Here is a 72089-nt window from a genome sequence, read left to right on the forward strand (position 1 = left end):
ATAATCTCAAGAACTTGAATATATAATTTCTAACCAATTCCATAACTATTTTCGTGGCTAAAATCTCATTTTTATAAAAATCGAGATTTTTCATCTAAATCTTTGATTTCTAAGATTTACTAGTTATAATCTTCCTATAATCTATGTATTTAACTCAAGGAGTGTGGAATTAACTTACCTCAAAGTTGATAGTTGAAAACTCCACACAAAGAGCTCTGAAATCGCCCAACAATGGATGAAAAATAGAAAGAAATGGACTAAGGGTTCTGCCCAGACAGGTTTATCGCACCTGCGGAAGAGATACCGCACATGCGTCTTTCGCACCTGCGGAAATTCCTCGCATGTGCGCATTTTCCTTCTTTTCCTGGTTCCGCACCTGCGGAAGAAATGCTCGCTTTTGCGCAAGCGCAGGTGCGCCCATCCCTTTGCACCTGCGCATTTTTTCGCTTCTGCGCACAAGGCCATCGCACCTGCGCGTTCGCAGGTGCGCCAAATGCTTCCTATCTGCGATGGCTGGGCAGGCTTCTCTCGTTCGCACCTGCGATTGGTGGCTCGCACCTGCGGCTGTCCAAGCGTAGGTGCGATTATGACAGTAGCTGGGAGGTTCAGTCCTTGCTCAGTTTTCCAAAACTGGTCCGAGCCTCGTCCGGTTAACACTCGGGACCCCCGGGGCCCCGCCCGAACATACCAACAGGTTTGAAATCATGAAACGGACTCGCTCAAACTCTCGGAATGCGTAATACAATATCAAATCTAAGAATCATACCCTAAACCAAATTGATTCAAACTTAAGATTTTCAAGTTCTTCAATTTACTTCCAATGCGCCGAAATATACTTAAACTACTTGGAATGACATGAAAATTTGCGTGCAAGTCTTAAATCACTATACGGAACTATTCCCAAACTCAAAATTCTAAACGGACTTTAATTACATAAAATCCTACTCCAAACCATATTTAAAGAATTTTAAACCTTTAAATAGTTGATTTTTTTTTACTATTAAGCGTCAAAACGCTCCCGGGTTATCCACAACCCAATTCGGACATACGCCCAAGTCCAAAATTATCATACGAACCTATTGGAACCGTCAAATCCCGATTCTGGAGTTGTTTTCTCAAAATATTGATCGAAGTCAAACTTGGCCTTTTAAGGTTAACTTAAGGAACCGAGTATTCCGATTTCAACCCAAACACATCCAAATCCCGAACCAACCATCCCCGTAAGTCATAAATCATTAAAAACACATTCGAGGAGTTTTATTTAGGGGAACAAGGTTCTAAAAGTCGAAACGACCGGTTGGGTTTTTACAGTTAGGTTCGTGAGTGAATGAGCTTTCTAGTTTTGTGAATTTTGTCGGATTTCGAGACATGGGCCCGGGGGTCGGGTTTGAGCCAATTTCGGGTTTTGGTCTAATTTTGTAGCTTTTTTTGTGGAATTCATTCCATTAGTGCGTATTGATGGTATTGTACTGATTGTGAAAGATTCGGAGCATTTGGAGGCCGAGTCCAGAGGCAAGAGCATTGCGGGGTAGAAATTTGACCGGTTTGAGGTAAGTAACGATTGTAAATATAGTCCTAAGAGTACAAAACCCCAGATTTTGTATCATTCTACTATTTTTAGTGACGCACATGCTAGGTAACGGGCGTGTGGGCGTGCACTGTTGGGGATTGTGACTTGGTCCATCCCGTAGCAACTGTAAAGTTGCATACTTTGTTGAAACTATATGATACTTATATGTTTTAGAAAGAGTTTTTGTAAATTTGGCTGAATGCCATGTTTGGGCCTTGCGCCAGTGCTATTTGGACCCTTAGGGGATTTTTCTTACTATCCTCTCATTATTTTCGATTGAAAATCTATACGCAGTCATGTTTATACTTGTTTACCGCATAACTCAGTTTTATGACTCTATTATGATGCATATAAATGTTTTGGGCTGAATACCCTGTTTTACTGAAATGCCATAGTGGCTTGAGAGGTTTATGACTGAGTGAGGCCAAGGGCCTGATTTGTGAGGATATTTATGGGATCGGGCTGCACGCCGCAGCATGTTAATATCGGCCGAGGGCCTGATTGTGAGGATAAGTGTGGATCGGGGCTGCCCGCCTGCAGCATACTTTATTATTATAGCACGTGAGTTGTCCATGTAGCACATGAGTTATCCGTGCAGATTATAGTGCTTGGGCTGAAGAAGCCCCTCCGGAGTTTGTACACACCCCCAATGAGCGCAGGCACCTACTGAGTGCGAGTGCCGAGTGCCGAGTGCTGAGTGACTGGGAGGCATGAGTGATTGTGAGGTATGCCCGAGTGGCAAGAGTGATTGTGAGGTATGCCCGAGTGGCAAGCGTGATTGTGAGGTATGCCCGAGTGGCACGAGTGACTGTGAGGTTTGCCCGAGGGGCTGTATATGAGTGATGTTTTGCCCGAGGGGCTGTTTATGATTTCATCATTTTTGCTCACCTTTGCATTTTTCCTCTGTTTGAAAACTGTTGAAAAATATCTTTAAATGATTTTTACTGGAACTGGGTTTAAACGAGATGTTTTGATTCAAATCCTGATTTTAAAAGCATATGGTATTTTACTGAGATTTCTTGATATGAATGTTATATGCTTTACTGCTCGTAACTACTGCTCAGTCTTTATTTATTATTGTTACTTACTGAGTTGGCGTACTCACGTTTCTCCCTGCACCTTGTGTGCAGATCCAGGTGTAGCGGTTGTTGATTGTTCTAATTGCAGATTTTCTCGGGGATAGCAAGGTAGTTGCCTGGCGATCGCAGCCCTGCTCTTCTCCCTCTTATCTTCCTTTAGTTGTATTTAGCTATTTTCCAAACTGAGTTATTCTTGATATTATTAGATAAATTGTTGTAGATACTTATGACTAGTGACACCCCGATATCGAACTTTTTCTTCCGCACTTTTATTTTGATTGGAACTCCTTTACGAAGGTTTTCATGTTAAATAACATTGGAATTATCTTTGAAATGAAAATATCGGTTTGTTTTGGAAATGAGTCGGCTTGCCTAGTTCTACGATAGGCTCCATCACGACAGGGGTTAGTTTGGGTCATGACAGATTGGTATCAGAGCCTAGGTTACATAGGTCTCACGAGTCATGAGCGGATTTAGTATAGTCTTGCGGATTGGTAAAGAGACGTCTGTAATTATCTTCGAGAGGCTGCAGAACCTTTAGGAAACTCCACATTATTGAATTCTTATCGTGCGAATCTGTTAATTCTAGTAACTAAACATCTGTTGTTTTATTCTCTCGCAGATTGTGAGGACTCGTGCTATTGGTCAGGAGGGCCAGCCACCAGTACCACCAGCCAGAGCCGCGAGAGACCGAGGCCGCGGTAGAGGCCATGGTAGGGGCAGAGGTGCAACCTGTACAACAGCTGGGGCAGTACATGCAGATCCACCGGTTGTCCTAGATCAGGACCAGGTTCTAGTTGTTGATGCACCAGCTCAGGCACCACCTGTGCCTATTGTGATTCCAGGCCTTCATGAGGCCCTAGCTCAGATTCGGACAGTGTGTACCGGCCTTGCTCAGGCGGTTTCTATTTCGACGGCCGCAACCACTTCTTAGGCCAGGGGAGACACTCAGACTCCCGTTGCTCATACACCCGAGCAGGTTATTCAGGGACTTCAGACACCGGAGGCACCACCAGCCCAGCCGATTGCAGTTGCTCAGGATTATGTGGTTCCTGCTATTCCTGAGGATGATCAGCATAGGTTGGAGATCTTTGGGAGACTCTAGCCACCACCTTTCAATGGCACAAAGAGAGAGGATGCTCAGGACTTTTTGGACAGGTATCAGAGGATACTCCATACTGCTGGTATTCTGGAGACTTGTGGGGTCTCATTCACTACCTTTCAGTTTTCTGGGGTTGCACTCAGATGGTGGGAGGCTTACGAGAGGTGTAGGCCTATTGGCGTAGCACCCCTTACTTGGCAGCAGTTCTCCGTGGTCTTTTTGGAGAAGTTCGTGCCTCGATCCCGCAGAGAGGAGCTGCACAGACAGTTTGAGAGGCTTCACCAGGGTGATATATTTGTGACACAGTATGAGATACGATTCTCTGAGTTGGTTATCACGGACAGAGAGAGGATCATGAGGTTTATTTATGGCCTCACTTATCAGCTACAGTTGCTCATGACCAGGGAGCGGGTTTCGGGTGCTAACTTTGATGAGGTTGTCGATATTGCTCGGCAGATTGAGATGGTTCGCAGTCAGGAGAGGGTTGAGAGGGAGGCCAAGAGGCCTCATGGTCAGGGTGGATTCATCGGTGCTCTTTTTGGGGGTCAGTTTCAGCACAGTAGAGGTCGTCATTTCAGACAGGCTCAGTCAGCTCGGCCATTTCATCGGGGTGCATCATCTGGCCATGGTTCTTACAGTTCTCATCAGGGCCACTCATCACTTAGTGCCCATCCAGCTCAGAGTTAGTCCCGTGCTCCACCTGTTCAGGGTTTTTCCATGCCAGGTTCTTCTACCAGTCATCCAGGTGCTAAGGGTTCCCTTCAGTTTTCGCCACCAGCACGAAGGAGTTGTGTTGAGTGTGGGGAGCTTGGGCATATGTGGAGGCATTGTCCTCGTCATCATGGAGGTCTATCTTAGCAGAGGAGTCAGCCTCCGACTGCAGCACCAGTTACCTCACCACCCGCCCAGTCAGCTCGGGGTGGAGGTCAGTCAGCTAGGGGTCTTCCTAGAGGAGGAGGCAGATCAGGGGGTGGCCAGGCCCATTTCTATGCCCTCCCTGCCAGACCAGATGCTATTGCTTCAGATGCTGTGATTACAGGTATTATCTCAGTTTTTCACAGAGATGCCTCAGTATTATTTGACCTTGGTTCCACGTATTCATATGTTTCCTCGTATTTTGCCCATTTTCTAGATATGCCCCTTGAGTCTTTAGTTTCATCTGTACATGTATCCACTCCTGTGGGCGACACTATTATTGTGGACCGCGTATATCGGTCATGTGTGGTGACTATTGGGGGTCTGGAGACCCAAATAGACCTTTTGCTGCTCAGTATGGTCGACTTTGATGTGATATTGGGTATGGATTGTTATCTCCATGTCATGTTATTCTAGATTATCACGCTAAGATGGTGACGTTGGCTATGCCGGGAATTCCGAGGGTTGAGTGGAGCGGTTCTGTAGATTATATACCAAGTAGGGTGATTTTATATTTGAAGGCTCAGCGCATGGTTGAGAAGTATTGCCTATCTTATTTGGATTTTGTGAGGGATGCTAGTGCAGAGACTCATGTCATTGATTCTGTTCCGGTGGTACGTGATTTTCCGGATGTGTTTCCTGCAGCCTGCCGGGCATGCCGCCTGACAAGGATATTGACTTTGATATTGATTTGGTGCCGGGCACTCAGCCTATTTCTATTCCACCGTATCGTATGGCACCGGCGGAGTTGAAGGAATTGAAAGAACAGCTTCAAGAAATCCTTGATAAGGGGTTTATTCGTCCTAGTGTGTCACCTTGGGGTGCACCGGTTCTATTTGTGAAGAAGAAGGATAGTTCCATGAGAATGTGTATTGATTACAGGCAGTTGAACAAGGTCACAGTCAAGAACAAGTATCCTTTGCCCCATATTGATGATTTATTTGACCAGTTTCAGGGAGCGAGGGTGTTCTCCAAGATTGATTTGAGATCTGATTATCACCAGCTGAAGATTCGAGATTCAGATATTCTTAAGACAGCTTTCAGGACCCGATATGGCCATTATGAGTTCTTGGTGATGTATTTTGGGCTGACCAATGCCCCAACAACATTCATGCATTTGATGAACAGTGTATTCCAACCCTATTTGGACTCATTCGTTGTTGTATTCATTGATGACATCCTAGAGTACTCTCGTAGCCAGGAGGAGCACGCTCAGCATTTGAGGATTGTATTACAGAGATTGAGGGAGGAGAAGCTTTATGCAAAGTTCTCCAAATATGAGTTTTGGCCCAGTTCAGTAGCATTCTTGGGGCACATGGTGTCCAGTGAGGGTATTCAGGTGGATCCGAAGAAGATAGAGACGGTGCAGAGTTGTCCCAGATCGTCCTCAGCCACGGAGATTAGGAGCTTTTTTGGTTTGGCGGGTTATTACCGTCGCTTTGTGAAGGGATTTTCATCTATTGCATCGCTCTTGACCAAATTGACCCAAAAGGGTGCTCCATTCAGGTGGTCAGATGAGTGTGAGGAGAGCTTTCAGAAGCTCATGACTGCTTTGACCACAGCTCCAGTGTTAGTTCTGCCATCAGCTTCAGGTTCTTACACCGTGTATTGTGATGCCTCGAGGATAGGCATTGGTTGTGTTTTGATGTAGGAGGGTAGGGTGATTTCCTATGCCTCGCGCCAGTTGAAGACCCATGAGAAGAGCTATCATGTCCATGATCTTGAGTTGGCAGCCATTGTTCATGCCTTGAAGATTTGGCGCCATAATTTATATGGGGTTCATTGTGAGATCTATACTGATCACCGGAGTCTGCAGTATCTGTTAAAGCAGAAGGATCTTAATCTGCGTCAGCGAAGATGGTTGGAGCTTCTTAAGGACTATGATATCACTATTTTGTATCATCCAGGGAAGGCCAATGCGGTGGCCGATGCTTTGAGTCACCGGGTAGAGAGTTTGGGGAGTTTAGCATATCTTCCAGTAACAGAGAGACCTTTGGCACTGGATGTTCAGGCCTTGGTGGGCTAGCTTGTCAGATTGGATATTTCGGAGCCTAGTCGGGTATTGGCTTGTGTGGTCTCCAAGTCTTCTCTTTATGACCGTATCAGGGAGCGTCAGTATGATGACCCCCACTTGGTCGTTATTCAAGACAGGGTTCGGAGAGGTGATGCTAGGGATGTGACTATTGGTGATGACGGCATGCTGAGAATGCAGGGTCGGATAAGTGTGCCTAATGTAGATCGGCTTTGAGAGTTGATTCTTGAGGAGGCCCACAACTCGCGGTATTCCATCCATACGGGTGCCGCGAAGATGTACCGGGATTTGAGGCAGCACTATTGGTGGAGGCGAATGAAGAAAGATATAGTTGGGTTTGTGGCTCGGTGTCTCAACTGTCAGCAGGTTAAGTATGAGCATCAGAGACCAGGTGGCTTGCTTCAGAGATTAGAGATCCCAGAGTGGAAGTGGGAGTGGATCACCATGGACTTTGTAGTTGGGCTCCCACGAACTTCGAGGAAGTTCGATGCTATTTGGGTTATTGTGGATTGGCTGACCAAGTCCGCGCACTTCATTCCAGTTGGTACTACTTACTCTTCAGAGCGGTTGGGTGAGATTTACATCCGAGAGATCGTTCTCCTGCATGGTGTCCCAGTTTCCATCATTTCAGATAGGGGCATTCAGTTTACATTGCAGTTTTGGAGGGTCGTGCAGCGAGAGTTGGGTACTCAGGTTGAGTTGAGCACAGCTTTTCACCCTCAGACGGACGGGCAGTACGAGCGCACTATTCAGATATTGGAGGACATGTTGCGTGCTTGTGTCATTGACTTTGGAGGTTCATGGGACCAGTTTCTGCCACTCGCGGAGTTTGCATATAACAACAGTTATCAGTCGAGTATTCAGATGGCTTCGTATGAGGCTTTATATGGGAGGAGATGTAGATCTCCGGTTGGATGGTTTGAGCCGGGTGAGGCTAGGCTCTTAGGTATAGACTTGGTCCAGGACACATTAGATAAGGTAAAATTAATTTAGGAGCGGCTTCGCACGACGCAGTCTAGGCAGAAGAGCTACGCGGATAGGAAGGTCTGTGATGTGTCTTTTATGGTTGGGGAGAAGGTTTTGCTGAAGGTATCGCATATGAAGGCTGTTATGAGGTTTGGGAAGAGGGGCAAGTTGAGCCCCCGGTTTATTGGGCCTTTTGAGGTGCTTCAGAGAATAGGAGATATGGCTTATAAGCTTGCCTTGCCACCCAGCTTGTCGAGCGTGCATCCAGTGTTTCATGTTTTCATGCTCCAGAAGTATATTGAATATTCGTCCCATGTTTTGGATTTCAGCACGGTTCAGTTGGAGGGTGATATGACTTATGATGTGGAGCTGGTGGCTATTTTGGATCGGCAGGTTCGAAGGTTGGGGTCAAAGGATATAGCTTCAGTGAATGTGCAATGCAGAGGTCAGCCTGTGGAGAAGGCCATCTGGGAGACTGAGCGGGAGATGCGGAGCAGATATCCATGCCTATTCGAGACTCGAGGTATGTTTCTTAGACGCGTTTGAAGATGAACGAATGTTTAAGAGGGGCAGGATGTAATGACCCGGCCGGTCGTTTCGAGAGTTATAGCCCCGTTTTCCCCATTTCTACTTCCTTTTTGTGTTATTCAGCTATATTATGTTATATCGGGTTATTTAGTTCGGGACCGGAGTGGCTTCAGAGCGAATTGAGACACTTAGTCTTTTAAGTAGAAACTTAAGTTGAAAAAGTCAACTGGATGTTGACCTATGTGTAAATGAACTCGTATTTGACTTCTGATGGTTCTGTTAGCTCCGTTAGGCTATTTTGTACTTAGGAGTGCGTCCGGAATGAAATTTGGAGGTTCGTGATAGAATTAGGCTTGAATTGGCGAAGTTGAAAATTTGGCGATTTTGGTCGGCAGTGGAAAATTTAATATCGGGGTCGGAACAGAATTTTGGAAGTTGCAATAGGTTCGTAGTGTCATTTTTGACGTGTGTGCAAAATTTGAGGTCATTCGGACGTGGTTTGGTTAATTTCGGCATCGGTTGCCGAATTTGGAAATTTAGAAGTTCTTAGGCTTGAATCCGAGAGTAATTTGATGATTTGATATTATTTTGAGTGATTCGAAGATTCGACTAAGTTGGTATGTTGATATATGACTTGTTGGTATTTTTGGTTGAGGTCCCGGAGGCCTCGGGGTGATTCCGGGTGGTTAACGAATTTGTCGAAGTTGGATAATGCAGCTGAAGCTGCTGCTACTGCTATTTTTTCACTGCGGAAGAAAGAGTCACAGGTGCGAAAATGCTGGTGCGCGTGGGGAGTTCGCAGGTGTGGGTAATGCTGGGCTAGGCAGGATGTGCAGGTGCGAGTTGGAGGTCGCATCTGCGAGCCCGCAGGTGCGAAACCTGGGGCGCAAATGCGGAAAGGGGGATGCTGGGCAGGCTTAGCAGAAGCGGAGGAAACGCACAGGCGCGGGGTTTTGGGCCACAGATGCGGAGCTAGGCTCCTAAGTGAGTTCCGCACCTGCGATGGATTTTTCCGCAGGTGCGGTGGCACAGAAGCATGAAAGTTTCCGCAGGTGCGAAAAATCTGGGCAGAAACCATAAATAGAACCCTTCGCGAATTTGGTTCATTTCCACCTTTTTTAAGTCGGTTTTTGGATCTTTTGGAGGGATGTTTGAAGGGTGATTCAAGGGCTATCAGTGAGGTAAGTTACTTGAGCCCTAATACTCGTATATATGGTGATTTTTCATTGTTTAATCATTGTAATTAGTAAAAATGAGGGGTTAGGGCTTGGAATTTTTGAAGAGTAATTTAAGGATTTGAAGGACCAAACGATGTCGGATTTTGATGAATTTGGTATGGTTAGGTTCGTGAGTGAATGAGATTTCTATTTTTGTGAATTTTGTCGGATTTCGAGACGTGGGCTCAGAGGCCGGGTTTGAGCCAATTTCGGGTTTTGGTCTAATTTTATAGCTTTTCTTGTGGAATTCATTCCATTAGTACGTATTGATGGTATTGTACTGATTGTGAATAGATTCGAAGCATTTGGAGGTCGAGTCCAGAGGCAAGAGCATTGCGGGGTAGAGATTTGACCGATTTGAGGTAAGTAACGTTTGTAAATCTAGTCCTGAGGGTACAAAACCCCGGATTTTGTATCATTCTACTATTTTTAGTGACGCACATGTTAAGTGACAGGCGTATGGGCGTGCACTGTTGGGGATTGTGACTTGGTCCGTCCCATAGCAACTGTAAAGTTGCATACTTTGTTGAAACTATATGATACTTATATGTTTTAAAAAGAGTTTCTGTAAATTGGGCTGAATGCCATGTTTGGGCCTTGCGTCAGTGCTGTTTGGGCCTTGCGCCAGTGCTGTTTGGACCCTTAGGGGCTTTTTCTTACTATCCTCTCATTGTTTTCTATTAAAAATCTATACTCAGTCATGTTTATACTTGTTTACCGCATAACTCAGTTTTATGACTCTATTTTTATGCATATAAATATTTTGGGTCGAATGCCCTGTTTTACTGAAATGCCCGAGTGGCTTGAGAGGTTTATGACTGAGTGAGGCCGAGGGCCTGATTTGTGAGGATATTTATGGGATCGGGTTGTACGCCGCAACATGTTGATATCGGTTGAGGGCCTGATTATGAGGATGAGTGTGGATCGGGGTTGCCCGCCTACAGCATACTTTATTATTATAGCACGTGAGTTGTCCGTGCAGATTATAGCGCTTGGGCTGAAGGAGCCCCTTCGGAGTCTGTACACACCCCCAGTGAGCGCAGGTACCTACTGAGTGTGAGTGCCGAGTGATGAGTGACTGGGAGGCATGAGTGATTGTGAGGTATGCCCGAGGGGCAAGAGTGATTGTGAGGTATGCCCGAGTGGCAAGAGTGATTGTGAGGTATTCTCGAGTGGCACGAGTGACTGTGAGGTTTGTCCGAGGGGCTATATATGAGTGATATTTTGCCCGAGGGGCTATTTATGATTTCATTATTTTTTCTCACCTTTGTATTTTTTCTCTGTTTGAAAATTGTTGAAATATATCTTTAAATGATTTTTACTGGAACTGAGTTTAAACGAGATGTTTTGATTCAAATCCTGATTTTAAAAGCATGTGGTATATTACTGAGATTTCCTGATATGAATGTTATATGCTTTATTGCTCGTCACTACTGCTCAGTCTTTATTTATTGTTGTTACTTACTGAGTTGGCGTACTCATGTTACTCCCTGCACCTTGTGTACAGATCCAGGTGTAGCTGGACACGGTAGTGGTTGTTGATTGTTCTGATTGTAGATTTTTCCGGGAATAGCAAGGTAGCTGCCTGGCGATCGCAACCCTGCTCTTCTCCCTCTTATCTTCTTTTAGTTGTATTTAGCTATTTTTCAAATTGAGTTAGTCTTGATATTGTTAGACAGATTATAGTAGATGCCCATGACTAGTGACACCCCGATGTCGGACTTTTTCTTCCGCACTTTTATTTTGATTGGAACTCCTTTACGAAGGTTTTCATGTTAAATAACATTGGAATTATCTTTGAAATGAAAATATCGATTTGTTTTGGAAATGAGTCGGCTTGTCTAGTTCCACGATAGGCGCCATCACGACAGGGGTTAGTTTGGGTCGTGACAGAACTGTATATAGACTTTAGAAATTTTACCTTAAATGATTATTTACTTTCTGAAGTTTGAACTATGTACGACTTTAAGGGCTTAGAGTTGCAATTTTATGGTGAATGATTTGCTCTTTTATCAAACACAGATGAAAATAAATTGGTTCAAATTTACTCTTGCTTTCTCCACTTCTCAATATTCTTTTGAACATCTATGCTAGAAATAGATTTCTGATAGACTTATTTTTTTTATAAAAAAGTTAACTTATTATCATTTTAAAAAGATTATATTACAAAACTATATTATTATTATTTTTATAATATTTAGTATTCTAAAATTACCTAAATTATTGCAATGTTCTAATATTCAGGACTTTAACTATTTCCTCTAATGTTAAAAATAATTAAGTCTTCGAATAACTATTTAGAAAAAAAATTCAATTTAATTATTTTCAAATTTAATATAAAGTAAAGTTATTTTCAAGTTGAGGTATATGCGCAAAGCGCGTATCATGAGATTAGTATTCATAAAATACATAGATTAATATCATGTTTGCCTAAACTTCTCCAAGGCCAAAAGTATCTTTTTTCAGAAAAAAAAAAAAAGTTTTTCTAAAAGTTGAGTTGTTTGGCCAAACTTTTAGGAGGAAAAAACGCGTTTGAGTTTAAGAACATGAAAAAGTAGCTTCTTCTCAAAATTAGAAGCATAAGTTATTTTTAATTTTTCTCTTGGCAAAAATATCCTTAATAAAAAATTATATATACCAAAATTACCTTACTCAATTTTTCCTAATATTTAGCATTCTAAATGCAATTCTCCTAATGCCCATTAAAAAATAACTTGTTTTTTAATTTTATTTTTATATTTTATTTAATAAAAATAAATAATTTAGTTATGGTCTCTCATAATAAATATTTGAAAATATTTATTTACTTCAATAATATTAACTATTAAGTAAATATTTTTATGTCCTTTTTTGTAATTTTATGTTTCAAAGCATTTTTTGAAAAGTTTGGCCAAATAAATCGAAAGTACTTTTCAAATTAATTAGCCAAATGTAAATAGTTTTTCTTCGAAAGTATTTTTTTTCTCAAAGCACTTAGAATTCTTTTTTTTTTTCGAATTTTGTTCCTTTTTTAAAAATATTATTTTTAAAAATAAGCTGATTTTAGAAGTTTAGCCAAATAAGAATTCTTATATGTTGCAATAATAGTTTATTTGACATGACTCGAACGCTCTAATAGTCAATTATGGTGGTCATGGTAATAGTTGCGATGTAATGCTAGTGGTGATTTTGGTGTTATGAACAGAATCGATGGATCACGATAATAACTAGTAATGGTGGAGGTGATTGACGGGAGAGATAATGGTCGGGGTTGTAAATTGAATAGTGACAAAATGTCATTTTCACATTAATCTTTATATAACAGCGATTTAATGATCTTAAGATTATATGCAATATTTGAATGAATTAGATCTATTTATAAATGAATTATTGTAAAAGAAAAAATAAATGAATTTAATGGCCTGAAATCTAAATTATTCAGACACATGCCTCCATTAAATTAAAACAGGTGGGCTTACTACATAAGCATTTAATCTTAATTACATAGTATATTAATTATACAGTATAATCATTAGTGTCATATTTGATTGCACAAGTATAATTATATAATTAAATATTTTTTATTCTAAAATAAAAGTTAATTTATTTTTCCCAGATAAATATGTAAGTAAATTTTAACACGTGACAAATATATATATGTGTATATAATTGTAGATTGACAACTAATATTGGGAAGAATAATTGATATCTTCCAAATAAATAATATTTTAACTTGAGTTAATTAAGAAAATCCCAATATAAAATCGAATATTTTACCAACTATATGAATATAATATGAAATTCTTGATTTCTTGTACTTTTTAAATTAAAAAATACATAAATATAAATTTATAAAGTACTTTTTCGTAAAAAATATTTATACTAATTGATAAAAAATAAACTACTTGTTAAAAATTGCCAAGAGGATTTATCAATCTATTAACTATATAATTTATACAGAAAATGCTATTATAAAGCTAATAAACTTTTAAATTATCAATAATCATTAATCAGAATTCTTCCTATAAAATAATTATTTCAACAAAATGAAAAATGAAGGAGATAATAGTATAGAAACTCATTGAGTTCATTACTATGACCAAGACATCAACCTACCAAGTACTCCACATTGAAAGAGAAATTTGAGAAAGATGACAGATATGAAAGAGATCTTTCCTTTTTTTCCAAAAGATAAATATTTAAAAAAGAAAAAGAAAAGAATTTAAAAAGTCATTTGGTAATTCCATGGTGTAATTACCACTAATTTTACCTTTCTTTGAAAATTAAAGAGTATAATTACTCCTCATCAATTACACTCAATTTCATATTAACTGACAAGCTAATTACACTATATAATTACATCCAATTACACTTAAATCGAAATAGTGACTTTCCAAACATGCTCTAAAAGAGAGAATTTGACTCCAAATCTAGTAATGCAAAAGATATTTATTTTCTGCTTTAAGGAATTATATATACTAAGCATTATTTGGTGACGGATGAAACTGATGCATGGTTTATCGAAATTAAATAACCTTAATTCTGTCTTATTTGATCTCTGTAGTATTATTTCTTTAAAGAAGATAATAACAAATTCTACGAGCTAGGGTGTCCTTCTAATAATGATACCTACGAATTGCACGTACATTATATAATAGCTATTTTATTTTTAAGCTGTTGACAATGCAGTTGGCAGAATTAGCATTATTAAGGGTCAATAAACCCAGCAGAATTAGCATTATTAAGGGTCAATAAACCCAGCAGAATTAGCATTATTAAGGGTCAATAAACCCAGCAGAATTAGCATTATTAAGGGTCATTAAAGCAAACAAATTTACATTATTAAGGAGGTTTTATTACTCCATGATAGACATCTTCGGAAACTGTTTAGAAGCTTCAGAATTTCTGTATGCCAACTCATATATTCCTTTTTCATGTGACGCCTATTTGAAGATCAGGAATACCCTATTACTAATATTTTAAGTATAATTAATTTTTTTTTATCACTCACATGATTATCCATATTGAGGTGAATATCAAGTATAGTTACAACTTGTTTGGACGGTTGTTACTCATTGTATCGTATTGTATTGTTATCTCAAAACAATGTTTGTTTTGATTGTTTCATTAAAATTGGTTGTATTGTATTGTTAAATTCATTGTTTCGGAATAATGAAAAGTCTTTTTTTTTAAAACAACTGATTTTGTGTGGTAGGATTGTTTCCTATTTTTCTTTCAAATTATGCTCTAACTTATTACTCCATAATTCTATTTTACCGTTTACCTTTCTTTTTAAATTTTAACTCCAAATCTCCCACCTATAACCTACTTTGTCTTCGTCCCTTTTTTTTTTTCAGAACTTCTGCCGCTTCCAACTCTAACCTAAAATTACTAATTTTGTTAGAATTTGCATGAATTTAATTGTTTAATCTATTTTTAAGACATACTTGGTGATAAATTAGTAGAAGGGGATTTTCTTAAATTATTTTTATGCGTAATTATTGATAAATTTAATATTTAAACAATTGAGGGTATTTTAGTAAACTTATTAGTTATAGTACAATACGATACAGTCAAACCAAACAGCAAAATATTATTTAACAACAGCAAACAATATAATTTATCCAAACGTTGTGTTTATTAACATACAATATATATATATATATATATATATATATATATATATATATATATATATATATATATATATATATATTCTTAACGGGTTAATATTTTCGAATTCCTATAACTCGCTGAATCCTGTGTGTGTGTGTGTGTGTGTGTGTGTGTGTGTGTGTGTGTGTGTATATATATATATATATATATATATATATATATATATATATATATATATATATATATATATATATATAGAGAGAGAGAGAGAGAGAGAGAGAGAGAGAGAACTTTTATAGAATCGATCAAGACTAAAATGAGACGAGAATCGATCAAACCCCTTCAAATATTTATATGCATTTTGACTTGGAGCACCGGTGAAAAAATCGCGTTGCTCTAGCAAAGTGAGCATCACGTTGGTGATTTGAAAGTTGCCCGTCCTAATACGGAGAGGAAGTCCTAAATGGCTTTCCAAACACACTCTAAATTAATGGCGATGGCGCCAGCGATGTAAAAATTAAATCTGTGGAAGGTCCATACTCTATAAGTACGAGAGGCCACAGTAGTCCATAGAGCTAGGGCAGTGCTCATAATTACGATCTGATTTAATATGATATATTGACCTTTGCATTACTTATACTGGGTCAATATAATGGGACATGCTGGCTTAATTTGTGTTTCCCAGCTCCTCTTTTGTTGGATTCAACTTTGGAATAGACGATTGATAAATCATCTGTCAAATTTCATTATTGATACCATGTGAATTATCTATCTTTGATGATGATATGCCAATGGGATTTCAATCCTTTTGTTTTTCTGCCCTTAATTTACTAATTCATAGTTACATCTTAAAGACTTTAACAACTTATTATCACTTGAAGGAGCAATTTGATGTGTGTGCAAATGAGATGAAGTAAATGAGTTTCACATGATGATGTTGACATCTCTCTCTCTCTCTCTCTCGTAATACTATTTTAGCTAAAAGCAATCCTTCGATCAGAACTAAAACAAGCAAGTCTAGAATCCACATTGCAAACCTCATATACAAAAAGTTAGAAAAGAAAATAAAAACACTTGGTTTTGTAGTTTCGCATAAATTTAACTTCTTGACAAAAATATTACTATACACAAACAAAGTATGAAAAATGAACTCGTTTTTGATAATAAACACAATTACTAGTTAATACCATTTGTGAATTGTGATATGTAACCTTCTCAAAGTTGAACGGCTAATATCGTTTTTTTTGCAACTCTTAGGGGTGGTTTGGTTTGGAGATAAGTTACGTAAGCTATTTAGATATTAGTTATGTAGGTATTAGTTATTAATTATTCAGAGATTAGTTATGCAGAGATTAATTATTTTTAAAGGTTTAGTCATTGTGGAGAATATTAGTACACATTATATAATAAAGTATAATTTTTTTTAAAAAAAAAATTAAAATTATTATTTTAAGAAAAATCTCACTTAAAATATTTTTTGTGGAATCTAATTAGTTGAAATTAAGTGAACCAACGTTACTCCCACGTAGCTGTATAGAAAAGCACCGGACTTAATCAAGAAACTATTAAAGATAGGGTCCCTTAAAGACATAAGCTTGAAGTTTCGCCCTTTTGATATTTCAACTCTTATTCGATCTATATTCCACATAAAATAATGTAGAGATTTCCGCATAAAGTTAAACATTTGTATATGTTATGCTAAGTTTAATTTATATGGAGATTAACTTTCTTTAAAATAACAACCAAACAAATAAATTGTGCAGGATTGATACTCCTGAAACACAAATCAAACGGACGCTTAATCTGTAACCAACTCCCATCTGTCACCATTTATTTTCAAAATAAACACCATAAGGAAAACAAAAATCCCATAAAATCAACTTTTGAGTTTTTAAAATTAGCCATAATATATAAACCGCCAATGTTGAACTCGGTACTACACAAACGACCCATTGTGGATGGACCTCTTGTTTGGCCCATTGACCCAACGTATCTCGCATATGATAATAATATGATAATGAGGGGCGTATCCAGTCACCCGTGGAGAGACTATCGGTTCATCTAAACTTATAGTTTTCGCTCGTACCTTATATTGACACGACAGTAATCCATTGTTAAAGCTTTTATATGAAACCAAAGGAATCTTTTTTTATATTCTTTCTCTTCAGGTAATTAAGAACTTCTTTATCTTTAAAACGGAAGATTAAGACAAAAGAAGGTATTAACACCTGGTGATTGGCTCACCAACATCAAATAACAACATTAACGCTACAATCTCGACGAATCACCTCCTATTTTTATTTATTTTAATATCAGTGTTGTCTGAATCAATTTACAAGTATCTCATATTTTAATTTATTATTGACAACAATCGGATTAGCCAATCAGTCTTACATGAGTAAAAGGTTCAAAAATGAATTTTGGAAATCGTATTCCATTAAATAAAATCCATGCATCTCTGCACCTTGAATTTATTAAACACTGCCCAGTGCCCACCCTCTCCTGATGAAATTGGAGAATCACTTTTAAGATAATGCCCATAAGAATTTCCCTTATTGATTTCAAGATATCCACCTTCTTGGGCAAAATCCAACACGGAATTTCTTCTTCTTCTTCTTATCTTATATTGTCGACATTGAGGTCACCACTCTAATCAAGAATTAAATGAGACCTTACCCTCACCCACACCCACTCCTGATAAAACATTATTTGTACTCGGCGTTTATACCAAACCATACTAGTATACGATAATTACGTAATAAATTGAGGTGAGACTATCTATTAATAAACTATAATTTGCAGGGGTGGAGACAAAGCGTGGGACCATGTATTTGTCTTAAGAAATCAATTGAATATATACACATTATTAATTAAAATGATTACAATCTCGAACTCATATAGTTCAAATCCTTGTTTCGCCTTTAATCATTTGGTGATAACTATTATGAAGACATGTGTCATGTATTTATTGGTTGGTGTAAACACTATATGCGCATAAGTTTTTACTCCTCACCAAGTCCTAAGTTTTTCTCTTGACAAGTTAATGTTGCAATCTAGACTTTCACTAAAAGAAACATTATTAACTAAAGTTGCTAAATATAAGGAGAAACAAAAGATTGATCGAGGAAGACTCCTGTTAGGATCGGAAACGCGGGTGGTGCGAAATTTAGTCAAATAACGGTATAATGACAATAACAAAGATAATTGAAGTTGATAACAACGGTAATTAAAATAGATAAAGAAGACACAAATTTAACGTGGTTCGGTCAAAGTGACATACGTCCACAAGGAGAGAGGAGCAATTTACTATAACAATAAGAGTACAAAAGAGAGTACAAAATTAGAGTAAATACTCTAATTAATCCCAAATACCCTAAGAGAATAACCTCACAAGATCACTCCAAAGAAAGGGTTCACACAAGTGCTTCCCAACACTAACTCTCATACAAAACACTCTTAATAAAGGAAGAAAGGAAGAAACAAGAATTGAAGACAAGTCTTGTTGGTGTGTCTAAAATGAACTAATAGCCTTCCCTTTTATAGGCAAAAAGTCTTGGCCTCTTAGGTGTAAAAGAAGAGATATAACTTGTGCAAATAATATCCAACACACAATGCAATATTTTTGGGTCCTAAAAAATATTGCCAACAAAGTCTACACTTTACAAAGATGCTTATTCTTATGTGAGATGGACTTCATTAGCCAAAATATTGACCACAATTACAAATCTCCACATTGGCCTAATTTTGGCTGATATAGTAAATTTTCTCCACCTTCTCCGCAAAAGCCCCAATGGGCATATGTCAAAATTCAATGCGATCAAAATCAGACAAGTTGTCTGATACCGAAACTGTAGTAAGGCCTATAACAGTGGATCCCAATAAAGTATACAACGAACCAGATCTGTGTGCTTTTATGATCACAAGAGCACCCTGAGAAACTTTCAAAACTCCACCTTCACCTATGTACTTGCACCCAAGAGATTCTAGAGTGTCCAAAGAAATGAGATTTTTCTTCAAGTCAGGAATATGTCTAACATCAGTGAGAATTCTCACCACACCATCGTGCATTTTGATTCGGACTGTACCTTTTCCAAAAACTTTGCAGGCAACATTGTTGCCCATCAAGACAACTCCACCTCCAATAGATTCATATGTGGTAAATAAATACCGATTGTGACACATATGATAAGAACAACCCGAATCTAAAATCCACTCATTGTTAGATTTGAAACTATTATTAGTTGCTAAAAAAAATAGTTCCCTCAGTCTCATCAGCAGCTACACTTGCTTCGGCAATGTGAGTATTTTTGTGCTCATTTTTCCTTTTCTTATGCTTTTCTTTATTTTTCAGCTTATAGCATTCGAAGATATTGTGACCTTTCTTATGACAATAGCGACACTCTAAATTATTGTATCTGGATATGGAGTCGAATTTTTCCCTAACAAACAAGCCAACTTCCGCTTGAGTTCCACTAGCTTCCCCAATAATATCACTATCTATCTGTTCTTTTGATTTTAATATAGATTTAATATCCTTATAAGAGATATTATCCTTTGCATAAAGCATAGTATCTCTTATATGCTTAAAAGATGGGGGTAGAGAACAAAGCAGTAACACGACTTGATCCTCATCTTTAATTTCAGCATCTATATTACTCAAATCCATAAGAATTAAATCAAAGGTATCAAGATGAGAGAGAATAGAGGTACCTTCATCCATACGAATTGTATAAAGCTTCTGTTTTAGGTAAAGTCTATTTTCTACCGTCCTCTTCGTATATGAGGTTTTCAATTTTCCCCGCATGCCTTTAGCTGTGGTTTCTACAGAAACTGCACGTAAAACCTCATTTGAGAGATTTAAAATGATACCTGCTTTTGACTTTTTGTCTATGATGGCAAACTCCTCATCCGTCATTTTATCCGGCTTCTTTTCTTTTCCTTGCAACGCCAAGTCTAAGTCATCCTGAATTAGGATAGCTTCCATCTTTAATTGCCACATTCCGAAGTTTGTACTTTGGTCAAATTTCTCAACATAGGTCTTTGTTAGAGTCATTTTGGCTATTGAAACTAACCCGGTTAGATCCGACTCTGATACCAATTTGTTAGGATCGGGAACCCGGGTGGTGCGGAATTTAGCCAAATAATGGTATAATGACAATAACAAAGACAATTGAAGTTGATAACAACGGTAATTAAAGTAGATAAAGAAGACACAAATTTAACGTGGTTCGGTCAAAGTGACCTACGTCCACAAGCGGAGAGGAGCAATTTACTATAACAATAAGAGTACAAAAGAGAGTACAAAATTAGAGTAAACACTCTAATTAATCCCAAATACCCTAAGAGAATAACCTCACAAGATCACTCCAAAGAAAGGGTTCACACAAGTGCTTCCCAACACTAACTCTCATACAAAACACTCTTAATAAAGGAAGAAAGGAAGAAACAAGAATTGAAGACAAGTCTTGTTGATGTGTCTAAAATGAACTAATAGCCTTCCCTTTTATAGGCAAAAAGGCCTTGGCCTCTTAGGTGTAAAAGAAGATATACAACTTGTGCAAATGATGTCCAACACACAATGCAATATTTTTGGGTCCCAAAGAATATTGCCAACAAAGTCTACACTTTACAAAGATGCTTATGCTTATGTGAGATGGACTACATTAGTGAAAATATTGGCCATAATTACAACTCCTTTAGTAGTATGCTAGTGAAATATAAATTTGAAAAATAAGGAAGACAAGAGAAAGGTAAGAGGCTACTGTATTAAAAGACCAAGATAGTCTAAAAACTCCAACAACATCCAATAAAAATTACTAAGTTAACAGTAAAAGATGAATATATAGAAAGCACAGACGACACAATGGTCCAGTTATGCATGCTATCGTTTTGGTCGGCAAGCGCCCATAACAGAGGTCCAGAGCACATCAATAAAATCAACAATTGCAGCAATGCAGACTGACCTACAGCCTACAGATTCCCATTTACCATATCGCAATTATGACTTTTTTGTGATTTACAAATTACTACTATGATGATTACTTCACTAAAAACATGTTTCATATGCTTGGACTAAGGCCCCTTCCTTTTTTCTCTTTTTGCTTTTAGATATGCTAGGATGCGCGCGGTCGTATGATAATTATAATCGATCCAGAGGTTTAGCGTTCGAACTTTGTGAATAATAAAAAATTGGTAGAGAGCTTTTTGCCATCTTTAGCTATCCGATGTGAATACATATTATTAATGTTGCAGCCAAACGCACACGTAAATATAAGCGATCATCAAGTAATAAAGTGATTAGAAATTGGATGTCGAACACACGACAACTTATTATCAACTATTGACTTAATTGGACTATCCTAATTATCTAAACAAGAATTAAACGTAGAAGTATTTCACTCTAACTAATTATAAAATAAAGAAAAAACAAAAAAAGTGAACTCTGCACAAAGGAAGAGCAATTTTTTTTTTATGTTATCAATGTGATGAAAACGATCTAGGGTTATGTATTATCTAACAATCCTATTGTATTCTTCAATTGAATTGACTACTTAATTTATCTGATTTATTGGTTGACATGGCTAATATTGCTCATAAGAATCTATCGAGTTCTTACTCGACTATTCAAGCTAACCTAACGCCTATAAGTCTATGGAGTTAGAACCAACAAGAATGTATTTATAATTCCTATATAATAATCAAGCAAGGCAATTAGCATATGTATATCCTAACCGCAAATTCATTCCCCGATGCCCAGGTTCAAGAACTTGCTCTACTCAATCGTATATGCAATCTAGAGTTTTTACTTTCTAGTTCAACTCTAGATTCGTAAATAGTATTCAATTGGTGATCAAACAATCAAATAATTAACTGCAAGATTGAATAAATAAATCAATATGATAAATCAAAAAATCAAAATTAATATTTGAATAACAATAGTCATATGAAGTTTAGATCCATATAAACATGGTAGTCAAACAACAATCATCCAAATAAATACAAAATTACTAAGTTTGGCGGAAGAGAGTCGGATGAACTCTGGCCTCCATGACGGCTCCTTTCTAAAAAAACGAGTTCAAGAACTATTATATAAGTCCAGGGTCGAAGTATCCAAGTCCAAAATTAACAAAAAAATAATTTCCACTCGGACATGGGCACCTTGCAAAGCCTGGTCTAAGGCCAGGAAATAACCTGGCAAGGCCTGGTCTGCCGAGGTGATGGACCTCGTTAGGCGAGCTGGGACGCAAGATCGACCTCGCAATCTGGCCAAGTGGTGCGAGGTTTGGGCCTGGTCCCTTCCGTGCCTTGCAGTGATTTTTCTATCGTGTTTTTTCCTTGTATTTTCAATAACATTGTGTGCAAGTTTCATTTCAGTTCGTGATCATATGGTCCTACATGTAAAATCAACTCAATTAAGCTCAAATATCACATAACATTAAAATACTAAAATGTAAGGTAAGTAATATACTAAAATATATAATTATAGCCAAATATCACCTAAAATTCTATATAATCTCAGTCCATGGTCTCCATACTATGCGCTGAATCAAAAGAGCACAGCAGAAATGGATTCTATACACTAGAAACTAGTAATTAATTTGAGAAACAGCAAAAATTTCCCAACAGTACTTTAGATAATTCGATGCAGTATAGTACCAGCATACTTCTACATATGGGTACTATAGATTGTACTACCAAAGAGTAAAAACATAATACAAGACCCTAAAATATACATCAACCGAGTATTAAGGGCCAGAGGGAGGACACTAAGAACAAATTCAGGAAGTAACATGTCTTATTATACACCATGCAGCAAGCAATCAGCGTTTTCTGGGTGAACCCTGGGCAAGGCATACCAAAAACGCACTGAGGCGTACTACTAGCCAAGCAATTTGCCTCAAGATTCCGTCCGTTCACCTAGGTGTAAGTCCCAACATTCTGGGCGTTCATTTGGGACGTAAGCCCGAGAACTTCTTAAAATTTGAGCCAAAATTATTTAATAAATCTTTTTTTAACATAAATATCTAAAAGTTAACACATAGTAAATTTTACAACTAAAAGTCTCAAAAGCCAAAGGTCTTTTCTAATCGTTTATTATAATTTTATAATATTTTCACTTTGTCGTTTACTATTGAGTAACAAATACCCTTTAGACAAAGTGCAAACTAAAAGTAAAGAATTTTGTCCTCCAATTCTTAATCTACTTCTATGCTTGCATTTTTCTTCTTTATGCTTCATTTTTTTTTTTTTTTTTGGTATTCTTTAAATTATTATTTTCAAATTAGTTTTCTATTTTAGAATTTCTTTTGGTAACGATCTAGTTTAGATATTATTTTGATGACTCTATTCTAGCTATTTGTATTATACATGAGTATTTGTAATTTATTATTTAGTTTTAAGTTTTTAAACAATAACTTTATTTTATTGTCACTGGAATATTATTTTTATAACTCTAAGTTTGTTCTGTCATAGTCATGTTACAAGTGTATTTCATTTATATATCTTTCGCTTTTCAAGAAAAAAATTATATTCTTTTGTATGGTTCATGCTCATGCTAGCATGTTTATATACACACACACATATTTCTACTAATTTTATAATTTTCTTGAATTCTTTTACAATTTTAATGTATGTTTATTTATATATTTATTTATTAATTTATAAAAATATTAAAAATTAAATACTCACAGGGCTTACACCTAGCACCCCAAGGCTTTTGCCTCGCTCCATGTTAGTTAGATAAAACGCCTCGCCTCTCGACCACTCCTGTTAAAACTCTGGAAAGCATTAACATTGAATCTATTACATAGCAGTACACCAATTGTTTACATTTACACCTTATATGAAGATTGTAGACAATTCATTAACATCTACTAACATCTAATGTTCTGCTTTGGAGTTGCAGAAGTCAAATACATAGCCACCAATGATAATTTGGTGCAGAACACAACAGTGTCCCCATCGTCCCCTGCCTTCCCCAAAATTAAAGAGTTGGTGCCACTAAATTGACTCAATCGTCATAGTCTTAAAAGTGTTGGTTCCACTAAATTGACTCAATTGTCATAGTTGCAGTATCAGTTACTGGGGATGTACATACATTAGACAGAAGACTGACAGAAGTAAGATAGCAACATGCATACAATTTGAAGAGTCACCTGAGGTTATGTATTACATCTTTCCATACTCGGCCTTTATTTTCTGATACTTCTAAAAGGTCAGCTTCCAACGTAATGAAGATCTTCCAAGTTACCTAAATAAGAAAAAGAACACCATCTCGATTAATTTTTTGATAACATCATCTCCATTAATACAACTTACCAGGAGATCTATTCTACCGAAAGAATTCATGGTTTACTTACTGTCAAATGAAAATATATGCTGATACTTAATAGTATCCAGTCAATAATTTCGCTTCAAGCAAGCCAATACAGCTATTAGGTAATTACCCTCCAAGGGCACATAACCAGATGAAAGTAACCTTGAAATAGAAGGATCAAGGCCTTCTCACATGCATATGGCAGATTTCAAAACCCCAAGCCAACCAAAACAAAAGGAACATAGAGTTCAGTCATTATATAAAGGCTGAGAAGCAACAACCATAACTTCTGCCTTCACACACATACTGTCCTGTGCAATTCTTTGCTATGATATAGTACAACCCTGCGCCTAGCTCGTGACTCCTGCACACACATATACATGTCCTTTGCTTTATTAATCATATTAATCTAAAAGATGAGTGTCTCTCATGTGTTGAATGCAGCCCATCTAGAACAGTATTAGCATAATCAGTCATCATTATAATGTAATGATTACATATATGTCCAAAGAATGAGTGTTTATGATGTTTGAAATGCAGCCCATCTAGAATAGTGTAAGCAGAATCAGTCATCATTATAATATAATATTTACATGTGTCCACTTCACTGAAGAAGAAATTCTCCAAAATGCTAAAAGAGGAGAAGAAAATATCGCATAAAACAGTATTAGCCATACCTGCAGTTTATCGAAAAGTGATTGGTCCTTGGGCAGTCAGATACATTTTTAAGCCAAATAGCTAATATTCTCCACATACAGCAGAAATTACCAAGCTATATCAGAGACTGCAGAGGGAAATTCTATGGATTCATCCAACTTTTACGAAGTTTTTTGCTCTTTGTGATACCGACAACTGATACTACAGCTAGCGTGCTGGCAGTATATAACTTTAGTTCCCTCGCAGCCATGTCTTTGGAATCTTCAAATGCAGCTTTCAGTATCAAAGAAGTCAGTGGAAGTACACATATAATGGTTGTGAATGAGACTAAAGAATAGTTTTTTTGAGAAAGAACTAAAGAATAGTAGAATGAATGAGTCTCTCTTCTTTAAGTGACTGTAAAAGAGAGAGGTAGTCGACATCCACGAGGACTAACCAAGAGCAGATGCGCCTAGCTAAACATATAGAAGAAGCTAAAGAGCTGGAACAGCAAAAAAGAACAGAGTAGGAGAGCAGCTTTAAGTTGCTAGCTAGAATCGAGAATTGACTAAAAAGCAGGACAATCAAGCAACGGTCAAAAGGAACCATGCAAGGATAAACTAAACTTGCCAAGCAATTTGCTCAAAAAACTCAGCTCGGCAGCCAAGTTCAAGTATAGCTCGTTATTAACGAGTTATAAACTAGAGCTTGCTTTTGAGCTTGATGGTAAGCGAGCTTGAATAAGCAAGACCCGCATTGTAGACTTTTTAACAGCTATTCTTTATTTCTAGATCTAAAATATAAAAATGAGAGCTAGGGTTTCAGGTACCTGATGTACTTGACAAGTGCAATTACACAAGTTTTTATTCTCTTCCCACACGGCTTCCTTCCCAATCTATAGCAGAATCCTAAAGCCTTTCCAATCAACAGCATTATCATTCTTGTTATCTTTCATTTTATCCCTCACGCTTCCCCTTCCATTTGGAGTCATCCATCACAAATCTTATGCTGCTGCAGTGCTGCTTTGCCCTCCGCTCACAATACTGCATTCAGCTTTTAAAGCCCCTAGTTGACGGTGATAACAATAATATCAGCCACAAGGTTCCCTTATTTTTGTACTCTATCACAATACTGCATTCAGCTTTTAAAGCCCCTAGTTGACGGTGATAACAATAATATCAGCCACAAGGTTCCCTTATTTTTGTACTCTCTCCCTCCCTCCCTTAATCCCTTCCTCCCTCTCTCTCTCTGCTTGAGTTTTCATAGAAAATCTGGGAAAATGTTTCTGTTGAGCCACACCAAATTTTTGTGTTTTTTGTTCTTCAGCAATGATGATCCAGTTCATGCTCAGTTTTTAGTTTTTACACAAGCAGCAGATTGTTTACAATCAAGGCAAGTTCAAGCGTCCACCTAGGCTCATCCGATACTCGAGCAAAGTCGAATCTCTGAAGCTCGGCTTGAGTCAGCCCATTACACATCCAATGTGAACCAAGATGCCAAGCCATTTACAAAATGATTGCAGTTAGCTCGAAACATATTCAAGATTAAGCTCTTATTTTTGTACTCTCTCCCTCCCTCCCTTAATCCCTTCCTCCCTCTCTCTCTCTGCTTGAGTTTTCATAGAAAATCTGGGAAAATGTTTCTGTTGAGCCACTGTTATAGTCACACCAAATTTTTTTGTGTTTTTTGTTCTTCAGCAATGATGATCCAGTTCATGCTCAGTTTTTAGTTTTTACACAAGCAGCAGATTGTTTACAATCAAGGCAAGTTCAAGCGTCCACCTAGGCTCATCCGATACTCGAGCAAAGTCGAATCTCTGAAGCTCGGCTTGAGTCAGCCCATTACACATCCAATGTGAACCAAGATGCCAAGCCATTTACAAAATGATTGCAGTTAGCTCGAAACATATTCAAGATTAAGCTCTTATTTTTGTACTCTCTCCCTCCCTCCCTTAATCCCTTCCTCCCTCTCTCTCTCTGCTTGAGTTTTCATAGAAAATCTGGGAAAATGTTTCTGTTGAGCCACTGTTATAGTCACACCAAATTTTTTTGTGTTTTTTGTTCTTCAGCAATGATGATCCAGTTCATGCTCAGTTTTTAGTTTTTACACAAGCAGCAGATTGTTTACAATCAAGGCAAGTTCAAGCGTCCACCTAGGCTCATCTGATACTCGAGCAAAGTCGAATCTCTGAAGCTCGGCTTGAGTCAGCCCATTACACATCCAATGTGAACCAAGATGCCAAGCCATTTACAAAATGATTGCAGTTAGCTCGAAACATATTCAAGATTAAGCTCTTATTTTTGTACTCTCTCCCTCCCTCCCTTAATCCCTTCCTCCCTCTCTCTCTCTGCTTGAGTTTTCATAGAAAATCTGGGAAAATGTTTCTGTTGAGCCACTGTTATAGTCACACCAAATTTTTTTGTGTTTTTTGTTCTTCAGCAATGATGATCCAGTTCATGCTCAGTTTTTAGTTTTTACACAAGCAGCAGATTGTTTACAATCAAGGCAAGTTCAAGCGTCCACCTAGGCTCATCTGATACTCGAGCAAAGTCGAATCTCTGAAGCTCGGCTTGAGTCAGCCCATTACACATCCAATGTGAACCAAGATGCCAAGCCATTTACAAAATGATTGCAGTTAGCTCGAAACATATTCAAGATTAAGCTCTTGCCAGATATAAATCTAATAACACTCCCCTTTTTCAAAAATAAATAAATCCAGATTTAACACTTTAATGCTTGTGGATTCGCTAAATAAACAGAAAAGGAATCCCTTCATGTACCACTTTTTGGTAGAAAGGGATGAATGAATAATGAAATCACACAAGCAACAAGAAACAAAGGTGAAAAAAACAGATCTCTAAGAAAAAGGCTATAGATGAGAAAACGGTGTCTATCTCTTGATAAAGAAGATCAACAACATATTATTTATCTATTGATAAACTGACGAGAAATCTAGACTGCAACATATAGATATACCTTCTTATAATTTGGTACATTCCTTTGTTATAAACCGCCTGTACCTAATCAAAAGCGACCAGCAATAGTTGAAACAATAACTCTATAGTTCTGCAAAACACTATAGCCTACAGCTCATAATTTAACACAATTAGACTTTAAGCATGACAAAAGTCAACCTCCAGTAAATTGAACCAGACTTTAAGCATGCTTGGGACACTCAATTCGACCCCAAACCATCAGATCTTTGATCACTAAAAACTTTCTCAGGCTATAGCATGTTCTCCCTCACTGGCAGCACAAGATGGAGGGTTAAAAGGCACTTCAAATAATTAGTATGGACGGATCTATATCTGATTTCCGAAGGAACCAAAGTATCGTAATGCGCATATGCAACGAACTTACAAGTGAAAGAGTTCACAACGATAAAAATAGGCAAACAATTTGCTACAATCGCGGAGAAAAGCGTATCTGAATGCGGATCAACAATTCCATTGTACAAATATCACACCCCTCACAAAGTAATATAGAATTAATATCTCCCAGTTTTAACAACAACAACAACAACAAAAGAAAAAACAAAAAAAGGACTGAAAGGTGCATCTTTCCATTCCTCATCCTCCCTTACTTCTCCTTTCCATTTATTTAATTCATTTTTCATTTTGAGGGAGGGGAGTAAAGGGCCAGTTAGAAGCCAAAGCAGTTACAGTAATAGCTTGTAACAGTCCGAAATAATTTGTTCAAAAGCAGGGACGATACACAAAGGAAAAGAGAGGGACATTAGCAGCCAATGTTTGGTAATAGCTATCAAGTGTCCAATATAAGGGTCCATAAGCAGCGACTGAGACAGAAAGCAAACACTGAAAGCACATAAAACGGGGGCCTTGTTCCGCTTGTCCAAACATCTGTAGTAATTAAGAGTCATTACCAAAACTCAAGATAAAGTATCAAATAGCTTTGTTGACTGTTATTTAGCTTCCAGAGAGAAAAAGAATACACATATACCAACTCGAAAGTAAAACAACAAATAGAACATGACAGAAAACAAAAAAATCCATTAAAACTGTTAATTCTTTGATTCCTATCTCTTCTTTACATCATAAGTCATCCATAAAGACAAGAAATAATCAACAACATAAACTGCTTTTTGTACAGAACTGAGACTTGATTTAAGCTCACCGAACCTTCTTGTGGGACTTGAATGGGAAGCGGGAGGGGGGCGAGGGTGAAAGTTCAACTGGTAGTTGGGGAGCTTCTAAATCTCCAGAAAGCATCCCCACTACTTCTTTCATTGATGGACGACGGGCAGGTGACTTCTGCAAGCAGCGCAGGGCAACAGTGATGCAGAGTAATGCTTGTTCTTTGTCTAATGATTCAACAGACTGATCAACCAGATCAAGAAGCTTCCCTGCTCGGGCAAGGTGACGTGCCCAAGAGAGAAGATTAGCACGTTGGAATTCGGACATGGGCGACCCTGTCACCTGAAGTGGCCTACGCCCAGCAATAAGAACTAACAAAAGCACCCCATAACTATAAACATCACACTTTTCAGATAGATCACCGCAGCTACCATACTCTGGTGCAACATAACACACAGTTCCTCTCATGCTTGGAGTGCTACTGATGCCACCACTTTTAGGTATCTCCCCACTAGCAGAATCATAACTATTCTTCCGAGCTCTCCGAAGCTCACTACTAAATCCATCCAACCACCAATCCATGCTACTCTTACTGCTCCTGCTCCTACTTCTTTTCTTCTTCCTATCAGCATACAATTCATCATCCCTTGGCCACCAAGAGTCACTATGACAATCATCACTAACTGAACCTATTCCACCCTGTTGCTTCTTTTTCTTTTTCTTCCTGGCAAGCTCCTCACAATACTCCTCCTTCCACCACTCCCTTGCAGGCCTCCTCTTCTCCTTTTTCACATTCTTTTCATCATCTAAAGAAACCCACCAATCTAATCGCTTCTTATGCTTCTTCTTTTCTGTTTTTCCTACCACTCCTGAACTCGAAGAAGCCCCAATCCAATCCGTCTTCGGCCTCTCCTTCTTGATCTCATTCCCAATCCATTCCATTACATAATCCTTCACCACTCCTGAATCCGTCCCACCAGTATCTTGCTTCCACCACCAGTCTTTGCCAGTAACACTCTTCTTCTTCTTCTTCTTCTTCACCCCACTCTTCTTATCACCAATCTCAATCCCACTGTCTATACTGGACCTATCAAAATTACCCTCTGAAAGACTCGTTTTTTCTATGCCCTCAGATGGGGACGCCATATCCGCCACCGTTCTTGGAGATACCACAGGGACCTCAGGTGACAATTCCACCCCAATAACAACACTCTCTGGCGACTGCTCAACTCCTCTGTGAAACTCCTCAAAACCATTAACAGTAACCACACTCACACTCTCCGTTTCCTCAGCCACCGACCCATTATCCTCAACTACCCCATTTCCTCCTACAGGACTCTCCTTTTTCACTTCAATTTCAACCTGATCCTCTGATTTCAACCGTGCCAATCCAAAATCACCAATTTTCGCATTAAAATTATCATCCAATAGAATATTACTCGGCTTAATATCTCCGTGAATCACAGGTGGGTCACAGCAATGGTGCAAATACTCTAACCCTTTAGCTATATCAAGAGCAACTGAATACCTCTTTTTCCAATCTTTTAATTCACTGCACTTGCGATGCAAAAGGCAGTCTTGTAAACTTCCGTTAGACAAAAGCTCGTAAACAAGTAACATACGACGGCCTCTTTTGTCTGAAGAGAAACCGATTGTAGATACGGTGAATTTAGAGTCGATTTTACCAGATAAGAATAACTCGTTTTGGAATTCGCGCTCGCCTTGCAAGGACCCTGAGTCCATGACTTTAACGGCCACTGAAACATTATTGGAAGTTGGGCTTTTGAGAGTTCCGCTGTAGACTGACCCAAACCCGCCTTGGCCCAAGCGAAGAGATGGAGAGAAGTTGGAAGTGGCGCGTCGGAGAGAGGAGTAGGAGAACCGGTGAGGGGGTTTTTTATTTGACTCGGAGTCGGAAGATGGGACGGTTTTCTTAAGGCTAATTTTTCGGAAGCAGAAAGTGAAGAGAATAAGGAGGGAGGCTGCAGCGGCGATACCTCCGGCGAGTGGTGGTAGGAGGTGGTGTCTCTGACGGTGAACTGGTTGAGACAGCGTCGGCGTCGGCGGTAGAGAACGGAGTTCACGAGATGGCATGATGAAAAAAAATTACAAGAATGAAGGATTTTTGCAGTGAAAAAACCACATAAGTGTATCGTTTCAAAGAATCGGATCGGAAATTTTTCTTTTTTTTCTTTTTCTTTTCAGGTTCTGAACTGAGATTAATGCTTTTTGCTTGCAGAGGTATATGGCTTTTTGTGCATATCTTTATTTTGTTTTTACTTTGCTTTTCCACAGTCCAGATGTATAAGTCTGCTCGTTGTCCGCTTTTTAGTCAAAGGGGCCACTTATTCTTTTTTTTTCTTTTTTTTTTCCCCTCATAAGTTCTCTGCTTAATTCTTCAGGAAATAATGCTAAATTTGGAGGGAAGAACAGTTACACTACTCCAATTATACTCTCCTCTCCTAATAAAAAGAATTAACTAATCAAATAACAGCCTAGTGATATCCTCCTATTCTCTTGCTCATTAACATTATGTGTTGATAGTGTAAAAATATTTACAGAATCAAATAACTGCACATTTAATGGCATTAACTAATAATTTATGATAAATTATAAGAAATATGTTATAATAAGTTAAATTATGTTGATGATATAAGAAACTGATTAAACTATCCTCGTATATAAATCAAATCTATAATTCAGCTGATCTCGAGTGGAAAATATAATAATCAAGAAAAGAAGTAGAAGAAGAGGAAATCAACATCTAAAACTTGTAAAAAGAATATATGTTTTAACTGAAAATAAAAACAAAGAAAAGATGGTGTATAGCGAACAAAAGAACAATGTAAATGAATTGTTAAAATGGAATAACAACTGGTGTTGCTTAATCAAAAGTGGCAACCTTACACCTACCAAATGGCACGGCCAAATAACAGCTAAATAATAAGGCAAGACTGACTATAGTCCTTATTTTCCATTAAAATATAAAGGGCAGTTGAGCAGTAGGTTTTTGCCACTTTGTCTACTTTCTTCTACATTTTCATTTTTTATCATTTGGCTACCTCTTCTCAACTAAAATCTATTTAGTGTCTCCTGATTTGACTATTTGCTGCAATTAATATTAGTAGTAAATTTTTTATTGCTGATAGGGACAACTTCTCCACTTATGTCCATTTTCCTTTAATTAATGATCACAACTTTTTTTGTGGTGGGTGAACGACTAATCTTTGTTACTGTTGCTATCAACTTCATGAGCGTGGGATTAGGGAAGGGACCATTGTCATAAATTATTAATTAGTGCAGTAATATCGTGATTTATTAAATAAAATTCTTGATTCGACTTAGGAAAATTGTGAAAATTGCAATTGGGATTTCTTAATCCAAATTTAAGGAAATCTTATTTTTTTTTATTTTTCACTCAATATTTATTAAATTCGCATAGAAAATTTTCATATTATAATGACTTAAAAAAAGAAATCAGCGGGGAAAACAGAAAGGGAAAAGTGGGGTTGACTGCAATTAGATGCCATTGGCTTTTAACAAAGTCGTCCATTACTGTGAAAATTTGTGGGTCATTTGCCAGAGGATAACGGAAAAAGCATTATTAGCTTCAATTTCCCACAAGTTGGCTTTTTATACCTTTTCTTTTTCCCATATTGATACTAATGAGTCTATGCAAAGCATTAGAAAGTTTTTATTACTGTTGCACGCTTGTCATTATTATTATCATCTCATTATTGTTTTTTATTTTTATTATCACATTTCTCCCCCCCCCCCCCCCTTGTGGTTTTAGGAGAAGGAGCTAATCATCTTCAATGGCGGATGCCCAAATTGTTGATTAGGACACGATAATAATCAAAAGCCGACATTCATTAACCATTGACAATAAAGAAGATACGTTATTAACGTATTTGTCGGTGAAATTAAATTTTTTTTTTGGTCCAAAAGAACTAAAATAATGCAAAGGACTACTTTATTTCGGAGTAAGTAAAATGCTAATGGTGACATATATTAACATCTGCATCAGCTTATAGACTTTCAAGATTATTATGACTTTTGAGATTTTTGGAGTAATAATCTTCGAGGAGTTTGAACTTTGTGAATTTCAGAATTTCTATTTCTCCGGCCCTTTGTTTTTTATCATCATTATTCGAGATTACTTGTTTAGATGATTAAATTGTATTGTATAGGTCAAAATCTACTACGGAATGTTTAGGACGAAAAAGTATCGAGGAAAAATCAGTGAAGGTCGATCAAGAAATGGCGAAACTCGCAATCGGGATGCTTATAATGGCCGAGGACGAAATCCGCGAAAAGAACCGTAACGACTAATTTTTAGAATAGGATAATAGATGGAATATTCTAAAGAATACTTTTTTGCACATGTACTATTATGGTTTTACTGGGGGATGTGTCTCATATAAAGGAGACAAAAGATAAGGACAATGGCATGTATTGTTGATCTGATAAGAACATTTCTCTAAAAAGATTCTCTCTCTAGCAAAGATACAGACATTATCTTTTTATCAAGATTTTTGTTTATATTATTTTATATTTTTCCATCAGATCCGAGAATAGTTCGAACATTTTAGGATTTATTTGTCATTCATCATTGTTAGGAGGAACAATCATCTAGTCCATTCTTTATTGGGTGAATCACTCCTCCTATTTTCTCAAATGTCATTTATTGTTAGTTATTCCTCCATTATTGCCCATACTTTATGAACATTTAGTGCATGTTATTAGTCTCACGTTACCCACGCTTGCAGGATCCGCATTCAGAGATGCTATCGTTAACTAGGTTTAATCCATTATTATATAAATATAATAATTTTAATCGAAAATTATACTTTTTGATCAAACATGTATATCATTTGATAATGTATATTCGGTTGAAGCTAAAATTAACTCATTACACAATTAATGTTCATTGTAGCAAAAGGAAAAGGAAGATGTACATGAACAAGTCAAAGTATACTAAGGACAAATTTGGTTCTTAACATAACATTTATTAAGAGCCAACATTTGAAGAAAACGAGAGTAATAGGATATAAATAAATAAATTTAATTAAAAGTGGAGGATTCTTTCTACATTTTCAAATTTGAAGAAGGCATGTGGGGACTATCCTGGGATTTGGGCTAAGCAATGTCCGCACATGCTTCCTTCTCGAAACAGGAATTGTTAGGACCATTTCGTAATTACAATTTTTGACGAAACGTGGGGGAAAGCTATAGCCAAACTCAAATTGATAATGAGACGTATGGACCACGTGTAATGACTTTATTTACAAATTGCAAAATCCTTACACTAAAATAAGTAATATTTAATGAAAAATAAATACAATGAGAGAATTCCAGATTTCCAACCTATAAATGGCACAATGATGCGTATCCTTTACAAGAAGAAGATTTTTAACATTGAAAATAAGGATAAGGAATTATTATTGTTATTTTTCAATCCAATAGAGTTAGACCAGAAATGATAAACCAAATAAAAAGTAAGAACTTATAGGAGTTAGACCAGAAATGATAAACCAAATTAAAAGTAAGAACTTATAGACCAAATTAATTTAACATACATTACTAATGACTTTGACCATATAAACCAAGTTAATATATGATTAGTCATGCAATTCAGAAATTTGACAAGGATATACGGTTTTTTATCACATATCCACACAATTTCTCTATAAGACCAGCTTGAATTCTTTACATGTCTCTGGGTTCATTTCAGATGCTTCATCATATGCTTGAATTCTTTTGACATTTTTAGTTATATCTAAGAAGATTTAGACTAAATAAGCTCAAGTAAATATTTTACTTCTGGGTTCATTTCAAATGCTTCATAAACGTCATCTAAATTAAAAATCCTCTCTTAATCCAAAAGTCTCCGACCAACAGGATTGTTGAAAAATATGAATATGCAAAGGAGTTATTGATCACGCCCAACTCTAGTCCTAAAAAGGATAAGCGGTCGCTGCAATTATAATCCGGTCTAAAAGTCCGGAGTCGAATCCCACAAAGAACTAAGGTTTCGCAATAATTGTTAAGTATCACTAAGAAGACAAGTTCGAACAATTCCTAAGTTATAAATTTAAAGATTCTTATGTTAATCTAATTAACTAACAAATTAAAGTATTAGATTAACAGCTAAAGATACAAGGGGTTGGAGACAAGATTAAGGAGGTCTAGAGTTATGATTTACCCCAATTATCAAAATCCTTCCCGCTATGTCTTGTATAATTTCGCCTAAGTATTCTCTACCGATCGTGAGTACTTTGGGTGTCGTAACTCTCTCTCTCGAGCAACTACCACAATTTACTTGACATATTCTCTTGAACTACGCTAGCTGGCACTACTGCTCACTACGATCGCACCAAGGTTTCGTTATCTCTAATCCCGTCTTTAAACCCTCCGTATTGATCTCTCACATACGTTAGGAGTGATGTTGTTCAACAACTACCTAAATGCATACTCTCTATTGAGTAATATACACACTAAATAGGCACAGTCAATTGATGGCCATTCAATCAACAATAATAAATACGTAGTTGAACAAGTAGAGAAATCCAATGGCTCAATTATATAAAAATATAACAAGAATTTATCCTACAAAAGGTTCCATCAAAATCCTAGATAACAAATTAGTTATTCATAATAGTATGCAAAACTACAATACTAGAATTCATAACCAATAATGGAAATAGGAAGAAGGAAGTGAAAAACTCGTAGAAGAATTGATCCCCGTCTTGCTCCTAGCGTGTTCTTGCCTCCTTAGGTCGAAATCCCCTCTCAAAACGTCCTCTTATTGGTTGAATCTTCTCTAAAAAATGGCAATGCCTCTTAGACATGTTTAGGGAGTATTTATAGGCTAGGGTTAAAGTCCTTGAGTCCAAATTCGGGTTGGAGACTTTTAACTCGCGACTTTTAATTACCGGGCTATAGACATCGCGAAGCCAGGCTTATAGCGTGGTCAACCTGGCTATAAACCTCGCGAAGTCTGGTCTGTAGCGCGGACAAGCTGGCTATAGAGCTGGCTTTACTTGGTCTGTAGCACGGTATGAGTACTTGGTATTTTTGTGCTATTATCTTGGATTTTCGTCATCGTTTTGTATAACCTTCACTCGTCTTTGTCTTCCGATGTTCCTACACATAACACAACACAATTTAGCTCAAATATCACATAATTAATCATTAAACCAATAAATTATAAAATGAGTAATGTACTAAAAGTATACCATTTTGGCCGAACATAAGCTATTAATCTAGATATTCTGCCTCTATATGTAGTAGTTTCACATCTCTTTCTCAATCAATTAAAAACTACTAGAAGTTACTCAAACTATACTAAGTTATAATAATTTAACACAAGAACTGAAGTAGAAATGGTCAACTAAGGACGTGTTTGTCCATGAATTTTTTTCCTTCTTTACGGATTATTATTTTTTCAAAAACGTGTTTATTCATAAAAATTCGTACTAAATTTTTGGAGTCTTTTGAAAACGAGTTTTTCAAAAATCAAAAAGTGATTTTTATTATTTTTTCAAGTTTTACGGAACTTTTTTTTTTCACTCACAAAATTGTAATATTATTTTAAGTGAAATAGATGTCCAAATATAATTTCAAAGTTTTCCAAAGTTTGTCTTCAAGGTGTTGCTAGACAGGATGTGACATATCATAGGAAGAAGAATATTGAAAAATTAATTTAAAGTTGCACTAGAAAACAAAAATTATTTATTACTCCTATTTGATATTTGTAAGTTATTTAGTTCATGTTTAATTCGGATTTGCAATCAAACAAGTTGAAGTAGAGCATTTTGTTCCAGGAAAATAATATTACAATTATATTTTGTGAATTGAATCATAGGAAATGAAATGCTTTACGAAGAAAAACAGCTAAACTATTTCAATTTGACCCAAGAGACTAGTTCGGTGATCAAAAGTTTTAATTCAAAAAGCAGTGCACGTGAGTTTGAATGGTCTAGATGTACAATACTGCCATGAGATATATGGAAAAACAAGGAAGTTAATGTCGGATGCATGAATAAATTCCCCATAAAAAGTAGAAAAGAAAAAAAATCTAATGAAGAAGTCTTTTGAAAAAATTGTGCGGACTTAGGATGTGTTTGGTACGAAGGAAAATATTTTTTATGGAAAATATTTTTCTCGAAAATATTTTCATGAAAAATGAGTGATTTTATCACTTATTTTCCCTTGTTTGATTGGTGAGTGAAAAGCGTTTTCCATAAAATATTTTCTAGTGTTTGGTTAGAGAGTATAAAATATTTTTAGGAAAATAATTTTTTATGTTACTCTCCTCAACCCACCTTTCCCTATACTCCTCCCCCTCCCCCCTCCGGGACTCTATATTCTTCAAGAATTTAATTATTCTTTTCAAAATTCATACAAATCCAAAGGAACTAATGTGCTACTTTACTTTTTCACACAAGAACAATGTTGAAATTTGAGCTAGATAAATAAAACGAAAATATTTTTTTTGTTGAAAAAGAAAGTATCCCGTAACACTCCGTAAATTCGGCTTAGGTATGAATGTGTTAAATGAGTAGTAATATTATATTTTGGATATGTGAAATTCTATCGGTATAAGTATGGGTGAAAATAATTATTTTAGAATCAAGACGGAGAGTGAGGTGTATAAGATTCGATAAAATCGACTAAGTTACAAAAGATCTGTCTTGCAGCAGGATGTAATAAAAATGTATAAGGAATTTGGGAAAACACAAAACACGAAAGTTGTATCCCTTTGAAATATCTTTCCAACGATATATTGTGGTACCCAAATGGATCTCTGTGCAAAAGGTTATGTGCGTTTTACTGAGCAATGTGCATTATGCGCGCCCAGGTGCGCGCCCGGATGGTCCCGTACGCAGTCGCGCACTTGTGGCAGTGCTACTGCCTTTCTGCGCGTTATGTGCATGGGAGAGCACCCGAGGAGTCATTTTTAAAGCCCTACTTCCTCCCTCATACCCCAAAACATAAAAACTTGCTCTAGAAAGGGAAGCTCTCAAGAACCTAACCTCCCTCAAGGTCCCTCCACCATCCAAGGTAAGTTCTAAGAAGCTCTCAAGAACCTAACCTCCCTCAAGGTCCCTCCACTATCCAAGGTAAATTCTAATGGTGATTCTAAGTTAATTTTAATTTTTTAACACCTTATTAACATGAGTAAACCCTCCAAATCATTAGATATTGGATTGGGATATCATTGTTGAGAGAAGAAACCTCAGAACTCAAATTCAAGAGGATTGAACTTCAAAAAGATAATGTCTTCACCCTCTAATTGATTATACCATTGGATTAATAATTATAGACTCTATGTTCATGAGATATGAGTTGATGGGTTTGATAGAAAATCATGAATGATTATAGGTTTGGGTTGTTGATTGTTGATTATTGATTAAGGGTGTTGCTTATCTTATGGATGATGAAGAATGGTATTGTTTATAGCAAGTTAAGATTTTAGAATTTATCTAGGAGCAAGAGAATGGGTTATTGGGTGTAGAACCACCATTAATAAGGACTATGAAGCTTTATACCCACCAAGTGTTTGATAAAATGCCTAAGTGACCAAACATCAGTATTATTGCTAATATGGAATCCCTTTGACTTGTACTGCTATAGATTAAAGTTGAAAAGGATTTACAAACGTTGTATTATGCTCAAGAGCAGAAAGTTAAGGTATGTGAGGCTAACTCTCTACGTTTGGGAATGTTTATGATTCTCCCGACGTCTCATTCTTATGACTATTACAAATTTCCTCATAAAGTAATTATGCCTCAGTTCCGTGAATAGTTGTAGAACTTCTATTCTCTAGATGACATGGTTTCATAATTCATACAATATCACATGAGTCTCAGTTATGACAGATCATTTTATTATGAATACATATTTCAGTCGAGTCCTATTCAGTATTTCAGTATCATGTAACCCAGTAGGGTTCAGTATTTCAGTATCATATATTGTAGTATGATTCTCAGTTCCTTATTTTAAATCTTGAATGTTGAACACCTGGATTTGAGCCTGGGGCCGTAGTTCATGCTTTATGCATATTTGGGCCCGAGACCGTAGTTTATGCTTTATGCATGTTTGGGCCTGAGGCCGTAGTTTATACTTTATGCAGTTTTAAGCCTGAGGCCGTAGTTATGTATATGTATACTTGGGCCTGAGGCCGTAGCTTGTGCACATATATATTGGGCCCGTGGCCGTAGTTTATTCATATAAATAGGTTGTTCATCATTCAGAAGAGGGAGTATTCATATCCTTACTTCCTTTGTTCAGTTATGAGTTATAAATTATCATTTCAGTTATCAGTTATTAGTTATCAATGCAGTTTCAGTTTCAGTAGTTATCATTTCAGTTAGTCATTTGTTCTATATTATCAGCTCAGTTTCAGTTTCAACATTTACAGTTCTTTCTTTCAGTTGCTTTACATACCAGGGCAATTCAAATGTACTGACGTCCCTTTTGTCATGGGCCTGCATCTCACAATGCAGGCAATGATTTACAAGTAGTTGACGATTCAGAGTGCTAGGATTCTCGTACCAGCTATTTGGTGAGCCCCAATTCTTTCGGGGCATTATCATTACTTTAGAGTCTTTTAGTATTTTCAGACAGTCAGTGTTTTCAGTACTTCATTAGAGGCTTCATAGACTAGAATAACAGTTAGACAAAGTCACAGGCTTTTCATGTTAAGCTATGTTGGCTACAAATATATTTTAGAATTATATTAGTATTTCCGTACTTTGATTTACATCATCCAGACTTTCAGTATATCAGCATGTTTTTAGTTTATTTTCCGCATTCAGTATATTATGATATCACACGTTGATTCAGCCAGCCAGTTGGTTCGCTCGATCGTATGTAGTCAAGCACCGAGTGCCGTGTTACGTTCAGGCCTAGGTTCGGGACGTGACAAAGCTTGGTATCAGAGCACTAGGTTGAAGAGTCATAGGGAGTCTATGAAGCCGTATCCAGTGGAGTTTCCTTTATATGTGTGTGTCGGTCACTCATATAAACGGTTAACTACCAAGATATCCAGGATTGTCTCATTTCTTTCTACTCTATATCGTGCCATGAAGCTTAGATCAATAGGTAACCTTCTCTTCCTATCGAATTCCAGACGTATCGAATGCCCAAGCGACGGGCAAGAAAAGCCGAGGTCCTAGAGAGGATGATTTCCCATTGGGGTATAATTATGGAGTACATGTTGGTAACAAATGAGACTTGAGAGGATGTTGAAAGTGGGATGCAATGGATAGCAGTATGTATTAGAGCATAACCTTATAATAAAGTACAAAAGCAGTTATCATGTTTTATGGTTATCGGTTTACCTCAGTTACCAGTTATGCAATCTTTCAGTTAGCAGGTTTATGGTTATTTAGTATGCCAGTATTCAGTTACCAGATCTCCAATTTTCAGTGTATCCAAATTCTGGTGACTTATGAGTATACAATGATGCCTACGGGTGCTAAAAGAAAATGTAAGTGACAGTGATAATAGCGAAATCTTTGCATATTTTAGGTCTGGATTAAGACCCAAGACTCACCGGACGGTGCATGAAGTGATTTATCAGATGATGGTATACTCTGAAGGACAAGTTTATGTATGGTAGTGTATTCATATGTGTTTTACCTCATGAAACAATTTCATTTTGAATTATTGGAAATGGAGCCACAGGTTGGATGATGATAGTTCAGATGTCAGACTCCATGGTGTAATAGGTTAAGAATTTAATCACAGCGGGCATAGAATTGATCACCATAGTTTTGAACAAAAAAGAGCCTAAGGGAAAAAATACCTAGGAGTTCCAAACATTGGTCATTACCAACGATGTATTTTTTTTTTTACGACTCATGCATATGACTAGAATAATATGATGTACGAAATGAGAACCAAGAGCAAGTGATATTAAATTTTAGGAAATGGTTTTAAGTTGTTTAGATTTATTCAAATCAGAATTAGAAAGTACCACATTAGTGAATTACTGTAAGAAGCCGCTATTATTGTGAGATAAAAGATAAGATAGTTCCACCTTAGGTTATGTGACTAAGTATTTATCCCAGATGTTTATAGTCTGATATGATTTTAAAGTGTATAGAAAGTTTGGGGTTAGATATTCTAATTTTGTTTAAGACATATGAGATTTTCCTAAGTGTGATCCATGTACATAGTTTAAAAAAAGAATAGTATGTGACCGTAGAATAGGGTCGGATGGTAAGAAAAGTTAGGAATAACCTTATGCTTCACTTTAGTTATTCAAAGCAGAACAAAAAAATATGATGCTAACAGGTGGTAAGTAAAAGAATAGTAAGTATATATTGAGTAGATAGAGTGAATTAGCAATTTCAGCAGAGCTAGTAGAGGTAAGATTTTATTTACTTAGCTAGGTTAACACTAGTCAGTGGGTGACAATTTGAAATATCGAATGCGTGTTAGAACCCAAAGAGTTTAAGTTAAACCCGAAGTACAGTGACAGTGGGAAAAAAAATCAGTTAGCAGTAAGGGTGCAAACTACAAAAGAATAACCTTTAAGAGTTATCGAAAAGAGGTTTCCCCAAGATTAACATAGTGAGCAGAGTTAAATCATTAAGATTGTATATGATAGTTATGAATATATTAGCTTTCTGTTTATGTAAGTAATCTAGTCTTTCCTAGTAAGGAAGATTGCTCAGAAGTAAGTCGGAAGATGAGTCTTCATTGATGTAAAGTGCAAAGAATTACAGAAGATAAGAAAAGTTATTCGGATCCCAACAAAAGAGAAGGATCCGCAAGTACAAGACCTTAACCTTTGGTCTAAGGGAGAGATGTGAAAATCGTTAGCAAGTCTGGTTGGAGATTTGAAACCCGCATAGTTAGCATGAGATATAAAAACTATAAAATCATGCCCAGTTGTGTATCACGAGGGTAGTTCCATTGCACGAGACTCTAATCTTCGGAGTATTGTCAAAGAGTTAGCTCGCAACAATACTATAAGTATTTTCAGGAAGTACCTTAAAAAGATAATCAAGTATGGGAAGTATAGCTCATGATTGAGGCAGATAAGAGAACTATGGTGAAAGATGTTCACCGCTTAGCCAAGCTAGGAGTTCGACTTTCGGATTCCAAAGATAGTGGAGTTGTTGTCCAAAATAGGGCTTGTACCTCTTAGTAGCCAAAGTGAAAGAGAAATAGATTGATGATATCTACTGGTTGCAGTTGAAAGAGTGGATTCATATGCATAACACGATGGTTTTTGAACAAGGGGGCAATGATGGTACTTTAAGGTGCCAAGGAAGACTATGCGTTCCAAACATAGATGGGCTCAAAGAGCGGATTATGTTTGAAACCCAGAATTTCAGGTATTCAATTTACTCAGCTCCCCAAAACCCTACAATTCCTACAATTTCTCATGCTTAAATCCACATACAAATCATGTATTTAACTCACAATATGTGGGAATTACTTACCTTGACATAGATGATGAAAATCTCGTCTTAAAGCTCCCCTACAATCGCCCAAACCATGTGAGAAAATGGGGGAAATGAGCAAAACACCGATTTTAAAAAACTCTGCCCATCCGACCTTTCGCACCCGCGGAACACCAGCCGCACCTGCTGAAATTTCATCGCATGTGCGGTTCCCTCCAAGCCAGGCAAAATCCGCTTTTGCGGACCACTTTTCGCTTCTGCGCGAACGCTTATGCGGTCCACAATGCGCTCCTGTGCCCCCGCACATGCGGAGATCTTCCGGTTCTGCGACCCCAGCTGCCCATCTCGTTTTCCGCTTCTATAGAGCACCCTTCGCATCTGCGGGCTCGCAGATGCGGAAATACACTTGCATCTGCGGCCATCCAAGCTTAGTCCAAATGTCGCTTTTGCGGCCAAAACCTCGCAGGTGCTGTTACACCAGATGCCAGCCACTTCAGCCTTCCTTCCAAGTCCAAACCCGATCCGTTTTCACTCTGATTTGCACCCGAGGCCCTAAAGTACAGTACGAACTTAGTCGAAGCCTTAAACCACGTCAAACAATATCAGAATTACAAATCGATGGCCAAAACCTTTCTTTCAACTTTCCAACCTTCAAACTTCGACGAACGCGTTCGATTCTTATCAAAACATTCTGGAATGACGCCAAACTTTGCGCGCAAGTCATAAATCACAATACGAACCTATTCTAAGGCTCGGAATCTCAAACGGATATCGATAACATTAAAATCCACTTAAAGTTAAACTTAAGAATTTCTTAAACTTTTAAAATACCAACCTTCCATAATAAGCGCTGAAATGCTCCCGGGTGGTCCGATACACAACCCGAACATATGCACAAGTTTGAAATCATCATGCGAACCTATTGGAACTTTCAAATTACGATTTCGAGGTCGTTTACTCAAAAGTCAAACCTTAGTCAATTCTTCCAACCTAAAGCTTTCGAAATTAAAATTTTCTTTCCAAATAAACTATAAACTTCCCGAAATTCAATTCTGACCAGATGTACAAGTAATAATACCTGAAGTGAAGCTACTCAAGGCCTCAAACTGCCGAACAACGCTCTAGAGCTCAAAACGACCGGTCGGGTCGTTACATTATCCCCCACTTAAACATGCGTTCGTCCTCGAACGTGCTAAGGACTGCTCCAGAGTTGTCCAAAATCACTATTTAACAATTCGTGCACCTACCCATGCCACCACAACCCAATTGGGAACATTAGCTCGAGTCGGACTGAAGGACCTCCTTGTATTTAGTCAATAAGCCTTAGAACCAAATTCCAACCTCCGAAATTCTCTACAGGACCTGATTCTAACATACGAACACCGTACCAAAACACGATCGTACACCTTTTGCTGAATTCACACCATGCCCCGTATAATTCGCATGCCCATAATAACATCCTCCGACCACAATAGCTGAAATTTCACAAATTCGGTGCTCGCAATACATCTCATGACGTATATAAATCATGTTCCAACTCTCGCAATACTGCCACGACAAAAGAGATGCGTAGAAACTCATAACCACCTGCCAAATAAATAATTCATGGAGTCTCTCCCCATGACAAGAACCATTACCTCATTCTGAACCGAATAACGATATTTTCCCTTTAATGTACCTTATATAAATCTGATTGCACAAATTTCAGGTCCAATAATCTCGTTTCACCTAGTACAAGTTGCTCAGGCAATAAGCCGCCTCAAACACTAACTCAGATATCATATGACGCCATCAATGCGCCGACAAGCTACAACTCGAATATGACACATAAAGAGGAACGAACTCTGGAAAAGAATTACCCAGCCCGCGTAACGAATAAAACAGACGAGCAGATATTATAAACCCTTCTTAGAGGATGAGAAACAAAATGAGCAGAAATGAGCCGTACTCAACATAACACTATTGCGGCGTGCAACCTGATCCAAACATGATACCGTTGCGGCGTGCAACCCGATCCAAATAATGTACCCGTGGCGGCGTGCCACCCGATCCACTCACAACAATAAATAAGGGCATACCCCTCAAGCCAAAATGCTTCTACCTACAGAATACCGAATATCGGCCACAAGCACGCCAAGTGCAAAAATACAATTCTGGGGAGACGGAGAGCGCAATGTGCCACAAAACCCAAGTATGACTAAGGTGCGATAAATGACCTACATCTCGAGAGCCATCTTTTTCATATGATACCACAAGCTACACGGTGCGACTAATCAAGCTGTCTCAATCTGGAAAAACCCACCCCCACAGTTCACAACTAAAGAAATAGAGCGCCTTCCAGGCATAAACTCTCACATTAACGATAGTACCAAAAATCTCCGTACTTGGTTTCGATCTTTAACAATCAAATGACCAGCATGTCACACTCATACAATTTCCCCATGGGGTACGCTCCCACGACCTTCTGCCCAGGTAGCCAAGTCCGCACATCCATACCACCAACTGTACTAATTCTATAAAGCAAATCACAATCTTCAAATCAATACACAATGCCTCTTCCACAGAACACCATTCTCAGGCGACACTAAGATAATGCCAGCTCACTCTAAACATCTAAATACTTCCCTACTCATCTGAGATCGAGACATTCTTATCAATACCAAACCACAACCTTGATCCTCAACTTTCAATTTCCCACGTTGCTTACCGCACCTATCATGCCTTTACGTGAGAATACATGAATTCATCATAACCCCCGAACTTCCAGTAGAATAACATTTCATTGGCTAGAAACCTTTCACTTAGCTCATTTCCGAAGAGATCATGCAACACGCAACTCAATTCCCAAACCGAAGAAAATACAACCTCAAGCCGCGATCTAAACCGCCAGGACTCTTCTGGAATTCATTTACATAACAAGACCATCCGAATCCAATACTTCCTAAATCAATCAAGTTGTGGTGGCTGTCAAGCCCGCGCGTACAACTACAAACCACATGTATAACTTCACACGCTGAAGGAACTGATCATTGCCACAATCATGTTGATTCAACCATTACTAATCGACCCAACTTCTTTCAATTTACTCTGGACTTGCCTTATAAATAATAATAATAATAGCTCCATTCAAAAACGTAACGAACCCAATCCGCACTGATCTCGAGTAACCAACATCACGAGACCACACCGTCTCAATACTCATGAACCATCTCATACTCTCCTTATGCGCACAATAGCATCTCCAACTGGTGCACCCATTCTGCAAGACCTTCCGCGAATCCGAAGCTATTTCTTCCTTTACTAAAATACTGCATTTTAAATTCTTGAACCCACTAGTACCGTTGTCAAGAGTCACCCACTCTAACCCGATCACGAATATGACCAAACCCCAATGCTCTACTAAGCACATGAACACCCTCTTGAAGAATCAACCGACTGAATTCTTTTCCTTGTACATCACATCCACAAAAGCATAAGCTCCAAGTCTTCCCAAAAACCTGAACATGCATCGATAAAGCCGAATATAGCACACGTCCATCAAGTTCTTTGCTGAATTACCCCTGATATTTCCTTTTTTTAGTCATAAATAATCCACCAATGCATCGATAACCAGAAACCGCACAAGCAGATAACCACGCGATCCAATCGTAGATGGTGGGGCTCCCCCACTTAGCTTTAAGCTACCATCACCTAATGTAGAGCCTGCAACGAATCCTCCTTCTCAATTACAATGATCACGTACCGTTAACCCGCCAAATTTATCAAAGTCTTTTGTTAATCTTTTCATGAACATTCTAAATCATCCATCACAGTCACACACTCGACCTCTTACCAGGTAGTAAGTAGTATTCTTTGAAGAAGCTTCATCGACATCACGCAACCGCTAACCTGCTCACGGGAGATAACCTACTTGTGAAATTCTTTACCGACATCATCCAACGACGCTAAACTAGGTACAACTACCACGTAATCAATAAATCCTCCTGAGCACATGCTCGCCCACCAGCTGTATAAGTCTGCTCCTTCCCTATTGACATCAACTAAAAGTTCAACAATACTTTCCGAACTCAAGTCATATTGTGTCTGAAACGATAATCAAATCTTCACACCCCTCTTCATTTCAAGCAAACTCTTTTCTGCCATATTCAATCTTTCTTCGTATAGTGACCGCCATTCCAAATAAAATCCGTAGCCCAAATCACCTTCCATCACGATTCCCAAACCGTTCAACACTTTCTCAAGGCACGTGACTATCCTACCACAAAATCCATATGCTAATCTGCCACTGTTACTTCGGTTAAACTATCTCCTTTGAGCAACTTCTCAATCTCTGCTTTTCATATTTGACCTGCTACTACTTCAACCACCGCAAAACACCTCCCGCCATGTCTTTCCTCATACTTCGCTGCCTAAATATTGCCTCAAATCAAATCCATACCTGTAGCACCCGAACTAATAAATTGCTACCAACTCTAAGTCTCCTAGAAGATCATATTTCTCGAGCCATCGATATTAGAAACACTCCTTTGATTCTGAAACCGCTACACCCTGCTATCTTTAAAAACTGCTTCCCAGGTACCATTTTACAACACCCTGCCCCAAAGGCAAAATCAAATGAGATCATAACACCGGCGAACCGAAATGCGTTCAAACAAGGACGACGACACCGCATTATAATGGAAATTCCATCACGCTCGAAAATCACAAGTCTCGTTACTCCATCAACCAAAGCCTGAACATCCATAGTTCGATTTATTTTTTTCTGTTGGAATTAAATGATGAACCTTTAAATCATGCACTGAGAAATCCTCCTTTCAAGTCTTTCACTGCCTTGACACATAAACAAGCACCTTACCATTATACCAACACTATGTGATAACAACACATGGACATATAGAAATTTGTGCATAGCCTCAAAACCATAGGAAGTACCGATACTGAACTGAAACGACAGAACACCCTTCCGCAAGGCGACGATAATAGCCTGCCAAAACACGCAGGGAAAAATATCCTGCACCACGTCCGTAGTTTCAATACCCCTACTCGATGTCCAACTGACAACAAGCGCTTCACATCGCATAATATTGAGTAGCAAGGAAACAAAGGTACAAGCCCCAATGGAATCAAACCGCACGATGAAGAAATCAAGAAGGGAAGTGCTCCTAACAGCCCTGTAGCCTCTCGAAAATAAGTATAAACATCTCCGTACCGATCCGCAAGACTCTACTAGACTTGCTCATGACTCGTGAGACCTAAGTGAACCTAACACTCTGATACCAAGCTGTCACGACCCAAAATCCACTCTAGGTCGTGATGGTGCCTAATGCCGCCGTCAGGCAAGTCAACGGTGATTTATCAATTTAATTACTCATTTTAAGATTTTGAAATCATAATTTCCCTTAATTTAATAGTATAAAATAGAATTTACAGAGTAATAAAATGCTTACACGAACCACCATAATGAATAACCTGAAGGAAACCCCCAAAATCCAGTGTCACAAGTGCATGAGCATCAACTAGGAAATATAATAAAGTACAACATCTGTCTGGAATACAAATTAGATAGAAGAATATAAATAACTCTGATGGAGACTCTGTGTCACGCCCCAACCTCGGGGAGCACGACCGACGCTCAACCGAGTGAACCCGGTCGAGCAAGCCTGTTAGATACTTTCTACCCAACTCACCCATGATCAAGAGAAGACATAATTTCATAAATTAGACAGTATGAAGATCATATATACAATACTAAATCATCTCATTGGTTACGTCATTTTTAAGTTTCTAGAGACACACATTCTTATGATTCGAGTGGAATAAGAGATCAAAACACAACATAATTTGTTTGACTTTTCTAGCACCCATGTACAACCCACATAGTGTCTACGGAGCCTCTAAGAGATACAAAAGAGTGTTATGATAGTACCGGCAACAAGGCCCGGCTATACCTCAAAACGTGATAATAATATGAACAAAAGATACAATACATGACCCCGGGATGAAGTGAGGCTCGCCAAGTTTGTTGGGAAGAGGATGTACCATTATCGCTGATCAACACTGCCTGCTATGGAACCACCTGCATCCATTTAAAGATGCAGCGCCCCCGGCAAAAGGGACATTAGTACTGTCGAAATAGTACTAGTATGTAAAACTAAACACCATCTCAATAAAATGAATAATAATACAAGGGGGAAACAGTCATGAGTTCAATAAGAGCTTCAAACAATACTAAAACATAAAGTAAAGATCGGATAAGTTCTTAAGTCAATTTCCATGTTATTAGGTTGGGTGATCTTTAGAGTCGATATACCATAATTTACAATACCACCGTATTCTTATACGGAGTCTGATCACGACCCGATCAGCTAGGTCGTCTCATTTGAGACATCAACTATAATCACAATTTCAATTATCATTTCCAGCACAATCACCACCATGTGTGCGGCATGGCATCCGGATCACGGCCCGATCGGCTATGCCTTCTCACCTGAGATATTACCTTTACAATAAATCATTTCACTTTATACTTCTTTCATATCTTTTCAATTCATTGACACGAGTGGCCTCAATTAGAAGGTCATTCTTGGCACTTGGCCGCATTTCATCTAGTTTCCCCTTTCCACATTCAAACATCATTATCATCATCATCAACAATAAGGCCTACCATTTAAGGCATTAGTACACATATGAGCAATTTGGGAATCCTAAGCACATAGAGGCTTTTCATACAATTTGGCATAACAACCTTTATTCGATCTTGACATGAAGTCTTAACATTTCTAACACATATTTCACATTTTGAACACATCCTCAAATGGAAAGATGACATGATGAAGCATTTAGAATAAATATTGAACATACATCCTTTAACACAAACACATTAGGAATAGCAAATTCTATAATGATCAATTTGGGACTTACACCAATTACATGAACACCGTGGGGTTCGATTCTAAGAAGAAGGGGGTTTAGCCAACATACCTCAATTGAGCTTCCTTTAAACTTTAAAACGTTCCGGAATTCTTAGCACTTCGATCTATGTTAGAAATATAACAAGTTGGACCAAAATTAGGAAGATGGTCATGATTCTAGCTTATTTGAGCACATTATCAAACACTAGGTGTGCATTAATGTTTTTAAGGCCCTTTTAGGAAAGATTCTATCATTCCTCAACCCATTCTCTACCATTTTTTTAGTTTACAACCTTCCCACATACTTTAAGAATACATGCATGCAAGATAACAACCCCCACACCCAATAATTGTCTTTCTAATTATCTCCTTTTTAGTAGATTTTCGAAATTAAGAGCTAGGGCATAGATTCTTACCTTTAAGATGAGGAGTTTCTTGATAATCTTCAAGGATTGAGTTAGAATTGTTGGATATTAGGTTGAAGGTTACTTCCCCACTTTATCTCACTCTAAAAATATCAGAAATATGCTCAAAAAATGGACTATGGCATATGTTTTAACGAAATAGGGTCGGGTTTAAAAACCCAAAAAATAAAGCCCCGGAACAGGATCTGCGGTCGCATATGCAACCGCATAATGATTCTGCGGTCAGCGAAATGACCGCGGAAAATGGCCTCCGGAACTGGGCTAGCCTGCTTCACTCTGCGGCCATTATGCGGACCGCAGACCTATTCTGCGGTCGCATAATGCACGGCAGAACCTCCCTCCGCAAAAATTTCAAGGCTGATTATGCGATCAAAGTGCGGCCCGCGAAATGGTTGTGCGGTCGCATAACTGGCCGCAAAATTGACATCAAAATGGCCCAAATAGTTGCTTCACTCTGCGGCCACTCTGCGGCCCGCAGAGTGATTATGCGGCCGCATAATGGGCCATAGAAATACCCAACCATGCAAAATATTTTTCTTCAACTCCCCAGCACACTGTTCAATCCAAAAAGTCTGAACCGCGGATTTCTACTATTATTAACTTCTACGCCTACCCCGACATCACGGAACCCTGGTTTTTAGGAAACGTTTCATGGAACCTTACATTCTGCAGGCTGCGGATCGTAACATGAAATACAACTCACGGTAAATTCCCCGCAATAGCCGTGCCTCTGTGCCCAAAAGACAACCAGACATATATGTATCTGCACGAAAAGTATAGCATGAGTATGTAAATCAACGCGTACCTAATAAGTATCTAGCCTAACACTAGAGAAGTAGTGACGAGGGGTCAACATCAACACTTACTAGTGGTCCAATAAGACAGATGCAGTAGTAGTAAAAAGGTGTGAGACAGAGTAAATAAGCCAAATAACAAGTATAATACGTGGTACAATCCTCCTCTCAGCACTTACTCAAACTCTCAACTAGTATCTACCTCCTCAATCGGAGTATATATATATAATGGACCTTACCAGATAGGTCATCACAGTTCAATCAGGAAAAGCTCACAGATATGCTAGGTTCTTGCCAATTATTACGCACGATTTCATAAAAGTATTTTATAGAAATGTCGAGGCGTATGGCCCAATCCATCATAATATTTCTGAAATATAGATACATCTATTTTATTCCCGAGGCGAACGAGCCGCTCCCATGAGAGTGTGATACATAATCCTGCCGAGGCATACGGCCCAATCCATTATAGTGTACGCACAGCCGAGGGTCGAACGGCACGAACCATAGAATAGGAAGCTTTGACGGGTCCTTGACTGGCCCGATCCCATTAGAATAGGAAGCTTTGACAGGTTCTTGACCCCACTCACGAATAGATGTGTGAGTTATAAATGTTTAAGGGAAACCTTTCGGTGAAAACACACAACGTGGGAGAAATTCGTAAGAGAAGTACAATTATCTCGCGGCTAATCATGAAGCCCGTTGAATCTCTACAATAGCAAGTCTATCACTCTACACAAGTCTAGTCTCATGTCGCAATGTAAAATAAAGAAATTTAATAGGCAGGAGAGAACTCAAGTAGTACAGCTATAACATGGTGTAAACCTAAGTCTACTCGGATATAACATGAAACTAGCTATGCACAGACTCTCATCACCTTGTGCGTACGTAGCTCCCACAATAAGTAACACATAACAAATGCATCACCTAGGGGTAGTTTCTCCCTCATAGAGTTAGACAAGAGACTTACCTCGCTCCGAAGTTCCAAAACCGGCTCCGAGGCCTCTCTAACACCTCAAACCAAAGCCCGTCGATCCAAAACTATTCAAACAATGTGCAAACTAGTCAAAATACATTCTAATACCCATAATTAATCAATTTAAACAAATCCCAACTCCGCTCAAAAAGTCGATGAAGACAACCCTCAGACCCACGTGCACGAGTTTCAAAAGTTTTTAAAGATAAACATTACCCATAACCTTTCAAACTCAAATATATAATTTATTCTCAATTCCACGTCCAATTTAGTGGTCAAAATCCAAAAATACCAAATTCTAGGTTTTCTACCAAAACCTCCACAATTTCTACAATTTCTCATGCTTAAATCCACATATAAATTATGTATTTAACTCACAATATGTGGGAATTACTTACCTTGATATAGATGATGAAAATCTTTTCTAAAGCTCCCCTACAATCGCCCAAACCATGTGAGAAAATGGGGGAAATGAGCAAAACCCCGATTTTAAAACAATCTGCCCAGCCGACCTTCCGCATCTGCGGAACACCAGCCGCACCTGCAAAAATTTCATCGCAGGTGCGGTTCCCTCCAAGCCAGGCGAAATCTACTTCTGCGGACCACTTTTCGCTTCTGCGCGACCGCTTCTGTGGTCCACCACGCGCTCATACGCCCCCGCACGTGTGGAGATCTTCCGCTTCTGTGACCTCAGCTGCCCATCTCATTTTTCGCTTCTGCGGAGCACCCTTCGCATCTGCGGGCTCGCAGATGCGGAAATACACTCGCATCTGCGGCCATCCCAGCTTAGTCCAAATGTCACTTCTGAGGCCACAGTGTTGCTTCTGCGGCTCCACACCTGCGGCCAAAACCTCGCAGGTGCTGTTACACCAGATGCCAGCCGCTTCAGCCTTCCTCCCAAGTCCAAACTCGATCTGTTTTCACTCTGATTTGCACCCGAGGCCCCCGAGACCCCATCCAAACATACCAATATATCCCAAAGTACAGTACGAACTTAGTTGAGGCCTTAAACCACGTCAAACAACATCAGAATTTAAATCGATGGCAAAACCTTTCTTTCAACTTTCCAACCTTCAAACTTCGACGAACGCGTGCGATGCTTATCAAAATATTTCTGAATGACGCCAAACTTTGCACACAAGTCATAAATTACAATACGAACCTATTCCAAGGCTTGGAATCCCAAACGGACATCGATAACACTAAATTCCTTTTCAAGTCGAACTTAAGAATTTTTTAAACTTTTAAAATACCAACCTTCCATAATAAGCGCTGAAATGCTCCCGGGTGGTCCGATACACAACCCGAACATACACCCAAGTTCGAAATCATCATGCGAACCTATTGGAACCTTCAAATTATGATTCTGAGGTCGTTTATGCAAAAGTCAAACCTTAGTCATTTCTTCCAACTTAAAGCTTCCGAAATTAGAATTTTCATTCCAAATGAACTCTGAACTTCCCAAAATTCAATTCCGACCGCATGTACAAGTCATAATACCTGAAGTGAAACTACTCAAGGCCTCAAACTGTCGAACGGCGCGTTAGAGATCAAAACGACCGGTCGGGTCGTTACAATGGCAGCAATGTAATGCTGTCATTATAGGTAATTGGTTTTTAGCACGTAATGCAGCTATAAGATAGCTGTATTCTGTCAAACACTTAACCAGAAAATCGACCGCCTACCGATCGAAGTTGGTCAAAAATGTTTATTTGATTTCCCAGAAATTTAAATTTACCGACTGACTTCAGTCAAAATTTTTGATTTTAAATAATAAATATTTTAATAATACCGACCGACTTCGGTCAGAATTTTTGATTTTAAATTTTAGATATTTTATAATTCCGACCGATTTCGGTCATAATTGAATAATTTTTTAAAAAATAAATAATTAAAATTCCGACCGAATCGGTCGGTATTATTATCAACAATACTGAACGAATTTGGTCGGTAAGATTATTTTGTGTTAGATAACTTGGTCAAAGTGCGTTGACAATTACCGACCGACTTCGGTCGGAAATATTGACCGTCTGTGGTCGCTCCCCATTAGCGACAATTATTTTTTCGACGAAGTGAAAACGGTCGGAAATCGGTTGGTTTTTATTCTATTCCGATTGATTTCGGTCAGTTTTTCTGGACGCGTTTTGATAATTTTTTAGTAGTATCGAGCTTGGTTTGGTAATCCTAAAAATAAAGTGAACAACCTATTATAACCAGTTAAATTAAAGTAATAGCATACGTAGGAAATTAGACGACTAATATACTACTAGTATATTTGGTAATAACTTAATTCTTTTAATTTTTCAACTTTTCTAACTAATGAGTCTATACACAACTTTAGAAGGTCTTTATAGTATACTAGGAAATTCCAACTTCTACGATCGATGCCGAAACCTATCAAATCAAGTGCGATTGACCTCAAATTTCGCACATAAGTCATAAATGACACAACATACCTACTCCAACCCCCGGAACCAAAATCCGAGCCTAGTTAACCACAAATTCAACTCTCGGTCAACTACGAGCATCCAAATCACTATCCGGACACATTCCTAAGTCTGAAATCACCCAACGGAGCTATCGAAACCATCAAAACTTCATCCCTGAGCCATTTACACACAAATCAACATCCGGTCAACCTTTCCAACTTAAGCTTCCAACCTTGAGATTAAGTGTCTCAACTCATTTCGAAACATCCCCGGAATCGAGCCGACTACCCCGGCAAGTCACGTAACAATAATTTAGCATAGTATAAATAGTAAATGGGGAAATAGGACTACAACACTCAAAATGACCGGCTGGGTCGTTACAATAGAGAGAGAGAATTAGTTATAGGGGTGGGCGTTCGGGCAATTCGATTTGAATATGAAAATTTCGGTTCGGATTAATCAGTTTGGATATTTTGGATTTTCGATTTTGAGCCTATAAGTTGAGATATTTTTATTTTTACAAAAAAAAATATCCAAATGAAGTACTCATGTTAAATTGCCTGAAAAGTTCCTCATCCTTACCGCAATCATCCAAATAAAGTATTCAAGTAATGAAATTATTATCAAGGAAATGCAATAGAGACATTAATACAGCCGATAAGAAGTAGCAATAGTAAAACTATGTCCAAATAGAAAGTATTCTGATAGTAACTTAATAATTAATACTGAATATATGAGATAATATCTAATAGGTAGGGTATTGAACTTATTACTATTAGCATATGGATAACGGAATAAATATAAAGTATAAAAATTTCAAATTTTCAGATATCCAAAAATTTGAAGTACCAAATCCAATATCCAATCCAAAATTCAAAAAATTTAAAAATTAAATCCAAACCGTAATCCGAAAATTCAAACCAAAAATCCAAAAAATTCGAATTTCGGTTTGAATTTCGGGTTTGCCCAAACTATGCCCACCCCTAATTAGTTATACTTTATGTATATTCTTTCGCATAATAATCCATTTGCCATTTATCCGAGTGGTTAAAATTTATTCTTATTAAGTTAATTTTTTTAATTATATAAAAAATATATATTTACGTATAAAATATTCGTTTGCCCGATTTGTCAATATTAATAAGACTTTATTATTCTTGTTATTAAAATATTTTTAATAATTATTAAGTTTTTTTCTTGATTTATAAATAATTTGTATATTTTCTGTAAGATCTTATTTTGGTGCTTGAAATTTTTTAATTTTTAAAGTCATCAAATCTCTAATATCTTATGTAAATTTTAGTTTTATTTTATATTTTAACTTACTCCAAAGTATAAATAGTCATAGGTTATCTCAATCCAAAGTATAAATTATCATAGTTTATCTCAATTTAGGCCTCTTTATATTTTTTCTATTATAGTTTTAAATTAATTATTTACCTCCATAGTTCTAGCTAATATAGAAGAAAATCTATGAATGGATCGGTATATAGATAGGTATAGATATAGATATAGCCATGTTCCCCTATTTACTACTTATCATGTGTTCAATTATAAATATGTGACTTGTCGGGGAGGTTTCAGAATGAATTTGGAACACTTAGTTCTAAGATTTAAAGTTTAAGTTGAAATAGTTGGCCGGATGTCGACTTATATGTAAATGACTCCGGAATAGAGTTTTAATAATTTCAATAGCTCCGTATGGTGATTTCGATCGTAGGAGTATATCCGAAAAATTATTTGGAAGCCCGTAGTTAAATTAGGCTTGAAATGACGAAAATATGAAGTTTAAGTTTGGAAGTTTGACAGGGGAGTTGACTTTTTGATATCGGGGTCGGAATCCAATTCTGAAAATTTTTATAGGTCTGTTATGTCATTTATGACTTGTGTGCAAAATTTGAGGTCAGTCGGACTTGATTTGATAGGTTTCGGCATCGAATGTAGAAGTTAAAATTTCTTAGTTTCATTAAGCTTGAATTGGGGGTATGATTCGTATTTTTAGCATTGTTTGATGTGATTTGAGGCTTTGACTAAGTTCGTATGATGTTTTGGGACTTATTGGTATAATTGGTTGAGGTCCCGGGGGCCTCTGGTGAGTTTCAGATGGTTAACGGATCAAATTTGGACTTAGAACAAAACTGGGAATTTCTGCCTACTGATGCAATCGCACCTGTGGAAATTATCATGCAGGTGCAAGCTTGCATAAGCAAGCTTGGCATCGTAGAAGCGTGAGGTCCGCAGAAGCGGATGAAGCCTCGCAGAAGCGCGACCGCAAAAGCGACAAAATGGTCGCAGATGCGGCCTGGGCAAAGGAGGGACTGGATCGCAGAAGCGGACGCTTCTCCGCAGAAGCAGACTCTTTTCCGTAGAAGCGAAGGTAGTCGCAGAAGCGGTAGCATCTCCGCAAAAGCGGAATTGCAGATGCGGTTAAATTTTTCCCAGAAGCGGAACCTCTGGATAGTGTACAAAAACAAAGGGGTCCGAGATTTTCTCATTTTTGGACATTATAAACACGGGTTGAGGCAATGTTTCAGAGAGTATTCATGGTAAATCTTGAGATAAGTCACTTATGATCATTTTTAGTCAATAATATTGAATTATCATCGATTATTCTGACAAGATTATGTGTTTTTGAGGTGTAATTCGAGGATTTGGGCCTAAAGATTTAAAAATAAGATTTGAGTATTTGAAAGTCGAGTTGATGTTGGAATTTGAAAAATTTTGTATGGTTGGACTAGTTGTTGAATGGGCGTTCATATTTTGTAACTTTTGTCGAGTTTCGAGACGTGAGCCCCACTGACAATTTTTTAGTTTAATTTCGGATTTTGTTGGAAAATTAGTATTTTCATATGGAATTAATTCCTATAATTTGTGTTGACTCTATCGAATTAATTGTGACTAGATTCGAGGAGTTCAGAGGCATATTCGCGAGGCAAAGGCGTATTGGAATAAAGAATTTCACGGTTTTAGGTAAGTAACACTTCTAAACTTGGTTCTGAGGGTATGAATCCCTAAATTTCATGTTATCTGAATTGTATGGAAGTGACACACATGCTAGGTGACGGGCGTGTGGGCGTGCACCATAGAAATTGAGACTGAAATAAATTTTGTGGAGTTGTATAGTTAGAGAGTCGTGTCATTATCCGCATATCCTCCATGCGTTAGAGGAATTGAGCTGAGACTCATGTTAAAGATCATGTTTAGGCTACGTGCCGATATTTTTGGGACCCACAGGGTCATGTTGCTGTTGAAATATTTAATTGAATTGTAATTTTGTACTCAGTCACATTCATCATTTGCATATCATATCTCGGTCTCTATTATCAGTCATTGGTAGATCATATCATCATGTCGGGTTGATTTTCATATCATTGAGAGCCCGAGAGACTGGAGATATTGAGTGATATTTATGGGATCGGGTTGCATGCTGCATCATATTTTATTTATTTATGCCTGGATCTGGCTATTATAGCGCTTGGGCTGAAGGAGCCCCTCCGGAGTCTGCACCCCCCACAGTGAGTGCTGTTGATTTATATTAAGGGATGGATCTTCCCTGGACATGGATCTTGTCCGAATCATGTATATCTGGGGATGAATCTTCCCCTAGGCTGGATTGGCCTTATACAATACTGATTGACTGATTGTCAGTTGATGTGTATATATACGGGATGGATCTTCCCTGGGCTGGATTCATATACAGTACTGAGTGATTAAGTATTTGATATTTGTGAGTGCACGAGGTTTTCTACAGAGGTTCATCACATACAGCATGCACATTGGCATGTAGATATAGAGATCTCACATTCCTCATATCATTCATAATTTATCTATTTTTATTTGTACTGAGTTAACTGTTAAACTTGAAAGCATGCCTATATTTTTGTACTATTATTTCTATATTGGACTATACATGTTGAGTACGTCACTACTTTCAGCCCAAAGGTTAGTCTTGTTATTTATTGAGTACATGGGGTTAGTTATACTCATACTACACTCTGCACTTCGTGTGCAGATCCAGGTACATTCGGACATGGTAGTTGCTAGTTTTTGAAAGATTATCTGTTGGAGACTATCGACGTAGCTGCTTGGCATTCGCAGACCTTAACTCTCTTTCCTTTCAGTTGTTTGTACTGTTCTATATTTCCAAACAGTATTTTATCAGTCAGACTATGTTATCATTCAGATGCTCATATACTCAGTGACACTGGATTTTAAGAGAGTATTTATATCAGTATGCGTGGGGTTTTTCTATTAAAACTTAATATTATGTTTTCAAACTTAAAATAAATTGTGGTTTGTTGCGGTTGTCGGCTTGCCTAATATTGAGATAGGCGCCATCACGACATGCGGATATTGGGTCATGACACCGTCTGACCTTACTGCTTTCTTGGGACCTAGCTCGAGTCATGGGCAGGTTTAGTAGAGTCTTGTGGATCGGTACGGAGACGTCTCTACTTATCTTCGAGAGGCTGTCGAACCCTTAGGAAAAATTCACTTTCTCGTATTCTGTCGTGCGAATATTTTGATCCCGCAAAACTAAATTTTTGTTATTATATTCTTTCACAGATTGTGAGGACACGTACTACCGGATCGGACGGTCATCCACCAGTGCCACCAGTTAGGGCCACGTGAGGCTTGGGCCTTGGTAGAGGTCTAAGCCGTGGTAGAGGTCGAGGTGTAGCTCGTATAGTAGTTGGAGCAGCACCTGTAGAACCACCAGTTGCTCTAGCTCAGCAGCAGATTCCAGATATAGTTGAGACGGTAGGGCCAACTCAGGCACCAGTTGTGCGTATTGTGATTCCAAGCCTTTAGGAGGCTCTAGAACAGATATTGACTGTTTGCATTAGTCTTGCTCGGGTGGTTTCGGCTCAGGCCACACCAGTCATTCTCAGGCCGGGGGAGGTAGTCATACCCCTATCGCCCATACTCTAGAGCAGGTAGTGCAGGGACTTCAGATACCGGGGCACTACCAGTCCAGCCGGTTACAACTGCTCAGGCCCAGGTGGGTCCTATTATGAATGACGAGGAGCAGAAGAGATTAGAGAGGTTTGGGAGACTCCGTCCTATAACTTTCAGTGGAACTGAGTCAGAGGATGCTCAAGATATCTTAGACAGGTGCCAGTGGATGCTTCGTACAGCGGGTATTCTAGAGACCAGTGGGGTCTCATTTACTACTTTTTAGCTGACCGGTGCAGCCTTCAGATGGTGGGAGACTCATGAGAGGAGCAGACCAGTTAGTGCAGCACCACTTTCATGGCAGGAGTTCTCCGTATTATTTTAGGAGAAATTTGTGCCACAGACCCGCAGAGAGGAACTGTACAGGCAGTTCGAGTATTTACATCAGGAGGACTTGTTCGTGACTCAGTATGAGATGCGGTTTTTAGAATTGGCTTGTCATGCAGTTTGGTTGGTTCCCACTGAGAGGGAGAAGATTAGGAGGTTCATTAATGGCCTCAATCATCAGTTCCGTTTTGTTATGACTTTGGGAAATGTAGCAGGTGATAAATTCGATGAGATGGTTGACAGTGCTCGACGGCTGGAGATGGTCCGTATTCAGGTGCGTGAGGAGAGGAAGGCCAAGAGGTCTAGTGGTCCGGGTAATTCCAATGGTGTTTTTCTGGGGGGGCAGCCCTATCACAGTAGGGGTTGACCTTATAGGCCCACTCAGATGGATCATCCAGCTCATCGTGGCACATCAGCTAGCCATGGTTCATACAGTGCTCGACAGAGTCAGTCTTATCTTAGTCCGCTTCCAGCTCAGAGTTTATCTCGTGCACCATCAGTTCAGGGTTCATCTGTACCAGGTTCTTCTGGTAGTTATTCTGGCTCGCGAGGTCCACCTCAGTACTTGTCGACATTTTCATAGAATGGTTTTTTTTGAGTGTGGAGATTTGGGTCACATAAAGAGGTATTATCCCCGCCTTACGGGAGGCTTAGCTTAGCAGAGGAGTCAGGGTACGACTTCAGCACCAGTTGCTTCACCACCCACCCAGCCAGCTTAGGGTGGGGCTCAGTCAGCTAGGGGTCGCCCAAGAGGGGGAGGCCGATCAAGTAGCGGTCGGGCCTGATTCTATGCTATTCCTGCTAGGCGAGATGTCGTTGCTTCAGATGCAGTGATCACAGGTATTGTCTCAGTGTGCCACAGGGAAGCTTCTATATTATTTGACCTTGGTTCCACATATTCGTATGTATCATCATATTTTGCTCATTATCTTAATACGCCCCGCGAGTCCTTAGTTGTACCTGTTTGTGTATCTACGCCGGTGGACAATATTATTATTGTGGACCGTGTGTATCACTCGTGTGTGTGGTAGCTATCGGGGGACTGGAGACTAGAGTTGATCTCTTATTGCTTAGCATGGTTGATTTCGATGTAATCTTGGGTATGGATTGGTTGTCGCCATGTTATGTTATTCTGGACTATCATGCAAAAACCGTGACGTTGGCGATTTCGGGATTGCTGAAGGTCGAGTGGAGAACTTCTCTAGATTATGTTCCTAGTAGAGTAGTTTCTTATTTGAAGGCCCAACGAATGGTTGGGAAGGGGTGTTTGTCATATTTGGCATTTGTGAGAGATGTTGATACATACACTCCTACTATTGATTCTGTACCGGTAGTGCGAGACTTTCGGGATGTATTTCCTGCAGACCTGCCGGGTATGCCACCCGACAAGGATATTGATTTCGGTATTGACTTGGTACCGGGTACTCAGCCCATTTCTATTCCTCTGTATCGTATGGCACCAACTGAGTTGAAGGAATTGAAGGAGCAACTTCAGGAACTTCTTGATAAGGGGTTTATTAGGCCTAGTGTGTCACCTTGGGGTGCACCAGTCCTATTTGTGAAAAAGAAAGACGGTACTATGCGGATGTGCATCGACTACAAGCAGTTAAACAAAGTTACAATCAAGAAGAAGTATCTTTTGCCACGCATTGACGATTTATTTGACCAGCTTCAGGGAGCGAGGGTGTTCTTTAAGATCGATTTGAGGTTTGGGTATCATCAGTTGAAGATTCGGGATTCGGATATTCTAAAGACAACATTCAGGACCCGTTATGGTCACTATGAATTTTTCGTGATGTCTTTTGAGCTGACCAATGCCCCAACATCATTTATGCACTTGATGAATAATGTATTTCAGCCGTATCTTGATTTGTTTATTGTAGTATTTATTGATGATATCCTTGTGTACTCATGTAGCCAGGAGGAACATGCACAACACTTGAGTATTGTTTTATAGAGGCTGAGGGAGGAGAAACTTTATGCCAAATTCTCTAAGTGCAAGTTCTGGCTTAGTTTGGTGGCATTCTTGGGACACATACTGTCCGGTGAGGGAATTAAGGTGGATCCTAAGAAGATAAAGGCAGTTCAGAGTTGGCCCAAGCCATCTTCAACTATTGAGATTCGGAGTTTTCTCGGCTTGGCCGATTACTATCGTCGCTTTGTGGAGGGTTTCTGGTCTATTGCATCGCCCATGACTAAATTGGCCCAGAAAGGTGCTCCATTCAAGTGGTCGGATGAGTGTGAAGAGAGCTTTCATAAGCTCAAGACTGCTTTGACTACAGCTCTAGTTCTAGTTTTGCTTTCATCTTCAGGCTCTTATACAGTGTATTTTGATACTTCTCGGATTGGTATTTGGTGTGTCTTAATGTAGGAGGGTAGAGTGATTGCTTATGCTTCACGCCAGTTGAAGTCACATGAAAAGAACTACCATGTTCATGATTTAGAGTTGGCAGCTATTGTTCATGCATTAAAGATTTGGAGGCGCTATCTCTATGGTGTGTCTTGTGAAGTATTTACGGATCATCGGAGTCTTCAGCACTTATTCAAATAGAAGGATCTGAATTTAAGGCATCGGAGATGGTTGGAACTCCTAAAGGACTATGATATTACCATTTTGTATCATCCAGGGAAGGCCAATGTGGTGGCCGATACCTTAAGTAGAAATGCGGTGAGTATATGTAGCCTTGCATTCATTCTGGTTGGTGAAAGGCCTCTTGCAGTCGATGTTCAGACCTTGGCCAATCAGTTCGTGAGATTAGATATTTCGGAGCCCAGTCGGGTTCTAGCTTGTGTGGTTTCTCGGTCTTCCTTATATGACCGTATCAGAGAGTGCCAGTATGATGATCCCCATTTGCTTGTCCTGAAGGACACGGTTCAACACGGTGATGCCAAAGATGTTACTAGATGATGGGATGTTGGGGATGCAAGGTCGGATTTGTGTGCCAAATGTAGATGGGCTGCTTGAATTGATTCTTGAAGAAGCTCATAGTTCGCGGTATTCTATTCATCCGGGTGCCGCTAAGATGTACCAGGACTTGAGGCAGCACTATTGGTGGAGAAGAATGAAGAAAGATATAGTAGGGTTTGTAGCTCGGTGTTTAAATTGTCAACAGGTGAAGTACGAGCATCAGAGACCGGGCGGATTGCTTCAGAGACTTGAAATTCCGGAATGGAAGTGGGAGCATATCACCATGGACTTCATAGTTGGACTCCCACGTACTTTGAGGAAGTTTGATGTTGTTTGGGTGATTATGGATTGGTTGACCAAGTCTGCGCATTTTATTCCAGTCGGTACTACTTATTCTTTGGAGTGATTGCCTGAGATTTATATCAGCGAGATTGTTCGCCTATACGGTGTGCCAGTGTCCATCATTTCAGATCGGGACACGCAATTTACATCACAGTTTTGGAGAGCCGTGCAGCGAGAATTGGGCACGCAGGTTCAGTTGAGTATAACATTTCACCCTCAGACGGATGGACAGTCCGAGCGCACTATTCAGATATTGGAAGATATGATACGTGCTTGTGTTATAGATTTTGGGGGTTCTTGGGATCAGTTTCTGCCACTTGCAGAATTTGCCTATAATAACAGCTATTAATCGAGCATTTAGATGGCTCCGTATGAGTCTTTATATGAGAGATGGTGTCGATCTCTAGTAGGTTGGTTTGAGTCGGGCGAGGCTAGACTATTGGGTACTGATTTAGTTCAGGATGCTTTAGAAAAGGTTAAATTGATTCAGGATCAACTTCGCGCGGCGCAGTCTAGACAGAAGAGTTATGTCGACCTGAAGGTTTGTGATGTTGCTTACATGGTAGGAGAGAAGGTACTACTCAGAGTTTCGCCTATGAAAGGTGTTATGATGTTCGGGAAGAAGGGCAAGTTGAGTCCTAGGTATATTGGGCTTTTTTGAAATACTTAAAAAGATTGGAGAGGTGGCTTATGAACTTGTATTGTCGCCTAGTTTATCGAGTGTTCTTCTAGTGTTTCATGTATCTATGCTCTAGAAGTATGTCGGAGATCCATCTCATGGTAATTTGACTTATGATGTGGAGCCGGTAGCTATTTTAGACCAGCAGGTTCGAAAGTTAAGAACAAAGAACATAACTTCAATGAAAGTACAGTGGAGAGGCCAGCCAGTCGGAGAAGCTACTTGGGAGACAAAGCGGGAGATGCTAAGCAAATATCCACACCTATTTGAGACTCCATGTATAATTCTAAACTCGTTCGAGGATGAACGTTTGTTTAAGAGGGGGAGAATGTAACGACTCGGCCGGTCGTTTTGAGTATTACAGCCTCGTTCCCCTATATACTGCTTATCATGTGTTCAATTATAAATATGTGACTTGTCGGGGAGGTTTCAGAATGAATTTGGAATACTTAGTTCTAAGATTTAAAGCTTAAGTTGAAATAGTAGGTGAGATGTCTACTTATGTGTAAACGACTCCGGAATGGAATTTTGATGATTCCAATAGCTCCGTGTGGTGATTTCAGACTTAGGAGTATGTCCGAAAAATTATTTGAAAGCCCGTAGTTAAATTAGGCTTGAAATGGCAAAAATAGGAAGTTTAAGTTTGGAAGTTTGACCGGGGAGTTGACTTTTTGATATCGGGGTCGGAATTCAGTTTTAAAAATTTTTATAGGTCCGTTATGTCATTTATAACTTGTGTACAAAATTTGAGGTCAATCGGACTTGATTTGATAGGTTTCGGCATCGAATGTAGAAGCTCGAATTTCTTAGTTTCATTAAGCTTGAATTGGGGTATGATTCATGTTTTTAGCGTTGTTTGAATTTAACTGCAGATGCAGTTAAATTTTCCGCAGAAGCGGAACCTCTGGACAGTGTACAAAAATATAGGGGTCCGAGATTTTCTCATTTTTGGACATTTCAAACACCGATTGAGGTGATATTTTAGAGAGAATTCGCGGGAATTCTTGAGGTAAGTCATTTATGATCATTGTTAGTCACTAATATTAAATTATCATCGATTATTCCGACTAGATTACGTATTTTTGAGGTGTAATTCGAGAATTTGGGCCTAGGGATTTGAAAATAAGATTTGAGGATTGGAAGGTCGAGTTGATGTCGGAATTTGGTATGGTTGGACTCGTGGTTGAATGGACGTTCAAGTTTAATAACTTTTATCAGGTTCTGAGACGTGTGCCCCACTGACGATTTTTGAATTGAATTTTAAATTTTGTTGGAAAATTAGTATTTTCATATGAAATTAATTCCTATAATTTGTGTTGACTGTATCGAATTAATTATGACTAGATTCGAGGCGTTCGAAGGCCGATTCGTGAGGCAAAGGCGTATTGGAATAAAGAATTTCACGGTTTCAGGTAAGTAACACTTCTAAACTTGGTTTTGAGAGTATGAATCCCTGAATTCCGTGTTATGTGAATTGTATGGAGGTCACGCACATGCTAGGTGACAGGCGTGTGGGTGTGCACCATAGAAATTGAGCTTTAAATAAATTCTGTATAGTTGTATAATTAGAGAATCATGTCATTATCCGCATATCCTCCACGTGTTAGAGGAAATTGAGTTGAGACTCATGTTAAAGATCATGTTTAGGCTACGTGCCGATATTTTTGAGACCCACAAGGTCGTATTGCTGTTGAATTATTTAATTGAATTGTAATTTTGTACTCAGTCATATTCATCATTTGCATATCATATCTCAGTCTCTGTTGTCAGTCATTGGTATATCATATCATCATGTCGGGTTAATTTTCATGTCATTGAGAGCCCGAGAGACTGAAAATTTTGAGTGATATTTATGAAAATGGGCTGCACGCTGCATCATATTTTATTTATTTATGCCTGGATCTGGCTATTATAGCGCTTGGGCTGAAGGAGCCCCTCTGGAGTCTGCACCCCCCACAGTGAGCGCTGTTGATTTATACTGAGGGATGGATATTCCTTGGACATGAATCTTGTCCGAATTATTTATATCTGGGGATGAATCTTTCCCTAGGCTGGATTGGCCTTATACAGTACTGATTGACTGATTGTCAGTTGATGTGTATATATACGGGATGGATCTTCCCTGGGCTGGATTCATATACAGTACTGAGTGATTGAGTATTTGATATTTGTGAGTGCACGCGGTTTTCCACAGAGGTTCATCACATACAGTATGTACATTGGCATGTAGATATAGAGATCTCACATTCCTCATATCATTCATAATTTATCTATTTTTATTTGTACTGAGTTAACTGTTGAACTTGAAAGCATGCCTATATTTTTGTACTATTATTTCTATATTGGACTGTACATGTTGAGCACGTCACTACTTTCAGCCCAAAGGTTAGTCTTGTTATTTATTGAGTACATGGGGTTGGTTGTACTCATACTACACTCTGCACTTCGTGTGCAGATTCAGGTACTTTCGGACATGGCTGTTGCTAGTTTTTGGAAGATTATCTGTTGGAGACTATCGACATAGCTGCTTGGCGTTCGCAGACCTTAACTCTCTTTTCTTTCAGTTGTTTGTACTGTTCTATATTTCCAGACAGTATTTTATCAGTCAGACTATGTTATCATTTAGATGATCATGTACTCAGTGACACCGAGTTTTGGGAGTGTATTTATATCAGTATGCGTGGGGTTTTCTACTAAACTTATATATTATGTTTTCAAACTTAAAATAAATTGTGGTTTATTGCGGTTGTCGGCTTGCCTAATATTGATATAGGCGCCATCACGACATGCGAATTTTGGGTCGTGACATCTAATTATTTCAATTAAGTTGCATAATCAAGCATTAATAAATTCAATTATATTTATTAATAACACATTTATTTATGTTCGCTTGTAGTTGCAAAGTCAAGCATTTTGTAATTTTAGTTAAGCAAACCATTCTTCTAAGTTCTAACCATGCACCATGTTGCAATCAACATAACCAAATTAATCTGATTTTTTTTTCTTTTTTATTAATTAAAACAAAGATATTTTATTTTCTAGTCCTGTAGGAGCATCTAGATTTTGTAGGGAACGATTTAGAAGAAAATTCACTCATGCCCGATCTTAAAATCTCTATAATATAATATGTAAAATAATATTTAGCGCTTTATTGTAAACTTCAAATTGTAAAACTCTCTTATTGTGAAACCTTCTTTAAGCAAATAATATAACACACTCGGTTTAAGTTCTTTAATTTGTGTCACCCAATACGTCATTATCATCATCTCGCTTACATATATGGTTAAGATGCGATTTAAGATTTATACTTTGAAAAGCTATTTAAGGAATACAGTCCAACAATCCTAACTGTTTCTCATGATATAACTAAGTTTAACCCTAAAAAAAAGCCTCAAAACTATTTTAAGGAACAAAAATATATTTTGCCATAATAAACGATGTCCAGACTACAACTAATACTTCTTTTCTATAACTTATTTCCTTTGTTGGCCGACATTAAAATGCTTTTGCTAGTTTACACAATAGTGGACTCATATTATTCAACCGACTACCAAGTATAGTGTACTTCCTTCCTTTTAAACATATTCCAACAATAATGAGGATAGTTAAGTAATCAAAAAAGAAAAGTACAATTCAAGTTTCATATAGAAAAACAGAAAACATTTCATATATTCAAAACACATCTTCCAGTAATAATGACGATAATTAATTAATTATTCTAACTATGGATTAGAATAAATAATACCATTGGAAGAAATGATAATTATGCTAAACTTCATTAAAGTCAATCGGTAGTCCAAATATCTTTTTTTATGATCTCCTTATTCATGTGCATCGACATCCGTAAATCAAAATCTAGGTTTATTTAAAATTAAAGGTAAATCAAAATTTTACCTAATCTTTTCCTATATAGTGTGATGAAAGACTTGTAAAATTGGTATGATTTTTGTGACTTTAATTATATAGATTTACATATCAGTGATCATTTAGTTTTTTATAGCAAGTCTCGCTGATAATATATTATTATGCCATAATGATTTTTTTAGTTATTATTGGATATTGGACTTTTGATCTATCACATGTTTCGAAAAGAAATTTTTTCTTTCATTTTTACGACAAGATCTGGAGGCATTATCTTTATGGTATGTCCTATGAGGTTTACACCGATCATCATAACTTGCAGCATTTGTTCAAGCAGAGGGATCTCAATTTAAGGCAGTGCAGGTGGCTTGAGTTACTAAAGGATTATGATATTACCATCTTGTATCATCCGGGCAAGGCAAATGTAGTTGTGGATACCTTGAGCAGAAAGGCAAAGAGTATGGGCTTTGGCATTCATATCAGCGGAGGAGAGGCCACTAGCTTTGGACATTCAGTCCTTGGCTAACATACTTGTGAGGCTGGATATTTCAGATCCCATCTGAGTTCTTGCATGCGTTGTCGCCCAGTCTTCACTATTGGAGCAAATCAAGGCTCGCCAATTTGATGATCCGCACTTGTTGGTCTTCAGAGAGATGGTACTGTAGGGTGGTGCCAAGGAGGTTACTATCGGTGAGGATGGTTTCTGCGAATCCAGGGTCACCTATGTGTTCCTAATTTTGATGGCTTGAGGGAAAAGATTCTAGAGGAGGAACATAGTTCTCAGTATTCTATTCATCCAGGTGTTATGAAGATGTATCGCGACCTGAGACAGCATTATTGGTAGAGGCGGATGAAGAAGGACATAGTTGAGTATGTAGCGAGTTGCCAGCAGGTCAAGTATGAGCATTAGAGTCCAGGTGGCCTACTCCATCAGATGACTATACCTAAGTGAAAATGACAGTGCATTACTATGGACTTCGTAGTTGGGTTGCCGCAGACCTTGCGGAAGTTTGATGTAGTTTGGCTCATTGTCGACAGGTTGACCAAGTCGGCACACTTCATTCCGGTGGTGACCTCGTATTCTTTAGAGAGGTTGGCCCAGAATTACATTCAGGAGATTGTTTGGTTGCATGGTCTGCCTATTTCTATCATATCAGATAGAGGCCCTCTGTTTACTTCGCATTTCTGGAGGGCAGTACAAAGTGAGTTGGGGACCCGGGTGGAGCTCAGCAAAGCCTTTCATCCGTAGACCGACGTACAGTCGGAGCTGACAGTTCACATCTTGGAGGATATGCTCAGATCATGTGTAATTGACTTCGGGGGGCAGTGAGATCGATTCTTGCCTTTGGCCGAGTTTGCTTACAACAACAGTTATCAGTCCAACATTGAGATGGCTCCATTTGAGGCTTTATACGGTAGGCGATGTCGTTCGCCCATCGGATGGTTTGATCCCGGCGAGGCTAAGTTATACGGTACTGATTTGGTAAAGGATGCCTTGGAAAAGGTAAAGTTGATTCAGGAGCAATTTCGCACAGCATAGACCAGACAGAAGAGTTATGCGGATCAGAAGGGGCGTGATTTGTCATTTATGGTGGGCGAGAAGTTTCTCTTGAAGGTCTCGCCGATGAAGGGAATCATGAGGTTCGGGAAGAAGGGCAAGTTGAGCCCAAGGTTTATAGGCCCATTTGAGGTATTAAGACGAGTTGGGGAGGTTGATTATGAGCTTGCTTTGCCTCCCAGTCTATCGGGAGTTCATCCGATTTTCCACGTGTCTATGCTCCGGAGGTATCATACCGACAGGTCACATGTGTTAGACTTCAGCACAGTTAGATGAGAGCCTGGGTTATGAGAATGAGCCAGTTGCCATTGTTGATAGGCAGGTTCGCCAGTTGAGGTCCAAGAAGATTTCTGCGATAAATGTTCAGTGGAGGGGCTAACCAGTCAAGGAGGCGACTTGGGAGGCCGAGGACAACATGCTGAGCAGATACCCACTCCTATTCAGCACTCCAGGTATGATTCTAGACTCGTTTGAGGACGAACGTTTGTTTAAGAGGTGGAGAATGTAACGACCCAACCGGTTGTTTTGCTTTCTAGATCCTTGTTTCCCTAAATAATACTCCCTGTATATGCTTTTACTATTTTATGACATGCGGGGATGGTTGGTTCGGGTTTGGAAGGGTTCGAGTTGAAATCGAAACACTAGGTTCCTTAGTTTGGCTTTTAAAAGGCTACGTTTGACTTTAGTCAACATGTTTTTAATAAACGACCTCGGAACCGAGATTTGATAGTTCCAATAGATTTGTATGATGATTTTGGACTTAGACGTATGTTCGGATCGGGTTTTGGATGACCCGGGAGCGTTTCAACGCTTAATGTTGAAAGTTGGCTTATTGAAGGTTTAAAAGTTCTTTAAATTTAGTTTGGAGTAGGTTTTGGTGTTATCGAGCTCCGTTTGGGATTCCGATCCTGAGAATAGTTCCGTATGGTGATTTAAGACTTGCACACAAAATTTGGTGTCATTCGAGTAGTTTAGGCATGATTCGGCGCGTTCGGAGCAAGTTGAAAGAACTTCAAGTTCATAAGTTGATTTGATTTGGTTTGGCAGCAGATGCGAGCCCACGGATGCGTGATTTTGGCCGCAAAAGTGGCTTTGGGACAACTGGCCAGTGGTCTGCAGAAGCGGCCTCGCTTCTGCGATGGATCGCCCGCAGATGCGAAGGGGCCGCAAATGCGCTTCACCGTCCACAAAAATGGGACCACAGAAGCGGGATCCCGTCCGCAGAAGCGGCTAGCGCTGGGCCTGAAGAATTCCACAGAAACAGACCAAGTTTCGCAGAAGCGGTACTGCAGATGCGACCCAGGGACCGCGGATACGAAAGTCCTACTGGGCAGAACCTTCATTTAAGTCGGGACTCAAACATTTTGGGTTCTTTTATTGCATTCCTTGGGCAATATTTGGAGCTCTTAGAGAGGGGTTTTCACTAGCTATTTGAGGTAAGTAATTTCTATCTAATGTAAGTTAAATACATATATTATGGGTAGATTTTAATATATAAATTTGTGAAAATTATGGGTTTAGATAAAAAAACGTAGGTTTTGATAAAAATAAAATTTAACCACGAAAATGATTATGGAATGGGATGAAAATGATATATTTGAGTTCGTAAGCTTATGGATAACGATTTTCTTTGAAAATTTCCGGAATCCGGGCACGTGGGCCCGGGGGTGAATTTTAGGATTCTTCCTATTTGGGTTGGGTAATTACTCAATTAGTTAAATTATGAACTTTTGAACATGTATTAATTAAATCATACAATATTTAACTAGTTTCGGTTTTTTCGGCACCGAGTTGAGGCATTAGAGTGATTTTGAGGCCGGAAAGCGAGCTTTGAGACAAGGTAAGTCTCTTGTCTAACCTTGTAAGAGGGAATTTACCCAATAAGTGATTTAAATTAATGTTTGCCTCTAATTGTGGGGGCTACGTACGCATGAGGTGACGAGAGTCCGTGCGTAGCTACTATTTATGCTTACGTTCGAATAGTTTAGGACCCAAATCATGAATTACTTGCAATGTTTGTACCCTACTTATTAATTAAAGTGCCTAAATTATGTTAGAACTTGTTAGAGGAATTGTAAAAGATCGAGCTTCACTTGCTTGAATTTTGAGCGGATTACTTGACCGTTAATGGAAATTGTATTACATTGTGTATTAGCCTTGTAATAACGTTTAAGTCAAATGTTCATAAAGTATCCTCTCTTCTTGTGGAGCGGGCCGAACGCTATGGCAGTAGATAGATGCATCTATGGTTCGTGTCGCACGACCCTCGGCAGTGTACACGTTATTCTGGATCAGGCCGTACGTCCTCGGCATAATCGTGCGTGATAATACTTGGATTTTAATTATTTATTTGATATCATATCATGGATTGAGAGGTTAAAATAATATCAGACAGAAAGCTATTTGAGATTTAGCATGTATAAAGGAATTATTTATTTCCTGGTTGCTATTGAATTGTCGTAGTTATATACATAACTCATGCTTATTTGGAGCTTCTTTATTTTTATTGTTGGCCCATAGTAAGTGTCGATGTCGACCCCTCGCCACTACTTCTTCGAGGTTAGACTTGATACTTACTGTGTACATATTGTTTATGTACTCGCGCTACACTTCTGCACTTACCATGCAGGATCTGAGGTAGGTGTATCTGGCGATCGCACCAGCGTGCATCCGCATTACCCGGAGGCCTAGTGGTGAGCTACTTCCTAAGTCGTTCTGCAGCACTTAGAGTCTCTCCTTTGCATTCATTTTTGTCTATTTTTATTTCAGAAAGTAGCTAGAGTTTTGTATAATCTATTTATGCTCATACACTTGTGACACCAGGTCTTAGCATACATTAGCAGACTTTGTGGTTTTGGATTATTACTATGGTTATAATTGCACTCAGCTACTTTCGTTTTATTTATTTAAATCTGATGTTTCTTAATTTTTTAATTAAGAAAAATTTAATTACTTGGAATTTATTAAAAAGAGAAATTACGTGGCTAGTTCACTGTTGGCTTGCCTAGGGATGGCGCTGGGCGCCATCATAGCCTATAAGAGAATTGGGTCGTGACAGTTTGTTCAAAAGGAAAGGATATTTGCATAGATTGTATTTAAAGCAATAATATAGAAGATAGAACATTTTATTATGATATAAAATCTATATTATATTAAATATCAATTCTGCCTGGGTTTAATACTATTTTCTTATATTCTTTTCTCTAATTAATGCTTGCTTTATTTTCTAAATTTGAAGAAAAAAATATAGATTTGTCTAAGATCTATTTAGATTATGTATAAGATTCATTCAACTACTTTCATTAATTATGTTTTTATTTATAATTTTTAATTATTAATGTTGTCCTAAAATTGCCAAGTGGCTTCATTTTAACTTGTCACTTGGCTTAATCGCATGCTTCACTACCTACCTTTTAATATAATATATAATATAGATTAGATTACTACGA

General features: G+C 38.3%; 1 protein-coding gene across 1 annotated transcript; it reads right to left on the reverse strand.

The window, feature by feature from the left end:
- Positions 1-28851: 28851 nt before the first annotated feature.
- On the reverse strand, positions 28852-31616 carry LOC107764396 (receptor-like serine/threonine-protein kinase At4g25390). The gene has a single exon (XM_016582959.2). The coding sequence runs from the start codon at positions 31142-31144 to the stop codon at positions 29087-29089; it is 2058 nt and encodes a 685-aa protein (XP_016438445.2). The 5' UTR covers positions 31145-31616; the 3' UTR covers positions 28852-29086.
- Positions 31617-72089: the final 40473 nt, after the last annotated feature.

The sequence above is a fragment of the Nicotiana tabacum genome, chromosome 4 (genome assembly GCF_000715075.1).
Source record: "Nicotiana tabacum cultivar K326 chromosome 4, ASM71507v2, whole genome shotgun sequence".
NCBI classification, from domain to species: Eukaryota; Viridiplantae; Streptophyta; class Magnoliopsida; order Solanales; family Solanaceae; genus Nicotiana; species Nicotiana tabacum.

Coding starts and splice junctions, on each gene's coding strand:
- LOC107764396 (XM_016582959.2), bottom strand. CDS start 31,144: ATGCCATCTCGTGAACTCCGTTCTCTACCGCCGACGCCGACGCTGTCT.